At 50.4% G+C, this 60,948-nt stretch overlaps 1 protein-coding gene and 1 pseudogene across 5 annotated transcripts; one reads left to right on the top strand and one right to left on the bottom strand.

Moving 5' to 3' along the window:
- Nucleotides 1-643: 643 nt before the first annotated feature.
- On the top strand, nt 644-28,103 carry HM13 (histocompatibility minor 13). Of its 4 annotated transcripts, none has more exons than XM_079979703.1 (13): nt 644-865; nt 5,326-5,424; nt 8,188-8,270; nt 10,136-10,224; nt 10,952-11,079; nt 11,952-12,077; nt 13,596-13,653; nt 15,865-15,948; nt 17,083-17,119; nt 17,440-17,542; nt 19,469-19,554; nt 24,257-24,434; nt 27,541-28,103. In XM_079979703.1, exons 1-12 carry the CDS (start codon nt 683-685, stop codon nt 24,405-24,407), a joined length of 1,227 nt encoding a protein of 408 aa, XP_079835829.1. In that variant the 5' UTR covers nt 644-682; the 3' UTR covers nt 24,408-24,434; nt 27,541-28,103. The 4 variants fall into 4 exon arrangements, with proteins under 4 accessions (XP_079835829.1, XP_079835830.1, XP_079835831.1 ...); XM_079979704.1 differs by having other exon boundaries at nt 645-865; nt 10,994-11,079; XM_079979705.1 differs by lacking the exon at nt 24,257-24,434 and having other exon boundaries at nt 648-865.
- Nucleotides 28,104-33,123: 5,020 nt separating this feature from the next.
- Nucleotides 33,124-33,576, bottom strand: LOC307217974 (small ribosomal subunit protein uS8 pseudogene; annotated as a pseudogene). Its single transcript has one exon. The product of its transcript is annotated as a small ribosomal subunit protein uS8 pseudogene (transcript).
- Between the last annotated feature and the right edge of the window lie 27,372 nt (nt 33,577-60,948).

The following is a 60,948-nucleotide window of genomic DNA, read 5'->3' as shown; positions in this document are numbered from 1 at the left end:
CAAGAAGCAGGCGTCTTTTAATTTCGTGGCTGCTGTCACCATCTGCAGTGATCATGGAGCCCAAGAAAGTAAAATCTCTCACTGCCTCCATTTCTTCCCCTTCTATTTGCCAGGAGGCGATGGGACCAGTGGCCATGATCTTCGTTTTTTTGATGTTGAGCTTCAGACCATATTTTGCTCTCCTCTTTCACCCTCAATAAAAGGTTCTTTAATTCCTCCTCACTTTCTGCCATCAAGGTTGTGTCATCTGCATATCTGAGGTTGTTGATATTTCTTCCGGCAATCTTAATTCCAGCTAGGGATTCATCCAGCCCAGCCTTTCGCATGATGAATTCTGCATATAAGTTAAATAAGCAGGGACAACAACAATAACTGAAAATAAACCCGAGGATAAACGGAGGACAGGAGGCGAGAGAGGGGCCTCCCTCCGCCTTCACCATCCTTCCCTTCCCTTCCCTTCCCTTCCTCTCCCCCCAAAGCGGGATGCAGGCCCGGGCGCCTGTTTCCCTTAGCAACGGGGAGGCCCTGCGCCGTATCCAGGGGGCGGGGCCTCCGCCCGCCGCCTGCCGTCCGCGCAGGCGCCGCGACGCACTTCCGGCTCCTTAAGGGAACGTGTCCCTGGGCGCCGCCGAGGCCGCCTCCGCCGGGCCGGAAGTGCGGACTGCGTTGGGGACTGGAGACGATGGAGGAGGCCAAGGCGCACAACGGGTGCGGGGCCGGCGACGCCTCGGCGGCCGGGGCTGCCGGGGCTCGGCCTCCCGCCACCCCGGAGGGCGTGGCGCTGGCCTACGGCAGCCTGGTGCTCATGGCCCTGCTGCCCATCTTCTTCGGGGCGCTGCGCTCCGTCTCCTGCGCGAAGGGGAAGGTGAGGCGGGGGGAGGGGCAGCGCGGCGGCCAGGGCAGGTGGGAGGCCGGCGGAACTCCACGAGACATGAGGGGGGCTCGTGGAGCAGGGGGAGGGGGAGGCGCAGCTCTCGGGGGCTAGAGGGTATCTGCCTGGCATGCAAAACGGGCCCCCGGCTCAGGGAACACCCAAAACGGTATTTCCAGGTAGGGCTGCGAAGGATCCCCCGCCTGCAGCTCCATCCAGCGGCTGCCAGTCGGTGCAGGCACTACTGGGCCAGGTGGACCTAATGGTTTGACTTTTTCTTCTCTGGCAATCACTCGTAATTATTATTAGTATTATATATATCCCTCTCATAGGGGACGCAGGTGGCGCTGTGGGTTAAAGCCTCAGCGCCTAGGGCTTGCCGATCGAAAGGTCGGCGGTTCGAATCCCTGCGGCGGGGTGCGCTCCCGCTGCTCGGTCCCAGCGCCTGCCAACCTAGCAGTTCGAAAGCACCTCCGGGTGCAAGTAGATAAATAGGGACCGCTTACCAGCGGGAAGGTAAACGGCGTTTCCGTGTGCGGCTCTGGCTCGCCAGAGCAGCGATGTCACGCTGGCCACGTGACCCGGAAGTGTCTCCGGACAGCGCTGGCCCCTGGCCTCTTGAGTGAGATGGGCGCACAACCCCAGAGTCTGTCAAGACTGGCCCGTACGGGCAGGGGTACCTTTACCTTTACCTTTTATATCCCTCTCATCTGACTGGGCTTCCCCAGCCACTCTGAGCAGCTTCCAACAAAAATAAAATGCAGTCTTCCATCTAACATTAAAAGCTTTGCTAAACAGGGCTGCCTTCAGATGTCTTCTAAAAGTCTGGTAGTTGTTGTTCTCTTTGACATCTGGTGGGAGTAAGATCGTAGCCGAGTAAGATTGTCTTCCATAGACACGGTTTTAACAGTGAGTCTGTAAGTGACTGTGGAGGCCAGTTCTGGATCCACACGTCCTTCCACACTGAGGACATTGGTTCCCCGGTGGAAGTTGATCACAGTGTGAATTTGCCAAGCGTGCCTTCCTCTTCGCACGTTTCTCCCTTGTGTCCTGAGTTCGAGGGTCTTCAAAGCCCACGACACCTTTGGTAAAGGCTTGACTTGGGTAAATGGTTTACTAGCTTCCCATAGAATCATAGGGCTGGAAGGGATCCCAGAAGACCATCCAGCCCAACCCTCTGCAGTGCAGGAATGGCCGCTGAAGAACCCCTGCCAGGTGGACGTCCAACCTCTGTTTAAAAGCCTCGGGTGCAAGAGAGTAAACTCCGTTTAGAGGGAGCCTGCTTTGCTATCAAAGCAGGTTCCATGTTTCTTGTGAAGGAGGTTGGTTCCAGTGGCCGTAGTTAGCCATGGTGGCTAAGTGGAGCCTTTGCACACAGAGGCAGTCTACCCCTGAATAGCACCACATGGTGAAAGGGAACAGAGGGACATTATGTTCATGGGGTTCTTGTGTTCTTTGACTCCCTGAAGGAGCGTCTCCACCACCATCGTTCTGCCCGGACACTGAGGTCCAGCTCCAAGGGCCTTCTGGCAGTTCCCTCACTGCGAGAAGCCAAGTTACAAAGAACCATGCAGAGGGCCTTCTTGGTAGTGGCGCCCGCCCTGTAGACACCCTCCCACCAGATGTCAAAGAAATAAACAACTATCTAACATTTAGAAGACATCTGAAGGCAGCCCTGTTTAGGGAAGTTTTTAATGACTGATGTTTTAATGTATTTTTTATTTTTTGTTGGAAGCCGCCCAGAGTGGCTGGGGAAACCCAGCCAGATTGGCAAGGTATAAATAATAATAATAATATTAATAATAATAATAATAATTATCCCTGACACCCCCTCCAGTCTTTGGGCTTGCAGCAGGTGTCTTCGCTTCCTCCCAGTACCTGAATAGCCTCTTACACACACCCTTCTGGGCGGTGTGTTTGTGTGTGTGTGAAAAGCATGCACTCCAGCAAATGTTTCTTCCCTTCCAAGCTGAAAAAGGATTCACTTTGCTACATGCAGTAGTGCTGGCCTATTTTGCACAGGACTTTTTGTTCCTTTGCTCTTGCGTGTGCACCTTGGGGAGAACTTGGGACGGAAGGAAGGAGGCCAACTGACGTGTTAGCAGGCAACAGGGCCAAAGTGGAGAGCATGCCCCTCCTCCTTAGATGCTTGAGTGCTTCCTTGGGCAGGCAGCTGTGGCTAGCTGTGTGCTGACGAGCTCCTTCTGTAGAGAATTCATGTTTTGCATATGCTACATTAGCCCCTTTCTGTACGTTTCCCTTTATGAAATTGTGAGTGTTGTGTAGGCTGCAGATAAGAAAGAAAAATCCATGTGGGCAATCTTGGATTCGTGCACTGAGGCTGGCAGGAATCATTTTTTTTAAAAAAGGAAATACTTCACCTGATACATAATTAACATCTGTTGTTTTAGTGCTGGAAGCTGTGGGGCATAAAGTAAGTCATGGAATCGGTTGGTGGCTCCAGGCCAAGATGGTCAGACCTGCTAATTTCTTTAGAGGTGGTATAATTCACCCTTGCAAACATACTCACAGAAGTTATGAGCCTGGAAACAAAAGGGGAACCTGTTCTCTTCCAGCTTCCTTCAGTTTCCCTTTCTGAATTTTGGAAGGGATGCCGACTGTCCACAGACTATTTCAGGTCTGATATAACAACAGGTTTCCCCAGCCACTCTCAGGAGCAGGTGGATTGAGCCAGCATGTCGTATTAAAAAGTGACAAAATAATTGCAGGCTGATACCTCAACTGGCCATGTAGTGATGCATCGAAAGGTACCGTATTTGTCACAAAAAAGTCTTCAGAACAAGAAGCTGAAAAACAATCAAAAGGTGTTTGTGTGAGTGTATCAGAGCAAATTTCCATATGACGCATTCCAATAGGGAAACTAATTTGCCTCTGAGTGTGCCTGACAACCCCATTGCTCAAGTTTCCTGAGGGCTGTAAAAGCAGATGTGGTTAAGTGGATGCAATATCTGCCCTACATGGCAGTTATTCTGCTTCCAGTGGGAAATAGGGAAGAGCACATTGGTCACTGTCCAGGCTGATGGGCTATCTTGTAACACTAGAACGCGTGGACATCCAGTGAAGCTAAATCATGGAAGATTCAAGACAGGTACAGTGTTGCCCCGCAAGACGAACGCCTCGCAAGACGGAAAACCCGCTAGACGAAAGGGTTTTCTGTTTTGGAGGTGCTTCGCAAAACGAATTTCCTGTGGTCTTGCTTTGCAAGACACAAATGTCTTGCGAGTTCCTGCGGGGTTTTTTTCTTCCCCCCCTTTTTCTAAGCCTCTAAGCCGCTTATCAGCTGATCCGCTAAGCCGCTTATCAGCTGATCCGCTAAGCTGCTAATAGCGCTAAGCCGCTAATGGGCTTGCTTCGCAAGACGAAAAAACCGCAAGACGAAGAGACTCGCGGAACGGATTCTTTTCGTCTTGCGAGGCACCACTGTACTCCTTCATGCAATGCATAGGTAAACGATGGAACTGGCTCCCACAAGAGACAATGATGGCTACCAATTTAGATGGCTTTAAATAAAGGATTGCACAAATTTTTGGCAGAGGAGAGGGCTATCAGAGGCTTCTGAATATCAGTGCTTCTGAATATCAGTTGCTAGAAACCACAGGAGGGGGTGGGGGCTCTTGTGCTTGAATCCTGCGTGCTAGTTTCCCAAAGGCATCTAAGGAATAATAGGATGCTGGACTAGATGGGCCATTGGCCTGTTCCAGCAGGCTCTTGTACAGTCATACCTCGGGTTAAAGTACGTTTCTGAGCACAATTCAAAGTGTTGGTGCTGACCTTTAAAGCCCTAAACGGCCTTGGTCCATTATATCTGAAGGAGCGTCTCCATCTCCATTGTTCTGCCCAGACACTGAGGTCCAGCGCCGAGGGCCTTCTGGCGGTTCCCTCACTGCGAGAAGCCAAGTTACAGGGAACCAGGCAGAGGGCCTTCTCGGTGGTGGCACCCGCCCTGCAGAACGCCCTCCCACCAGATGTCAAAGAGAACAACAACTACCAGACTTTTAGAAGACATCTGAAGGCAGCCCTGTTTAGGGAAGCTTTTAATGTTTTGTTGGAAGCTGCCCAGAGTTGCTGGGGAAACCCAGCCAGATGGGCGGGGTATAAATAATAAATTATTATTATTATTATTATTAAAGTAGCTTCAGGTTGAGCATTTTCGGGTTGCGTTCCGCAGCAACCCGGAAGTAACGGAACGGGTTACTTCCGGGTTTTGCCGCTCGCTCATGTGCAGACGCTCAAAATGACGTCACGCGCAGAAGCGGTGAATCGCGATGCCCAGACGCAGGTTGAGTTCTGCTCAGGATGCGAACGGGGCTCCAGAACAGATCCTGTTCGCATCCAGAGGTACCACTGTATTCTTAATATCTTTGCTTCTAGAGTTCTGAATAAGGTATCCTTCCCGCCCTAAGGGGCTAACATTTGACCAACTTTTCCTCTAGAATGCTTCGGATATGCCGGAGACCATTACCAGCCGAGATGCTGCCCGCTTTCCTATCGTTGCCAGCTGCACCCTCTTAGGCCTCTATCTCTTCTTCAAAGTAAGTAAAACCACTGGGGATCTTATTGCAGCCTTCTGCTGGCTGACAGCTAATCCAATAACTCTCCCTTTTGTGGGTGTAGAGGAAGCAGAATCGCTACTGGGAAGGGGGAAGTGGCAGAAACCTTCCCGTCCAAAGTGTTCGCAATAGTGTGGTGTCTCCATCGGGCCTCTGGGAGCTGTGGGGTGCTGAGCATTTCGCAGGTGGATGCTGTCCGATGCTAGTAGAAGAAGGTCTTTCATTTCTTGGATCTGCCAGCTCGAGGTTTCCAGCTTTCGAAAAGTCTCCATAAGAAGAGGGTCTCCTTGTACAAACAGTGTAATATACTGGGGGGGGGGGACAATTCCAGCTTTTAGCTATTTTATCCAGCCTTTCTATTCAGGATTTCCCAAAACTATGTTCATGGTAAAGTGAATGAAACACAAAATCACAGAATTAAAAGCAGTGTAATGGAACGATAAAGGCAGCACCACTGAAATATCAACTGAGACAACAGGATAATGTTTTAAAAGAACCAAAATATCTAAAAGTGGCAGACCAGACAAAAGAGAAGCAGCAGCTTTATTTAGCCGAAATAAATTTAAAAATCCACCCATTGTCTAAAGTCAAAATGGTGCCTGCTCCATCCCTGCTTGGCGGGTGTGTGTGTGTGTGTGTGTGTGTCTTCCATAATTCAGGCTCTACAACCACCAAGATGGCTCCGTTCCTCATGCTCAGGCATAGGCAAACTCGGCCCTCCAGATGTTTCGGGACTACACTTCCCATCATCCCTGACCACTGGTCCTGTTAGCTAGGGATAATGGGAGTTGTAGTCCCAAAACATTTGGAGGCCGAGTTTGCCTATGCCTTCTCATGCTCATCAGCTTCACCACCCGCAGGATGGGACAGAGCAGGGCCTCCAATACTAGTTGGAAAAGCTAGAGGGTGGAGCTACTGCATTGCCTGTTTCCCTTCCCCCTCGCACAGTGGTAGATCGTCTGCTTTGCACACAGCAGGTACCAAGCTGCACTCTGAAAAGTGGGAAGTGGGAAGATAGATCCATTTAGCTCCAGTAAAAGTCCAGAGGGGATTGCAGTATCAAATGAGTTTTGCAGTGTGCTCCAGGCCTGAAGAGACTTCCCCAGTGCTGTTCTCCTGACTGGCATCCAGGATACCTTGGAGCAAGGCAAGGCCTAGCGTGGTTCCCCATGCCAGTCCAGATTGCCTCCTCTGATCTGGTTGCATGCAAAGTGGGTGCTGATCTACCTGTTTGGGACACTGGAAACCCCTGGGTGTGGAAGGTGTGCAGAAATGGACATGCTTCCATTCCCACCAGAAGTCTGGATTCTGGTTGGTGCTGAATTCTTCCCCATCCCCGATCTCTGGTAGTAGGACGGCTGAGCACCTCTGCTAGAGATCCTGGAGATGCCAGGGGTGAGATGGAGCTGTAGAAGGCACCTTCATGTGACCACTTGCCTAAGCCATTTCAAGTGCAAATGGGTGGTGGGATATAGAATCATAGAGTTGGAAGAGACCCCAAGGGCCATCGAATCCAACCCCCTGCCAAGCAGGAAACACCATCAGAGCACTCCTGACATATGGTTGTCAAGCCTCTGCATAAAGACCTCCAAAGAAGGAGACTCCACCACACTCCTTGGCAGGCAGCAAATTCCACTGTCAAACAGCTCTTACTGTCAGGAAGTTCTTCCTAATGTTTAGGTGGAATCTTCTTTCTTGTAGTTTGGAACCATTGCTCCGTGTCTGCTTCTCTGGAGCAGCAGAAAACAACCTTTCTCCCTCCTCTATGTGGCATCCTTTTATATATTTGAACATATATAGTTTCATTTCGTTCCAACTGTATGCATACCGTTTAATCACCAGAATTTCTATCGGGTATACAATTGGATTACAGGAAACATACAGTGGATAAAAGAAATTGAAATGGATCATGAAGTCATAAAATGCCTGCTGAAATAGAAAGGTCATTGTCATAGACGTGATGGATTGGCCTCGGAGATTGTTAACTTCCTGGATTCCTGCTGCATTTCTGCCAGATGAAGCCAGCCTTGGGCAACTGGCAATCACAGCCTGTACCGGCAGGAAAGGAAATGGAATAATTCTAACTGGCAATTGGTGTTTCCAGGGTGACTGTTTGTTCATCGCACAGGATTTGTATCTTAGAGATACGCAGATAAGCTGTGTTGGAGGTCAGGAGAATGGAGGCCTTTGTGAGGAACAACTGCAAAAGTGGATCAAGGTGACCTAAGAATAGTTGGTTACTGGTTCTAACATCAGAAAGCTTTCATTGTAACTATCACAGAGTTTTTCCAGTCAAGAACTTCTTCCCAACCAGCACGGAATTAACCTTTAGAGGCAGCGCTATTAGAAAATTCATGAAAAAGAACACACATATTTCTCCTGGGGAGAAGAAAATCATCTGATCTGGGCAATGAGACTGGGCAGAGATGATGCACCCCCATATTTATGTCAGACCCCTGGTCTGGCATAAGACAGCCTTCTCTAACCTGGTGCCCTCCAGATGTTTCTGACTACAACTCCCATCAGCCCCAGTCAGCGCATATTGATGGGAGTTGTAGTCAGAAACATCTGGAGAGCTGCTCACATCTGTCAGAAATTAAAAGAAAGCAAAATTACAGCCTTCTGGCTTAGATGTGAAAGTTTAAAAGCAGTAATTATGCTTCTGGGTTGTTCTTCCTCTGTTTTGACACGTTGCATAGTTAGAAAGCAGGTTGTTTAACCTGACTGTTTTTTCTTGTCTTCTAGATATTCTCTCAAGAATACATCAACCTGTTGCTCTCCATGTATTTCTTTGTCCTGGGGATCCTTGCCCTTTCCCACACCATCAGGTAAAAGAAGGAGAACAGATGGCTTGAATACTATGTGTTGCAATTCCATTTAAAAGAAAAACAAATCTGAACCCTGCCGGCTGCAGCAAAACAGCCTAAACTTAGCTGGCATTTTTCTTTAAAGCAAAATTAGAGGGCCTCTGCTGGGGATGCTGAGCAATATGGCTTCATCTAATAGAGTTATCCCTCACTCCTCTCAGCTCTTTCCTGCCCTTACAGGATTCTTCCTTCTCTCCCCACATCTCAATAAATTTCCCTTCATTTCTCGCTCTAGAACAAACGAAGCCAGAGATCTCTTCAGAAATTGCTTTTCGGACATTGGGGCGTTCCCAGTGGACACTGTTAGCTAATATTATTCCAGAGTTGGCTGCTTCCAAAACTGTTCTTCCATTCCTCAGACATATAATAAATTTTCCTCTGTTTGAACCAACTAACGTTTTGGGATGAGGAGGAGAAGGGATGAGATCAGAGGTTTGTTAGCAGAGCTGGAGGTTGGTAGCATGTCTCTGACTCTGCAGCTCAGGGGTTTTCTGACTGAGGGCTGCATTTCCACATGCCAGCGGCGGGTGGGACCGAAAGCAAATGTGGGTGGAACAATTAATGTAGAAGCCTAGTTTCTACTGCCTCTCTGTCCTCCATCCCGGCTGGCAAGGGGCATTATCAGAGTTGAAGGGTGCATTCCAGGCAGGGAAAAGCCATGCAAGCAAAACTAGGAAGTGCTTTTCAAGTGTCTCCTGGGAGTCCCCTTTTCAGGGTGTTCTACGTCCCTCTGACATGGGAGACAGGAACATAACACAGCCGGCCAATGAACTTCAGCAGTCTGCAGTGCCATTCACTGGGTGAAGAGGCAAATCAAAATCTTTCCTTGGCAAAGCGATCCGCTTAAATCCTTGGCTTTGTATCTTTGTTGAAGCGGCCACTGTTCTGCAAAAGCACCACACCCAATAAGCAGGATGGTATTGGCATCTATCATGGCATGGCTGGGTCTTCCTAAAATCCTTGCCAAATTGTGCCTTGAAAAAGGAGTTCATACCCGCTCTTTGAACGCTACTTTTAATGAGCTGGTGGTGGTCAATTCCAGGGTCTTTGCATCTCAGTACAAAAAAACAATAAAACATTAGCTGCCTTTGGGGGCAATAAGGCCCCAATCCCTTCCCACCAGGCCCCATCAGGATTCAAATGAAAGATGCACAGTGCAGCTGATAAATTGGCTGTTTCTTAACAAATTCAAAATTAAGCTCTCTGGGTCAGCTTAATATTGAGCCTCTCTTTTTAGCTGGTTCTTAGTGTGGGGCTGGTGATGATGCTGGAAACTCAGCTCTTAAACATGACCTCCTCCCGTATTTTGTTGTCATGAACAAGGACATCCCTGAGGGCGTCATTTGACCTGTCCTTAAAGGCGATGGCAGAGGGTGGTTTAGGCCTTGCAAATAACCTCACACAGGTTACTAGCCCACTTTGTTCAAGTATAAAACGTGTCCCAAAAGGGAAACCATGGTTTGCAAGACTTCCTTGCCTGGAGCCAATTTTTGTGTGTGCCTCTATACAAGCTTGGCTCAATTTCCGCTGCATGTGTGTGCATTAGGCACCTGACTGGGGCGAGCACTCACTGAAGGCTTTTGAGCTAAACTTGAGGCCGGCAGGAATGCTTAGTGGGTGACACCCCGCTGCCCTCCTCTCTTGATAATAATAATAATAATAATAATAATAATAATAATAATAATAATAATAAATATATTATTTATACCCTGCCCATCTGGCTGGGCTTCCCCAGCCACTCTGGGCGGCTTCCAACAAAATATTAAAATACAGTAATCCATGGTTCTTCAGGAGTCACCTTGTCCCTTCTCTGCTCTTGATTTCAGCCCCGTGATGAACAAATTCTTCCCCGTCAATTTTCCCAACAAGCAGTACCAGCTTCTCTTCACTCAGGGCTCTGGGGAAAGTAAAGAAGGTAAGTCCCTCTCTGCCAGCCAGCTCAAACTCCCACCCGAAGCATTTCCTGTTCAAATCCTACATTTCCCCTGGCTTGCCTGTTGCTTCCTGATTTTCCCCAACCTGAAGGCCATCAGTAGCCTTGCCTGCAGTTTTCTGCTTTGGCCAGCGGGCTCTCCCTGGAGTTTCTAATTCTTTCAATATGGCCAATATACCGGGCAAGTGTCGTAGGCGCCCTTGTCTTCCAGTCGTCACCCACTGTTGCTGTTTCTATGCCCACACAGGCGGCATACACCTGTGGAATGATGTGCTTTAAATAATAATAATAAAAAATCAGAACAAAGATAAAACAACTACATACAGTCAGAGAATTAGCTGAATATCTAAAAGCTCTCTTAAGTGGGTGCTTCTGCTTGCAGAGTATATGGCCCGCCCCCCAACCCATAGTTCAGTGACAGCGTGCATTATTTGCAAGATCCACCATTTCCATTCACTGGATTTTGGAGAGTGGGGCTGGGTAAGATCTCTCTCTCTCTCTCTCTCTCTCTTTCCCCCCTCCCTCTCCCTCTCCCTCTCCCTCTCCCTCTCCCTCTCTCTGCCTGCAAACCTTCAACAGTCTAGGTGGGTCAGCGGTCTGTCTTAAGCCAGCTTTGTGAGCTTATAATCTAGGTGCGAAAACAAGCGTCGCTTCTCTTAGCTCTTTGCCTGGGTGCTGCCCATCCCTTACTCTTGCTTTGTATTAAAAGAGGCTGATAGAGGTGAAAACGGCGTGGTGGCTTTTGTTGCAGAGATTGTCAACTACGAGTTCGACACCAAGGACCTCGTGTGCCTGGCCATGAGCAGCATCGTTGGAGTCTGGTACCTGTTGAGAAAGGTACGCCCAGCACCTGGCAAAGCCTGGGCACCACTTTCCTGTTTGCCTAAAATTCTGGGGGTGCCTGGGGGGGGTGGGGAAGCAAGGGGGTGAGCTGCGCTGGTGCTGTTTTTATTGTAATTATCTCTATGTTTTTAATAGATTTGGGAGAGGGAGGGAAGAGATTTAACCCTAGCAGTGTTTAATTGCTTTTAATGATGGTTTTCCCCTGCTGTTTTTACCTTTTTTATTTTTATCTGTAAGCCGCCTTGAGTGCCTGTCAGGGGATAAGGCGGGGCATAAATAAATTAATAATACAGTAGTACCTCGGGTTAAGTACTGAAATCGTTCCGGAGGTCCGTACTAAACCTGAAACTGTTCTTAAGCTGAATCACCACTTTAGCTAATGGGGCCTCCCGCTGCCACTGTGCCGCCGGAGCACGATTTCTGTTCTCATCCTGAAGCAAAGTTCTTAAGCTGAGGCAATATTTCTGGGTTAGCGGAGTCTGTAACCTGAAGCGTATGTAACCTGAAGCGTATGTAACCTGAGGTACCACCGTAATAGTAATTTTAGTAATTATAATAATTTATAAAATATAGGATATAGAAATGTATATGATATTTATATTTAAAATATACAGTCATACCTCAGGTTAAAGTTGCTTCAGGTTGAACGTTTTCCGGTTGCACTCCATGGTGACTCGGAAGTAATGGAACGCGTCCCGGAAGTAAATGGAATTGCAACACAAGACGCGGGTTGCGTTCTCTTTAGGATCCGAACGGGGCTCTGGAACGGATCCCGCTCGCATCCAGAGGTACCACTGTATATGTAAATTTAATCGTAATAATAGTAATAATATGCTGGGTTCTGACCTTCCCTGCCCTTCCTCCAGCACTGGATTGCCAACAACCTCTTTGGCCTGGCCTTCTCTCTCAACGGGGTGGAGCTGCTGCATTTGAACAATGTGAGCACCGGCTGCATCCTCCTCGGGGGGCTCTTCGTCTACGATGTCTTCTGGGTAAGCAAGTGCTGAGAGTTTCTCAGAGTTTCTCTAAATACAGTGGTGCCCCGCAAGACGAACGCCTCGCAAGACGGAAAACCCGCTAGACGAAAGGGTTTTCCGTTTTGGAGGCGCTTTGCAAAACGAATTTCCCTATGGGCTTGCTTCGCAAGACGAAAATGTCTTGCGAGTTTTTCCGACTTTTTTCCCCTCCCCCCCCCTTTTTCTAAGCTGCTAAGCCGCTTATCAGCTGATCCGCTAAGCTGATAAGCCGCTAAAAGCCGCTAAGCTGTCAATGGGCTTGCTTCGCAAGACGAAAAAACCGCTAGACGAAGAGAATCGCGGAACGGATTCTTTTCGTCTTGCGAGGCACCACTGTACTTTATTTCTGCTTACTGCATTTATAGCCCACTTTCCCTGCAAGAAGCTTGAGGTGTGGTGTTCTTAATAATAATAATAATAATAATAATAATAATAATAATAATAATTTATTATTTATACCCCGCCCATCTGGCTGGGCCTCCCCATCCACTCTGGGCGGCTTGCATAGAAACCCGAAATACAGTAAAATATCACACGTTAAAAACTTCCCTGAACAGGGCTGCCTTAAGATGTCTTCTGAATGTCAGGTAGTTGTTTTTCTCTTTGACATCTGCTGGGAAGGCGTTCCACAGGGCGGGTGCCACTACCGAGAAGGCCCTCTGCCTGGTTCCCTGTAGCTTTGCTTCTCGCAATGAGGGAACCGCCAGAAAACCCTCGGCTCATAGTTTTCCTCCCCCTGTTTTATCTTCAAAACAACCCTGTAAGGTAGGGTAGACTGGGAGGCAGTGACTAGACCCCGGGGTCACCCGCTGGGCTTCATAGCCGAGTGGGGATTGGAACCCTGGTCCCTGTCAAACCATTACACCGCACTGGCTCCTCCTCGGCGATCTATGGCAGAGTTCATGCCACCGTGTGGCTTCTTACATTCTTGTGTTACCAGTTCTGTTTTATTTATTTATCACATTCATATGCAGCCTTTTCCTCCAAGGAGCTCAAGGTGGCACACGTGCTTCTCCCCCTCCTTTAATCCTTCCAACAATCTTGTGAGTTAGGCTAGGTCGAGAGGCGGTGACTGCTCCGGGGTCGCACCCAGTGAGCTTCATGGCCAATTGGGGATTCGAACCCTGGTCTCTGCCAAGCCCTGTAATGTTGCTGTGCACCATAAAATACCGTGTGCAGCAATATCGAAATACTGTTTTGAAAAATGTTAAAATCAGTAAAGCACAATCATTAAAGTAACCATCTGCTCAAGAAAACACTGAACAATTGCCTAGGCCTTTCAGCATGTAAAAGTCTTCAAGAGATGCCTGAAAGTTAATGGGGAGGATTCCTTATGAATCTTCTGGGAGAGCATTTCACAACCCTGGATGCCCCACTCCTGGATGCAGACAGTTATTCTCCTAAGGAAGGCCTGGTCTCCATTGGGTGGCTGCCGTGGTGTGAATGCTTAAGCTGCACTCATCCTCCTCCTCACCGTTCTTCTTTCCTCTCTAGGTCTTTGGCACCAACGTTATGGTGACGGTCGCAAAGTCCTTTGAGGCGCCCATAAAATGTGAGTACCTGGTTTTTGAAACCTTTGGCGGCAGGAGCGGTGGCTAGCTGAGCCACGCCGCAGCTTGAGCAACAGAGAAAGCTTTCTCGTAGTGCAGGGTATGCGAAGCCTCCATCTCGTGGGGCTAATTTAAGGTTACCAGATTTTTTTCAATGAATCCGGGGACACTTTAAATAAATAAATAAATAAATACGACTTGTTCGGGATGCTGATGCTGCTGCGATGGCGGTGGCAGAGGGGCGGCCGCCATGTTTCCCCTTACTCCAAAGCTTCTATCTCCTTTCTCCATGAGCCTGGGCAGCCCCTGAGGTGTTGGTTCTTCAGTGGTGGGGGAGCGGTGTGCGGTGCGTCAGGCATGGAAGGTGGAGAAGGAGGACCGGGTGGCAGCGGCAAGGCTCTGGCAGCGCAATGCCTCCCTTCCTATCAGAGCAGCCCCAATCCCATTCCCACTTGCATGCAAGCAGGAGGAGGCGGGGATCCCTCAGCTGGAAAAGGAGGCTTCCCGTTGCCTAACTGAGAGATCCTTGCCCCTTCCTGCTTGCACTAAGCTCTCATAGGCAGTGTGAAGCCTCCCTTCACAGCTGAGAGATCCCCGCCCCGCTCCTGCTTGCACGCAAATAGGAGTTGGGCGGCTGCTCCGATAGGCAGCATGAAGCCTCCCTTCACAGCTTAGTTGCTGGGGTCAGGGAAGGTGGAGGCAGCCCGGAAGCTGCATCTTTGAGCCCCTGCACCACCGTCATATGGAGACTTCCGAGCAGCTCCTGAAGCCAGCCAGAGCCAACTGCTCTGGGCTGCTGAGACTGCCGCTGCTGCGTTAGATGAAATCCGGGGACATTCTGGGGATGGAATTTGTCCGGGGACTTATTCACAAATCCGGGGGTTGTCCCCGGGAAATGGGGACATCTGGTAAATCTAGGCTAATTCAACCCAACAGAGGTCCTGAACTGGCCTGCGATGCCAGTTCCCTCAAAACCACTCCTTCCTGCCCCAACCTCAGGTATGAGGCAGGTAAAGGCTCACTGCCGTGGCTTTGGAGTCCATTCACTTTGGTGTCAGGTGGCTGCTGGGCAGCCCCGCCCACCTGTCAAAAGTTTGGCGGTGGGATCTGGTCCACCCCTCCCACTGTGCAATATTAGCCCAGCGAGGAAAGATAGGGCTCATTCCTTAGCCTGTCGCTCTAGGGCCACTGTCTGTTTTGGGTGCTCACAATCCCATCGTACCCAACCTTACGAATAATAATAATAATAAATTGTATTTATACACCGCCCTCCCCGGCCAGGATCGGGCTCGGGGTGGCTAACATCAAAGTATGATACATTAAAAACATAAATCAAACAATTGATTAAAATACATCTTAAAATCAAATTTGGAGCAGAATAAAATCAGACAGCAACCCACGGATTATAACTATAGGGGATGGGAGCATTGAATGCTCACCAGGCCCAACTATTTGTGCTGATCTTATATGAGCTGTTGGAAAGGGTTAGGGAGGCCACTTACGTACTGGGTGTCATAACAAAAAAAGACTGGGCCCCGACTAAAGGCCTGTCAGAACAGCTGTCTTGCAGGCCCTGCAGAAAGATGTCAAATCCCGCAGGGCCCTGGTCTCTTGCGACAGGGCATTCCACCAGGCTGGGGTCAGTGCCGAAAAGGCCCTGGCTCTGGTCGAGGCCAGTCTAATCTCCTTGAAGCTCGGGACCTCCTGTACCGGGAGAGGCACCAGTGTGTGTTTAATTTTTTAAAATTTAAATTATTATTATTTTTTTTACCAACAACCAAAACACAGTCAACCCGCCCCCCAGGCGGCTAATACATTGGGTATGCATAATCAATAATAACATATTCAAATCAACCATATGTACAATTCTATATACATTAACACTCCTCCCTCCACAAGGTTTATTTAACTTTTAACATTTTAATTGCCCCAAATTGTTCAAACCTGCCCAAATAATTCAATATCTTCTCAAACCAACCCCCCTCCTTCTCACTGACCTTAAACCCTTTCATTTTGTGTATCTTCACAGTTAGATATTCTAAAATTATAATATTTTCCAGTTTTTCTACAGATCATATAAATCTTTTGCCCTTTTACCAGTGTGTGTTTAAAGCAAACCTGCCATAGTCTTTGAATGACAAACCTGGACTCTCTCTCTCTCTGTCTCCTGCCATGGGCCTAACTCCTCTTCTCCCCTCTTTCCTCTCTCCCAGTGGTTTTCCCCCAAGATCTTCTAGAGAAGGGCTTGGAGGCCGACAACTTTGCCATGCTGGGCCTGGGGGACATTGTCATCCCAGGTAAGGTGGTCGGGGAGTGTGTGACTGTGCGACGGTTCAGTGCGATGGAACGGCCCCTCTGGCTCTCGCTTGCTGCTCTTGGTTGTCAGCTGGAAAGAAGGAGGCAGCTTCTGCACCCCTGGAGAAAGGGAAGGAGGCTTAGCAGAGAAATGGAGTGGAGCTAGAAAGTCACCTGATCATCCCACATTCCATAGCGCATGGGTGGGGAACTCTTTTTGGCCCAGGGCAGGGCGGGGGGGCAGACCATAGGCCAGTTCCCTGGAGGTGGGAGGGAATAATCCGCCTGCCAATCACCTGGCCCTATTTTGACACCAGAAGATTGGCAGGTGAGTTATCCTGTCAAAAGTTTTCATTCCAGCCTCTGCTAAAACATAGCCTTTTCCCCAGTTGCCGGAAACTACAAGAGGGGAGACGGGACGTGGGTGGTGCTGTGGGTTAAACCACAGAGCCTAGGACTTGCCGATCAGAAGGTCGGCGGTTCGAATCCCCGCGACGGGGTGAGCTCCCGTTGCTCGGTCCCTGCTCCTGCCAACCTAGCAGTTTGAAAGCACCTCAAAGTGCAAGTAGATAAATAGGTACCGCTCCGGCGGGAAGGTAAACGGCGCTTCCGTGCGCTGCTCTGGTTCGCCAGAAGCGGCTTAGTCCTGCTGGCCACATGACCCGGAAGCTGTATGCCGGCTCCCTCGGCCAATAAAGCGAGATGAGCACCGCAACCCCAGTGTTGGCCACGACCAGACCTAATGGTCAGGGGTCCCTTTACCTTTACAAGAGGGGAGGGTGGTCTTGCGCTTGTATTCTACTTGAGGGTTTCCCTGCAGGCATCTGGTTGGCTGCAGTGTGGGATAGGATGTTGGAGTAGATGAGCCATGGGCCTGATCCAGCAGAGCTCTTCTGTTCCTTTTCCCTTTCCTAAGAGCTGTATGCCCTGTTGTCTATCCCTGCCAGAGGTCCCAGCGAGTTGCCTTGATATTGCTTTCAGCCACAAGGGGGTGCTGCGGCCTCACAGATCACATTAGGAGCAGGGCGTCTTGAGGAGGGCAGTGTGGCTGAGTGGGTGGGTGCCTGGCACAGCCTCCTCCCTGTAGCCCTAACCGCGACTCTTCCACTCTCTTCTCTTCTCCCAACCCGAACCAGGAATCTTCATTGCTTTGCTGCTGCGCTTTGACATCAGGTAAGCCCCCTGCCCCCCCCTCCCCCCCGGTGAATGTGGAAAAGACCACCACTGGCAATCCTGTATTGCTGAGTGATGCCCTTTTTGTGAAAGTCTGCTCTTGGAAAACATTCCATTTGGGACCAAGAGCGGCTCTTGTTGGAGGGTAAGGTGGGTTGGGGAACAAGGACCCTGCAGGTCTTCTCTGGTCATGCCTTTGTGACCTGATGGTATCTCTTTGCTTCTTTGAGACACTTTTCTTGGCTGTTCATGGCGTTGGGTGGGCTGTTTTCGTGCCCCTGGATCACCGTAACTCCCATTTCTGCTTCCTTCCCTGACAGCCTCAAGAGGAACACGCACACGTACTTCTACACCAGTTTCATGGCTTATATTTTAGGGCTGGGCCTCACCATCTTCATCATGCACATCTTCAAACACGCCCAGGTGAGCTGCTTTTACCTGCATCCAAAGGGGCCACCTACCTGCCTGCGACAGTCGGTTGCCTCTTCTGGGAGAGCAGGAAGTCCTTTGAATTGGAGATGGAAAAGGGGAGGGGCAGATGAGAAATGAGGAGTTTGGCTCTGTTCCAGCAGCCCACTAGCATCATGATAGCTACGTGTCCTGCTGGGATGCACGGCTGCTCCCTTGTAAAAGGTGCAGACCTCACGGTTTCTAAGCAAACAGCCCTGCACAGCAGCGAAGGCTTGCCTCTGGGCATCTCACCAGTGACCCAGCTGGCCAGAAAGAGAGACGGCTGCCCCAATCCTAGCTGGCTTGTTGGGTATTCTTTTTAAGAGGGCTCCCGGCTTTAAGGGTTCATGGAAGGTGACCCTCTTCTGGGTTTTATTGCCTGAGGGGGGAAAGCAAATGGCGATCTCCCTTCAGCCAAAAACCCTCTGCCAGCCAGGCCAGTAATAACGGAGGTTGATTCAAATCTTGGTTCCCTCAAAGAGGGAAAGTTGGAAAGTTCCCTGGTGCTAGCTGAGATCTGCTTCACAGAAACATAGAATTGCAGATTTGGAAGGGACCCCGAGGATCATCTAGTCCAACCCCCTACAATGCAGGAATCTCAGCCAAAGCATCCAGGACAGGTGGCCATCCAGCCTCTGCTTAAAGACCTCCAGCGAAGGAGAGCCCACCACCTTTTGAGGTAGTCCGTTCCCTTGTCAAACGGCTCCCACCATCCGAAAAATTTTATTGATGTTTAGTCGGAAGCTTCACCCAGATCCGTTTTACAAGTAAGGCAAGTGTTTTGAGAAGAGTGGCTTGCCTGACCCCAGAGGCCAGTGCTGTCCCATGGCCTGAGCTCTAGCTTCCTGGGTCAGACCAACCTGCTGCCTCCAGGTGAGGCTGGACTCCCACCAACCCAGCCAGGACTGGTGGGAATTGCTGTCCCAAGTACAGTGGTACCTCGGGTTAAGAACTTAATTCATTTCAGAGGTCCATTCTTAAGCTGAAACTGTTCTTAACCTGGAGCACCACTTTAGCTAATGGGGCCTCCGGCTGCTGCTGTGCCGCCGCAGCATGATTTCTGTTCTCATTCTGAAGCAAAGTTCTTAACCCGAGGTACTATTTCTGGGTTAGCGGAGTCTGTAACCTGAAGCGTCTGTAACCCGAGGTACCACTGTTGTTTTAATAATAATAATAATAATAAATTTTATTTATATCACGCCCTCCCCAGCCGAAGCTGGGCTTAGGGCGGCTAACAACAATCAAAATAATCCAACGATTCTAAAAACATTTCATTATAAAAATTAATTAAAATCAAATTTATGGCAACCCAATAAGCAAAATTCTGTGCAGATTGCCAAAGGAGGGGGGTCAGGCTGCGCCCTGACCAAAGGCCTGGTGGAACAGCTCTGTTTTGCAGGCCCTGCGGAAAGATGTCAAGTCCCGCAGGGCCCTGGTCTCTTGTGACAGAGCGTTCCACCAGATTGGAGCCGCGGCCGAAAAGGCCCTGGCTCTAGTTGAGGCCAGCTTAACCTCTCTGTGGCCTGGGATCTTCAAGATGTTTTTATTTGCAGACCGTAAGTTCCTTTTAGGCCCAGGTCAGGGGTCTGCCTTTGACACTTAAACCACTTGGTGCCTTTGGCTTGGCAACTCTGACCCCACCGCCCCTGCAGGCCCACTGCAATCCCTGTGTTCAGTTTGTAATTCTACGCTTGACCTTCCGACTTCCTTAGACTTGTGAGTGTGAAACGGTGAATTGCCTTTGGGTGCGGCAAGCCTGGCCCTCCACACTAACGCTGTGCCCCTGTAGTTCCACTCTGTGCCCTATTTTGGCCCAGCCCGTGTCTGTCTCCCGAACCCCGTTTCCAGCCCCCTCTCTCCCTTCTAACGCTTCCCACCCCCCTTGATTTCCCCTCTCAGCCTGCCCTGCTCTACCTGGTCCCGGCCTGCATCGGCTTCCCTCTCCTCGTGGCTCTGGTGAAGGGAGAAGTGGCAGAAATGTTCAGGTAAGAGATGGTTTCCAGCCACACGGCAGTTGCAATTCTGCCCGGGTAGATCCAGCCGGGTTGGGGGTCTCTGCGGGGAATGGGGCACAGCTGAGTCAGCTCCTGTTTCCTTCCGGCGGTTTTCAGAGTGTGAAGTAGGCCTCTGAAAGGAGGTAATAGTAATTATTATTATTATTATTATTATTATTATTATTATTATTTATACCCTGCCCTCCCCAGCCGAGACCGGGTTCAGGGTGGCTAACAACCAATAATAAAAACAAGTTGATTGAAATACAACTTAAAAAACAAGATTAAAATACAACATTAAAAGGTACAGGTGGGGATGGGTCCAGCCAGCGTTTGGGTCGAGCCAGAAAGCTGAACGCCACCAGTGCCACACTGGAGGCACTCTGTCCTCATCCCATCTGCTGGTGGTTATCAGCGTTTTCATCTGTCATGAGTCAGTGAATTGGCCTTTGCCAGCCTTGTGCCCTCCGGATGTTTTGGACTACAGTTCCCATCAGCCCCAGCCAGCATGACCCTTAGGAACATGAGAAGCACCTGCTGGGTTATGGCCAGTGAGTGGCTCATCTAGTCCAGAATCCTCTTCTCTCAGTGGCCAAGCAGATGCCCCAAAGGTGAAATACAAGGGCGGTGGACCCAAACATCTGCTGCAGCATAAGCAAACCCATTCTCCTGTGCTCAGCAAAAGCATTTTGAGAGTGGCACGGAGGCCAGGAGTGGCCAAGGCACCTGTGGTTTGTGATTCTTCCCTGCAGGGAGTGGGGGGCTTGTGGCGCTGCCTGCCTCTCCTGCATGGCGCTGCTCCTTGTTCCCCAGCTCAACAGAATGGGAGGAGGATAAAACCCCAAGGGGCAGGAAGCTGCAGCCTTGAGCTAATAGTGGGGTAGGAGAGCTGACGACAACAACAACAAGAATAATCATAAAATTTCATTTATATCCCGCCCTCCCCAGCCGAAGCTGGGCTCAGAGTGGCTAACAACAGTAAAGTAATACAGCATTCTAAAATCAATTCATTATAAAATCAGTTCAAATCAAATTGATCGCAACCATTGGGCTAGAGTTCTGTGAGGATTACCAAAGGAGGGGTTCAGGCTGTGCCCTGGCTAAAGGCCTGGTGGAACAGCTCCGTCTTGCAGGCTCTGCGGAAAGATGTCAAGTCCCGCAGGGCCCTAGTCTCTTGCGACAGAGCGTTCCACCAGATCGGGGCCACGGCTGAAAAAGCCCTGGCTCTGGTTGAGGCCAGCCTAACCTCCCTGTGGCACGGGACCTCCAAGTTGTTTTCGTTTGAAGACCGTAATGTCCTCCGTGGGACATACCAGGAGAGGCGGTCCTGTAGGTACGAGGGTCCTAGGCCATGTAGGTCTTTAAAAGTTAAAACCAATAATACCAATCTATTTCACATCTGGCAACCAATGCGCACCTTTGGTTTCAGATAGTTCATGACTAGTCTAAAAAGCCCTGGACACAAATTTTCATGGTCTTTTAGCAGCTATGGTGGCTCGTTTACCAGAAGTAATGTATTTAGCGTTAAATCTGGAAGTGTTTACTCGATTCTGACCAAACTAAAGCCTCCTGGTGTGTATTTTGCTCCTCCGCAGTGAAGCCGTTGTGCAGACACTGCCCGTGGGGTAGCAAAACTTGTCACTGATGGCCTGAGTGTTGGAGAGGTTACGACAGAGGGCCTTGTTAGATCCAGCCATGTTGAACTACAGAGGCGTGCCTCTGAACATGTGCAGAAAATCCTCCCTCTTAAACTTCAGCTCAATTTCAAACATGCTGGGTTCGGGGTAAGAAGACAAGCCAAGAAACTTTCTCTGAGTCAGTTGTTCTCGCTTCTTCTTGGGTCGGAACCACCTAGAATCAGGGTCCCTCTGTGATGGGCAGCCAGCCTCCCACAAATAAATACGCAAATCCCTGGGTCTGCCGCAATTTAGGGGTGTTCCCCCCCAAACAACAACTGGGGGGTGAGCAAGTGGGTCAGGCTCCCCATTTCCGCCACAGGTTCGCAAAGGGGTCCGAGTGCCTCTGGGGTCCCTGCGTGGCTGGCAGCGAAATCTGCGGATGTGGAAAAGCAGCTGTGTGGTTCTGCGCCAGTCCTTGCGTGCTTCTCCCCACCCCACCTCCTTGGAAGTGCTGTGGGATTTGGAGGGGGTGGGAAGGAAGAGGAGCTGGTGATGAGAGTGATGAGCGGAAGGGCCCCCCACCCCAGGAATCCCGGCAGGTGTTGTGTGGCCTCCCTCGGCCCTCTTCCAGGTGGCTTTGATGAGCAGCCGGTTCCTGGGGGTGCTGACAGGTCTGATGCGGCACAGCAGCTGGCCTCCCACCTCTCGGGGCACCCTGACCTTCACCCCGGGTAAGCTGTGAGGAGGGTACCTGCCCCCTCCAGTCCCCAGGGGGGCCTTTCTTCTGATCAAGCCATTCCTGGAGGATTTCTTGTGTACCATTGTTGGGTTTTTTGCCTGTGTCACTTTGAATGAAAGGCTGGGGCAAGCGGGGAGGGTGTCAATGGCAGGAATTTGGGGTCCTGCCTGATATCTTGCCCTGCAGGGCCTCGATGAACTGATGGTGTTTATACCTGGGAGATCACCCACTAAGCTATTTATTTATTTTGTTTCATAGAATCTATATACCGCTTGATTGTTAAAACACACACGCCATCAAAGCGGTTTACCAAAAGGAAAATCACCCAGAAGAAAGATTAGCAACAATAAGTTGCTCAAAGCGTTAAAACAGCAATAGGCTGAAAACAGATTAAAACTTGCATCAACTGTCTGAACAATTTACCGTATTTTTTGCTGTATAAGATGCACTTTTCCCCTCCTAAAAAGTAAGGGGAAATGTGTATGCGTCTTATGGAGCGAATGCAGGCCGCGCAGCTATCGCTGAAGCCACGCAAAGCCTCTTGAGCGCAGCCGGAGTGCTCCTGCCTCTTCACTCAAGAGACTTTGCGTTGCTTTCTTCTTTCTTGTTTTCCTCCTCTAAAAACTGGGTGCGTCTTATAGAGCGAAAAATATGGTAGCTCTGGCTGCTGGTCCCTGCCAGCTCCACGTGTCCGAGGCACAAGGGACACTTCAGGGCTGGCCTTTGCCTTTCGCCATCGGACAGAAAAACCCAAGCCAAAGTGTTTCTCAGAAGCGCAGAGCACATTTGTACATAGCGGCGCAGGTGGGCACAGAATTGCTTTCAACCTGTTTTCCAGTGAATTTTGAGCTTCCTTGAAGAGAGAAGTTTGGACGGGAATGAAAGTGTATCTGAGAAACAGGTTCCTGTGGTCAAAAGACCCGGACACCATCTCGTTGAGGGCTCAGAATACCTTTGCTTCGTGGCCCTGCTTTCAGAGCAAGGCTGCCACGTCCCGCCTTTGGTCCTGGGCTCCTTGCCCTCGCCACTCTGACCTTTTCTCACCTGGGCAGCCGTGGAGCAGTGCCAGCTGCAAGGTTTGGAGGGCCCTTAGGCAAGACACCCTCCCCCCAACCTGGCCTCCTTCCCTGCATCTTCACCAGCTGAGCGTGGCGCTCCTCATCTTCCTCTTCCTCTTCCTCCTCCTTGTCTTTCCCACCGCCTGGTTTGCTTCCCTGACAGGGAGCTCCTGAGCCAAGCAGGTTGCTGGCATCTCCTCCCTCCCTTCCTTCCGTTCCTCCTTGTATTTGGGACAGGAGGGTTACAACAGTAGGGGCAGAAAGGGCTCGTCCACCTGGCAAGGTAGCCCATCTAGGAGAAGGAAAACTCTGGTCCTCAACTTCTGCTGCATTGTGGGACATCTAGAGGGGGAATAAAAAGTTAAGAAGCAAAGCCTACACAAGTGGAATCCCTAAGGTGGCTGGGTGGCGCCTTGTCTGCTGTTGGGGTGCTTCCAAGGGAACGGGGGCAATTTGCAAGCCCCCAGCTGGCTCCAGCCCACTGGCTGGCAGCCGGGCGATATCCAGTCCTTGGCTCAGCATGAAACAGCAATCCACAGCTTCAGAAGCTGGAGCACAGCTCTAATCAGCATAGTAAATAACACTGCTCAAACAGAAGTGGCAGGAGACGGCTGTGAGAACATATTTATAGGCAGTTTATTCACAAACATGTCTTCTCTTTTCATGTCCAAGAGCAAGCAGCAAAAGCAATAGCTATACACACAAACGGGAAGGTCCCAGCAAGCTGTGCGGGAGTGTAAACAGGCATGTGACATAGCAACAATCCACACCTCTGTTTTAAGGTGGAACGGAATATCAGTATCCTAACATCCTCCCCCTTTCCGTGTAACCTGTATCACCTGCAATCCCTGCAGCCAAGCTGGGGCCAAGTGTCTCATTCTGCTTTCCTTTGGGCCGTATTAGCGAGGCTGAGAGGGGGGTCTTTTCATCTGGGCAGCCCAGGTCTTCCATCCACCCTGCCCAGGCTTGCACCCTGGGGATTTGCCAACACAGTGGTTTGACTTCACCCCTGGAGGTGCACTCCATTGTCTATCAGGACAGATGGACAGCAGCAACGATGGTGGAAGAGTGGGGGGCTGGGGCTGTTCTGTTGGGTGGTTCTCCATCTGTCGCCCGGCCATGCTGGCCCTGGCAGTAGAGCCAGGTGAGGCGGGGGAAAGCTGCGTCTCTGTGCCATCTCCCTTTATGCAGCCGCTCTCCCTGCCGCCCTTCCTAAGCCTTTCCCTTTCTCTCTCTCTCCTCCTCTCTCTGCCCTGTCTGTGTCTCTCTCCCTGCAGCTACGAATCCTCCGCCGAAATCTTGCCCCATACCCCAAGGCTCACCCATTTCCCTAGCGTCTCCGGGTCTCCGTCCAGCCTCGCTGACTCCATGCAGCAGACACTGTCCTGCTCCCACAGACGCCGGCAGCAAAACCCCAGCGCCATGTAGCTCTCTCAGGCCTGCCTGTGTAGCCAGGTAGGGGGAGATCCAAGATTTAGACCCCAGGGGTGGGGGGGGGAGGGTCTTGGTATCTTGAGTTGGCAGCTTCTGCAAATGCATGCCCACAAGGGACCCACAGGTCCTTTCTCCCCTCTTTCTACACACGAAGATGTGCACCCACAACCACCCCATAATGTCCTGGTTGCACCTAGGTCCTTTGTCTCCAGTCTGGTGCTCTCCAGCAAGGCTGGACTACAACTCCCAGTCAGCACAGGCATGCGGTGCTAGGGCTAATGGGGGGCTTGGCTGAGCTGGCAGGGGCTGATGGGAATTGTAGTCCAAAACAGCTGGCTGGTCTGCGGCTGGGGAAGAAGGGTCACGGGTTTAATGCCTGGTGGACAGGGCTGCAGAAAACGCTTCTGGGAATGCGGCAGAGCTGTTGCTAGTCAACATTATTTGGGTTTTAAAAAAAGTTATATACCGTAGATTCCAGCGTATTAGGCGACTGGGCGTATAAGATGAACCCCCCCCAAATTGGCAGCTGCCAATTTGGGGGGTTGACTTATACGCCCAGTCTTATATGCGGCAGCTTCGCTGTGCGGCTTCTGGTTCGGAGCGGAGCCCGCCGCCCACTGCTGCTGCCCAGCGAACCCATACCCGGCATATAAGACGACACCCGACTTTTTAGAGGATTTTCCGGGGTTAAAAAGCCATCTTATATGCCGGAATCTACGGTATATGGAGAGCAGATACATTGAAATGGACCGGAGTTATTATGTCAGTGGATCTGCACTGAGTAGGACTAGCATTGGCTACAGCCCTGAGCCCCAGATTTTTGCCCATAAAAATGGCACGACGACCCAGCAGCGAAATGCGGAGTTGCCAAGGCACCTCTGCAGTAGAACTGTTTCCGCCAGGAGGTGGCGTGGAAATGCAGCTAGCCGAGGATCAGATCGGGAGTGGGGAGCTGGGGCAGGAGACGCCTCGGAGGGAAGGGCTGTGGCTGAGCACCTGCTTTTCATGCAGAAGGTTGTCGGTTCGATCCCCAGGGGGCATCTGCCTGGAACCCTGGAGAGCTGCTTCCGGTCAGAGTTGGCATTCAGGAGCGTGAAGGACCAGTGGTTCCTATTGCCTGGCCAGTGGTCCGCATCCTTCTCTCCCTTAGTTCCCGCTAGCCAAATTTAGTAGATGGGGAGGCTGGACACCATAAATTTGTCTCCCTCCAGCGGCCTGGGAAAAGGTTGCGCTTAGGCTCCCAGTCCTAGAATCACAGAATCGTGGGGTTGGGCTCCCCAAAGGCCATCTAGTCCAACCCCCTGCAATCCTCGAGACAGAAGGTGGTGGAAGCGAGGCCACTTCCACCCATCTCGTCTCGGGTCCTCTTGCAACTGACTCTCTTTGCTCCGGCCGCTCTTCCCAGAGGTTGCTGCTACTGCTATGGTGGCTTGCATGCCTCCCACAGCGAACTGCCCCGGGCACAAACCAGCAGGGAGTTTCTGCTGCTCCGGAGCTGCCTTGCGCTCTTGCCCAGCCTCGTTGGCTCCAGTGTGGCTCGCACAGGAAAAATGGCGCCCTTGGTCGTTGGCGCAGCCTGCCGTGGAGCTGGCACAGGGCTGCCTCCACCATGACTTGCCCTTGTCCCACTTGGCGTAGCAGAATGAACACACCCACGCAGGCGCCGTTGATGCGTTGAGGGGGTTCCTTGGGTTTGCTTCTTTCCCTGCTGCTAAGAGCCCTCCCCACTCTTGTCCCCCGTTTCCTGTCCCCCCCCCCCCCATAACACAGAGCCAGGGAAGGCCGGGAGAATTCGTTCTCTGCTTCAGGTGTTGTTGTTTGAGTATCTGCTTTGTTCATGGGCCTGATCTGCGAAACCTTGCCAGGGCCGTGCCTTGGCTTAGAGGCAGGGAAGGGTGCAGAGCTGCGACCTCTCAAACAGCCCAATGGCCAAAGGCATTTTTTGTGGGGGCTGGGGGCTGGGAATAAGGCAGGGCTTTCCCTTCTCTGCTTGAAAATGATGTCACTGGTGAACTCTAATCCAGCACACACACACACCCCGGGAAAAAGGTCTGAATTCTGGGACAGTTCAAGCTCCTTAAGTTCCTTTTGCCTTTTCTTGCAAGGCATGGGGTGGGGGGACAAAGGTATTGATTAATGGAGCCGTAGAATCGGAAGGTACCACCAAAGGTCATCTAGCCCAGCCCCCTTGCAATGCAGACATCACAGTTAGGTAGGTAGACCCAGTGGAGGTCGTCTCCTAGCACCCAGCTGCACTTCTCTGCAGAATCTGCCCTCGTAGCTTCTATACCTCTCTTCCGAGCCTTAAGGGCTAGAAACTCGGCTAATCATTTTGGTTTCAGAAAAGGAAGAGGCCTCTTTGGCCTTTGTGCTTGGGAACTTCCGTCCCTTAATAATAATAATAAAAATAAATTTTATTTATACCCCACCCTCCCCAGCCAAGACCCGGCTCAGGGCGGCTAACACCTGATATAAAAACAATTGATTGAAATACAACTTAAAAACAAGATTAAAATACAACATTAAAACATTAAAATACAGCCTCATTTCAGTGGAAACTCAAATCAAAAACTTTTTTTGGAGTGGAAACGTCAAGTCTTCACCAAGGCCAACTATCCAGACTGGTCCTACGTGGGCAAGAAAAAAGCCAGGGAAATCCCCAAATAGGAGTTCCATCACAGAAGGAGAAAGGAAAAAAGAGGGGAAGGGAATCAAGTTGATTCCAAGCCAAAGGCCAGGCGGAACAACTCTGTCTTAGAGGCCCTGCGGAAAGAAATCAGATCCTGCAGGGCCCTGGTCTCATGAGACAGAGCATTCCAACAGGCCGGGGCCAGTGTTGAAAAGGCCCTGGCTGTGGTTGAGGCTAATCTGACTTCCTTAGGGCCTGGGACCTCTAGGGTGTTGCTGTCTATGGACCTTAAGGTCCTCCGCGGGGCATACCAGGAGAGGCGGTCCCGTAGGTACGAGGGTCTTAGTCCTTGCCCCAACTCTGCGTGCAGTTTTTGTCTCCCAGGGCAGAGCTGAGCTCCCAGCTGGATCTTGTGCCTACCTTGCCAAGACGCCAACTGCCCGACCTGCTGTGAGCCTGACTTCACCCTCTCCCTCCCTCTTTCTCGTCTCTCCCCAGCTACGAGGAGAACTCTGCCCCCAAGGAGCTGCCCCCGGGAGATGCCAAAGAAGGGAAGAAGGAGAAATGACCTTGGGACGCTCAGCCGGGCTGGGCTCCGTCTGCTGGCCGCCCGCCCTCCCCGCCTCGCCATCGCAAGTGAATTTCGTTTTTTAAAAGGCAACTGGATCGTGTAACAGCCATGTGTGTTTGTACGTGTGCATCTGTCTGAAGACTGGCGGGGCAGGGGGTGGGTGGAAAGCAGGAGGAGGGGCCCCGTATATTGACCTCCTGCCTGCCTGCCTGCCTCCTTGCCTGCCTGCAGCTCCTCTTGTTCCCCCGGGGAGGAAGAGGACGGGGCAGGTGGGGGCAAGAAGGCAGCTTCACCCCTTCCACCAACTGCCTTTTGACGCCCACTCCCCTGACCGCTGTTCATTGTCTTGGTGGGAAGAAGGAAATACGGGAGGGTGGGGTGGGAGGGGAGAGAAAGGGAGACTATGAGCTGATTTTTAAATTTTGTATTGTGGATTTGCTTCTTCTCGTATTAAAACGAAACAAAACAAAAAAAAATTATTGAAGGACCAGGACGGACTCCGCAGTGTCTTTTTCACGAGGTCACCGAATCCGCTGAGACGGTGTGTTGAGCAAGTGGACGTTGACTCACGAATGATCTGAGCGGGATCTGCAGAATCTGCTGCAGCTGGCTGGCCCCAGAAGTGGAGGCACATGGCTTTCCTTTTGGAAGTCATTGTCGGGGAACTCCACAATGGGGCACTATTAAACTATGGAACTCTCTCCCACAGGACCAGTTACAGATAGGTAGCCGTGTTGGTCTGCCTTAGTAAAAAAAAATAAAAAAAAATTCCTTCCAGTAGCACCTTAAAGACCAACTAAGTTAGTTCTTGGTATGAGCTTTCGTGTGCATGCACACGAAAGCTCATACCAAGAACTAACTTAGTTGGTCTTTAAGGTGCTACTGGAAGGAATTTTTTTATTTTTTTTTTCTCCCACAGGAGACACTAAACTGTTGTTGTTTAATTGTTTAGTCGTGTCCGACTCTTCTTGACCCCTTGGACCAGAGCACGCCAGGCACTCCTGTCTTCCACTGCCTCCCCCAGTTTGGTCAAACTCACCTAAACATTAGGAAGAACTTCCTGACAGTAAGAGCTGTTTGACAGTGGAATTTGCTGCCAAGGAGTGTGGTGGAGTCTCCTTCTTTGGAGGTCTTTAAGCAGAGGCTTGACAACCATATGTCAGGAGTGCTCTGATGGTGTTTCCTGCTTGGCAGGGGGTTGGACTCGATGGCCCTTGTGGTCTCTTCCAACTCTTATGATTCTATGATTCTATGCTGGTAGCTTCAAGAACACTGTCCAACCATCTCGTCCTCTGTCGTCCCCTTCTCCTTGTGCCCTCCATCTTTCCCAACATCAGGGTCCTTTCCAGGGAGTCTTCTCTTCTCATGAGGTGGTCAAAGTCTTGGAAGCTCAGCTTCAGGATCTGTCCTTCCAATGAGCACTAAGGCCTGATTTCGTTCAGAATGGAGAGGTTTGATCTTCTTGCAGCCCATGGGACTCTCAAGAGTCTCCTCCAGCACCAGAATTCAGAAGCATCCATTCTTCGGCGATCAGCCTTCTTTGTATTACAGATTTGTACTACAGATGCACTAATAAATGTGGGGCACTCATCTCTGTAGGCTGTGGGGCCATGCCAGTTTGAAACCTCCCTTTGCCGCTTCCCAGAGCCTTAAATGTGCCTTTTTGGCACACAGCTGTTCTTCCCTGTGTTACCAGCAGGGGGAGTTGCTTAACTTCATGGCCTTGAGAATTGTTCAGCCAGCTGCTGCATTGACTGACTGGTCAGTAAGTGATCCTGAGCAAAGATCAATCAGCAGTCAGTTTGATGGAACTTAAGTTGCAGTTAAATTAAAATCAGAGCCGGGCATGTTGGATGCAACAGCCACTGGCTGCATGGTGCCCAGTTCCAAAACGGGGGTTTGAGTCTCTTGTATCTATGCAAGGTTATTTGATTGATTGATTGATTGATTGATTGATAGATTGATTGAATTTATATACCGCCCTATACCTGGAGGTATAGGTGCCACTGTGGTCTAAACCACAGAGCCCAGGGCTTGCCAATCAGAAGGTCAGCGGTTCAAATCCCCACGACGGGGTGAGCTCCCGTTGCTCGGTCCCTGCTCCTGCCAACCTAGCAGTTCAAAAGCACGTCAAAGTGCAAGTAGATAAATAGTTACCACTCCGGCGGGAAGGTAAATGGCGTTTCTGTGCACTGCTCTGGTTCGCCAGAAGCGGCTTATTCCTGCTGGCCACATGACCCGGAAGCTGTACGCCGGCTCCCTCGGCCAATAAAGCGAGATGAGCACCGCAACCCCAGAGTCGGCCACGACTGGACTTAACATCAGGGGTCCCTTTACCTTTATACCCAGAGGTCTCAGGGTGGTTCACAGAAAAGATCACAATATATAAAATAAAAATAAAAACAACAAGGTTACTCCCATGGGACTTTCAGTCCCTGGACATTCCTTCCATAGACAAAGAATAAAAAATATAAACCACAAAGCATTACAGCCAGAAAGGACGAATGCACAGAGATATAACATAGCTTCAAAGGGATAATAAAGTATTAACTCAACCCAATATTTCCTTTACAAAATAATAAAGATGTATAAAAATAGATATATTCACCACCTGTGAGCTTCTTCATTATTGAGAGTAAAGGTTCTATATAGTGTTAAATGAGATAGACATTTGCAAAGGTGGGTGGCACCAAGTAACCATGAGCCTCAATATTTGTGTAAGAAATAAAAATTCATGCCTTATTGGGGGGAGGAGCGAAAAGTCCTTTGAGCTCGGCCCTTCAGAGACTTTTTGTTCAGGAGGTATCTTTTCAAGAAGGGCAACTTGCCAAACCCTTGAATACCAGATATCCAAATGGTTAAGATGAAAGGTCTTCCAGGATTTGGCCCCAGGCTGCTCTTAAGGGATGAGAAACAAGTTTTTTACCTTTCATATCCTTCTCTGTTCTCATATACAGGTTCATCAAAAGTGCCAGGTGGGGGAAATGGGTACAGCTTGTGCCCTCATGTGCCTCTTGCTCATGCTGTGGTTTTGGCCCCAAGATATTGACAGGAGACAGGAGGTGCCGCAGGGCTTTTCCCAGAGCAAACAGTGGTGGCAAATGCCAAGCTGAAGAACAAACTGCCCTGGACTAGCCGGTAGGGTTGCATGGGAACACAGGTGGAAGTTTGGTTCCAAGCTGGTATTGCCAGAAGCATTCGTCATAGAATCATAGAATCATAGAGCTGGAAGAGACCACAAGAGCCATCGAGTCCAACCCCCTGCCAAGCAGGAAACACCATCAGAGCACTCCTGACATATGGTTGTCAAGCCTCTGCTTAAAGACCTCCAAAGAAGGAGACTCCACCACACTCCTTGGCAGCAAATTCCACTGTCGAACAGCTCTTACTGTCAGGAAGTTCTTCCTAATGTTTAGGTGGAATCTTGTTTCTTGTAGTTTGGAGCCATTGCTCCGTGTCCGCTTCTCTGGAGCAGCAGAAAACAACCTCTCTCCCTCCTCCTCTATGTGACATCCTTTTATATATTTGAACATGGCTATCATATCACCCCTTAACCTCCTCTTCTCCAGGCTAAACATGCCCAGCTCCCTTAGCCGTTCCTCATAAGAAGGCATCGTTTCCAGGCCTTTGACCATTTTGGTTGCCCTCCTCTGGACACGTTCCAGTGTGTCAGTGTCCTTCTTGAACTGTGGTGCCCAGAACTGGACACAGTACTCCAAGTGAGGTCTGACCAGAGTATTGTGTCCTCGGAGGATGTGAGCCTGCAAAATTGCAGGTTGAGCAAAACGGTGGCCCATCCATCTGGCAAATTGCTGCCCATGATGATGATGATAAATAATAGCCAGTGGTGATTAGAGCATTGTAAAACACCTGGGAGAGACTTGGTCATGAAACTTTCCCTGGATGACCTTGGGCCAGTCACGGTCTCTCAGCCAAACCTACCTCACAGGGTTGTTGTGGAGTCTGAACGAGGAGCGGAGGACCAATGTGCACCACCTTGGAGAAGCAGTTTGGATATAAATGCAATACATAAATAATTTGTATTATAATTTGAGAACTTCATAGGCCTTCTTTTCCTGCAACCATTACAGCAGCCTGCAAGGCAGATCAGTATGATTATTACAGTGGTGCTTCAGGTTACATACACTTCAAGTTACAGACTCCGCTAACCCAGAAATAGTACCTTGGGTTAAGAACTTTGCTTCAGGATAAGAACAGAAATCGTGCTCTGGCGGCACGGCAGCAGCAGGAGGCCCCATTAGCTAAAGTGCTACTTCAGGTTAAGAACGGACCTCCGGAACAAATTAAGTACTTAACCCGAGGTACCACTGTATTCCCATGTAGGATGCAAAAGTTGAGAGTGAGTGGTCAACTTAAGGCTATCTAGTAAATTCACAGCAGACCTGAGAATTAAACATAGTATCTGTAAGTTGCACAGCTCTGGCTAGCTGGCTGGATCGATAGTCTGGCTTAGTGCACTGCCGCCTCCTGCCTTCAGTGGAGAATACCTTTAAAGGCCTTTTTAAAAAATAGAAATAAATCACCTAGAGGTGAGACCTTTTGCACCAGGCAAATACCCAGCCTCTTGCAGTTTGCAAAGAACCTCTGCTATAGTTTGACGCTGCGCCCAGGACTGCTCCCACATACCAAAATGCTTGTTCCTCCCCCACTTTCTGTTTCTTTTAAATTTGAACATCTAACCTCCCAAAACAGTGATTCCCATGTGGGTGGTACTGTCCCCTGGGGGGGATTCACTAGTGGGACACTAAGAAGCAAAGGGGGGGGGCATTGGAGGTGTAAATGACTTGCCAGTCTTTGAAACACTGTTCTCACTGGATCAAGTTCACCAATTTTGCCCAATTAATTCATATAAATAGCAGATGAATCACTGCAGATGGTGACAGCAGCCATGAAATTAAAAGACACCTGCTTTTTGGGAGGAAAGAAATGACAAACCTAGACAGCATCTTAGAAAACAGAGACATCACCTTGCCGACAAAGGTCTGTATAGTCAAAGCTATGGTTTTCCCAGTAGTGATGTATGGAAGTGAGAGCTGGACCATAAAGAAGGCTGATGGCCGAAGAATTGATGTTTTTGAACTCTGGTGCTGGAGGAGACTCTTGAGAATCCCATGGACTGCAAGAAGATCAAACCTCTCCATTCTGAAGGAAATCAGCCCTGAGTGCTCACTGGAAGGACAGATCCTGAAGCTGAGGCTCCAAGACTTTGGCCACCTCATGAGAAGAGAAGACTCCCTGGAAAAGACCCTGATGTTGGGAAAGATGGAGGGCACAAGGAGAAGGGGACGACAGAGGACGAGATGGTGGGACAGTGTTCTCGAAGCTACCAGCATGAGTTTGACCAAACTGCGGGAGGCAGTGGAAGACAGGAGTGCCTGGCGTGCTCTGGTCCATGGGGTCACGAAGAGTCGGACACGACTAAACAACAAAATGATGATGATGATGATATTTGCTGCCCCCATTTTCTTTTGGATGTTTGTAATTGGTGCTTTTTTCCCTATTTGAACAATTTATTAGTTTGCCTGTTTTTACAAGTTTAGAAAAAGAATCCCAGGATTTTTCCTCCTGCGTGTTTTTGCCTAGCTTCCTCGTGGTCCATGATGCCAGCTGAAGTTGTCGGCACAATGTACCCAAACTGATGTGAAGGTAGCAGGTTGTTCTGCCACTTTTCCAAATCCTTCAGTTGGACATCAAATCTGGGGCTGATCACACCACACTTGTTGAGTCTGTCTGTGACATTAACAATCTTCCTAGCTCTGTGATCATCAATGATCTCAAATTCACCTATGTAACCATGCTTCATCATCACAGTTAAGAACCGGACGATAACTTTGGAGCACGGTCTGATGAGAACTTGATGTTTTCCACGCTTCTCAGCATTTGTTGATACTTTTAAGAGCATCTGCCAGAACATTCATGTGCACCATGATGTCAGTGCAGCAATATGGCGGAAAAAGCTTGTGATTGGTTTTTAATTGGGATTTAGCTTTGCAAAGCCTTTGCAAGGGAGTGGGCTCTGATCCTGCGCACATTGCAAAGCCGCATGTGGCTGTTGAACGTGGAGAGTTGGAGGGGATGCTTCGGAAATGGGGTTGTGTGAGAAGGATAATTATGAACCCCCAAATTTGTGATCCCCTTCAAAGTTTTGCTGCTGTTTAGCAGCAGAAAAAAAACCCTTGTTTTTCAGCGCCCTGCCAACTGACCAATTGGTGCATCAAACAAAATTTGGGGGTTCGTAGTTAATGGTTCCTCCACCCCCTGCCCGTCACAGTGCAGCCCAGGCAGCTTCAGATCTGCAGCTGGAAGGGGGGGGGGACCTGCTTTCCAAAGCCAAAACATCTGCAGCCTCTCTCCAGCCCCCACCCACCCATTGTGGCTCAGCAGGATTTCTGCAGCTCCTTCCCCTCATTCTCTCCACACTGACCCTTCTGTTTATCCTGATGCAGGTGGGCCGCTTCTGGCCCCCTATTGAACCGCTCTGCCCTCTGGACAAGACTGCGGCCTGTTCAGATCAATGGCGCCTTCTGTTGCTGGGCTGTTTCCAAGGGACCGTCCCCTGCCGTTTTCGCAAGGGGGGGGCAGCCGTCCTCCAAGCCTGGCGATCTTTTGACGGTCTCCGGCCGAGCAGGGCCAAGATTTAACGCGTCCGCCCCGCTGACCCCAGCTGTGCCCTGTGGCCAAGCGGACCTGCCTGCCCTCTGCCACCAAACGCCGAAAACAACTGTGCAAAAAAAGTTAGGGAGTTAACCGAGCACAGAGCCCTTTCGGGAGTTGACAGCCCTGGAAGTGCCTCTAAAAATAGGTTCGCGGGATGCTGCTTCCGGCTGATGCTTGCAATGACGGTCAAATGGTCAGGAAGTGGGAAAGGGCTCTTGTTGCAAAAGTTACGCTGCATTAGGGGAATTGGACCCACCCTCGAACTTCCTGCAATTCTGGGCCATCACCCCAAACGGCAAAAATCTGTTTATTTCTGGTGTGACCGGGAGGTCATCTCAAACTTTTCCAGGAGGGGAGGTTACAGCATTTGGGGCTTCTAGGTCAAAAATCGAGTTAGGGGGGGTACGTCAGAGACATATAAAATTATAAATGGTTCTGTGGAAGTGGGTGGAGGGGTGTTGTTCTTCCTCTCAAAATCCCAGAACCTAGGGACATCTGGAGAAGTTGAACATTCAGAGCAGACAAAATGAAGTATTTCTGTGGAACTGTTAAACTGTGGAACTCACTCCCACAAGATCTAGTGGAAGACACCGCTTTGGATGACTCTCAAAGTGACTCAACAGCATTTAGCTTTCATCTTCTCTCTTCTTATACAGCAAATGCTTTTATTGGGTTTCTATAACAAACATTCCTTTTAAAGAAAAAATGCACATCACTTATCCTCCACAAGTTGGGCTATCCATGGCTGCTATTAATTTATTTATTCTATTTATAAAAGTATTTGTTTACTTCCTATTACAATCTGTCTCGAAGGGGAGTACACGCGAATATGGTAAAACAATAACAGCAAAATTGCAGTAGTATACAGACCAGTGCAACCGATGATGCAAAGGGCACTATTAATTAATTCCTAATATTAAAAAGCAGGAAAGTGCAGAGCGACCCTAATATCCCTACATCCCAATTTCCCCCATGAATTTGAGGGCTTCCTTCTGAATCTGGGGAGACCTCCTGTCTTTGGAGACACTCTCTGCATGTTTCAGAATCCTGTTTTTCCTCTAGCCCCCTCAACTCGCTGCTAGGTAGGAGAGCAATAGCCAGAGTTTTGGGGTGTCCGCTGAGCTGGAAGCTGGAACCACAGAGGCCTGCTTGTGCTGCGCTGGATCCAACTAACAGCGAAGCAAAATTTGTCAGGGTGTCAGTGCTGTGAGCCCCTCCATCCTGTGCCCAGCTTGTATATTTGTGCAAATAACACTGTAAGTCTTAAAGACACCGCAGTCTCTGCTGACCTTCATTCCAAGGAAACGGAACTTAGCTAAATTCCTGGAGTCCCTCCCCGCTCAGAGATTGGGATGGCGGGTATCAGTACACGCGTGGCAAGCATGCTGTTTTCCGACGCAGCAGTAAAAGGTAAAAGGTAAAGGTACCCCTGCCCGTACGGGCCAGTCTTGACAGACTCTGGGGTTGTGCGCCCATCTCACTTAAGAGGCCAGGGGCCAGCGCTGTCCGGAGACACTTCCAGGTCACGTGGCCAGCGTGACAAAGCTGCATCTGGCGAGCCAGAGCTGCACACGGAAACGCCGTTTACCTTCCCGCTGGTAAGCGGTCCCTATTTATCTACTTGCACCCGGGGGTGCTTTCGAACTGCTAGGTTGGCAGGCACTGGGACCGAGCAGCGGGAGCGCACCCCGCCGCAGGGATTCGAACCGCCGACCTTTCGATCGGCAAGCCCTAGGCGCTGAGGCTTTAACCCACAGCGCCACCTGCGTCCCCCGACGCAGCAGACCCGGACCCAAAGATGAATTTCACGGCATAAACCCAGCCACAATCACAAACATAACTGGATTCTGGATAGCTCAATTGGCTGGAGTGTGCTTCCGATAACGCCAAGGTTGTGGATTCAATCTCCATATGGGACAGCTGAATATTCCCACATTGCAGGGGGTTGGACTAGATCAGGGAAAGGCTAAGGGAGCTGGGCATGTTTAGCCTGGAGAAGAGGAGGTTAAGGGGTGATATGATAGCCATGTTCAAATATATAAAAGGATGTCACATAGAGGAGGGAGAAAGGTTGTTTTCTGCTGCTCCAGAGAAGCGGACACGGAGCAATGGATCCAAACTGCAAGAAAGAAGATTCCACCTAAACATTAGGAAGAACTTCCTGACAGTAAGAGCTGTTTGACAGTGGAATTTGCTGCCAAGGAGTGTGGTGGAGTCTCCTTCTTTGGAGGTCTTTAAGCAGAGGCTTGACAACCATATGTCAGGAGTGCTCTGATGGTGTTTCCTGCTTGACAGGGGGTTGGACTCGATGGCCCTTGTGGTCTCTTCCAACTCTAGGATTCTATGATTCTAGGGGTCAGCAACCTTTTTCAGCCATGGGCCAGTCCACTGTCCCTCAGACCATGTGGTGGGTCCGACTATATTTTTTTTTTGGGGGGGGGTGAGGTGAATGAATTCCTATGCCCCACAGATAACCCAGAGATGCATTTTAAATTTAAGCACACATTAATAATAATAATAATAATAATAATAATAATAATAATAATAATAACAACAACAACAATAATAATAATTTATTATTTATTATTTATACCCCGCCCATCTGGCTGAGTTTCCCCAGCCACTCTGGGCGGCTCCCAATCGAGTGTTAAAAACAATACAGCATTAAATATTAAAAACTTCCCTAAACAGGGCTGCCTTCAGATGTCTTTTAAAGATAAGATAGCTGCTTATTTCCTTCACATCTGAAGGGCAGGCGCCACCACCGAGAAGGCCCTCTGCCTGGTTCCCTGTAACCTCACTTCTCGCAATGAGGGAACCGCCAGAAGGTCCTCGGCGCTGGATCTCATGTAAAAACACCAGGCAGGCCCCACAAATAACCCAGAGATGCATTTTAAATAAAAGGACACATTCTGCTCATGTAAAAACACACTGATTCCCGGACCGTCCGCGGGCTGGATTGAGAAGGCGATTGGGCCGCATCTGGCCCACGGGCCTTAGGTTGCCTACCCATGGACTGGATGATTCTTGGGGTCCCTTCCAGCTCTACAAATTTATTATGATTCTAAGACACTTGGTGAAGTGCCGGGTGCGGGGAGAAGAATCTACCCAGAGACCTTTTCATCATGGGCATAGCCAGGGAGGCAGCTGCCCTTCCCCTAAATCCAGTAAATAAATAAACCAATTGCGCCACAGATAACTCTGTTCTGCCCCACCCCCAACATAAAACCTGCCACCCCCAAAATAAATCCTGGCTATGCCCATGCTTAACTTCAGCAATTTTCAGCAGCAAGGTTTGCCAAGGAGGCAGATCTTTGCCAACCAGGTGTGTTCCAGCTGTTTTGCACCGGGGGCTCTGATATAGTCCAGAGTATCAGGAGGGCGAATAGAAGGGGAAGAAATGGAGGCAGTGAGATATTTTTCTTTCTTGGGCTCCATGATCACTGCAGATGGTGACAGCAGTCATGAAATTAAAAGACGCCTGCTTCTTGGGAGGAAAGAAATGACAAACCTAGACAGCATCTTAAAAAGCAGAAACATCACCCTGCCGACAAAGGTCCGTATAGTTAAAGCTATGGTTTTCCCAGTAGTGATGTATGGAAGTGAGAGCTGGACCATAAAGAAGGCTGATCGCCGAAGAATTGATGCTTCTGAATTATGGTGTTGGAGGAGACTCTGGAGAGTCCCATGGACTGCAAGAAGATCAAACCTCTCCATTCTTAGGGAAATCGGCTCTGAGTGCTCACTGGAAGAACAGATCCTGATGCTGAGGCTCCAAGACTTTGGCCACCTCATGAGAAGAGAAGACTCTCTGGAAAAGACCCTGATGTTGGGAAAGATGGAGGGCACAAGGAGAAGGGGACGACGGAAGACGAGATGGTGGGACAGTGTTATTGAAGCTACCAGCATGAGTTTGACCAAACTGCGGGAGGCAGTGGAAGACAGGAGGGCCTGGCGTGCTCTGGTCCATGGGGTCACGAAGAGGCGGACATGACTAAACGACTAAACAACAACATCAGGAGGGCGCCAGGTTGTCAAAGCCCCCAGCCTTGGGAGACAGGGCTCGAATTTTGCAGGGGGGCAGAGAGGTCCCCCTCCCCGCTGTGGGCCCCTTTCTTGGCTACTGTTTTCCAAAGGGCTTGGCGTGATTTCGCTGCCGTTGGGATCTGCCGGTGCTGTCAGGTCTCCCCCTGCCTATCCCCCCAAGAATCCAAGCATTGCAAGGGTCTGCCCCCCACATTTGTGTGGGGAGAGGGGAACCAGGCCCCCAGCTGCATCTCTGCATCACTGTTGCTGCTTCCCTCCCCCTGGCAGGGCAGTGCTGGGCTCTCGCTTGGGACTATCCCGGCAGCGATGCCCGATGCCAGAATCAACAGGCCGTGTTTTCTGGCTCCGCTACCCGTCCACAAAAGCCGTATTGAGCCATTATCCCCCCACGGCGGCTGCAAGCAGCAAGGCTGGCGCCTCGCGCCCTGCCATCTAATGACCCTCCGCTGTCTCCTGCAGATGTTTTCGATGACTCGCAGCTACTTTTTCCAGCGCTCGTGTCCGCAAAAACAAGAGAGGCCACTTTAATTCCAATTAAAGACCTCCAGCTAAGCAAACAGTGTGCAGCGGGGAATGGGCAGGCCCAGCAGCCAAACCCGGCCCACCGAGCCACCAAGTCTAGACTCCAGATGTGCCTTTGCCAGTCCCCGCTCGACCCAGGCAAGAGCGACACTCGCCGGGCAGAGAGGGCCAAGAGCCCAGGGAGACGGGAGCGCCTGGGGGCCCCCAGACCAGCTCTGCCTCGGGCCTTGAGGGCCCTGTGGAGGCAAACTCCACGATTGGGATGCCTGGGAAAGGAGCCGAAAACAAGGCTGCCAATGTCGCAATGGCGTTGCACAAATCTGTGGAATCCCGGGTGGGGTTCTGGGCGCCTCTCCTCAAAGGGGAGATTGGAAAGGGCTCAGGAAAGGGTTCACAGAAAGATCAAGCAGACAGAGCGACTCCTAGGATAGCTGTCGGTAGAGCAGAAGGATCCTAATCTCGGGGGTTGTGGGTTTGAGCCCCACGTTGGGCAGAAAGGTTCCTGCTTAGCAGGGGTTGGACTAGATGACCCTCGGGGTCCCATCCCACTCAACAGTCCTGTGATTCTAGGTGACTTAGAGGAAAGGTTGCAGAGTTTGGGGCTTCTTACTTTAGAGGAAAGGCAAGGAAGAAGGGACCTGGTAGAAGTTCGTAAAGTTATGTTTTATATACAATGGTATCTTGGTACTCGAATGGCTTGGCTCCTGAACAAATTGGCTCCCGAACACCGCAAACCCAGAAGTAAACCCAGGGTTTGTGAACGTTTTTCGGAAGCCAAATGTCCAAGGCGACTTCTGCTTGAGTGCAGGAATCTGCTGCTGCCCATCGGAAGCAGCACCTTGGTTTTCGAACCGTTTCAGGAGTCAAACGGACTTTCGGAACAGATTAAGTTTGAGAACCAAGGTACCACTGTATTCCGTAAGCCGCCCAGAGTGGCTGGGGAAACGTAGACAAATAATAAATATTATTATTGTTATTACTATTAGTTATGTATGGCATTGAGACAGTGGACAGAGAAAAGTATTTCTCCCTCTCTCTTAACACTAGAACATGTGGACATCCGATGCATAGTTAAACTATAGAACTCACCCCCACCAACCTCAATAACAATAACAATAACAATTTATTATTGATATGCCACCCATCTGATTGGCTTGCCCCAGCCTCACCGGACCGCCAAAACCCGGAAGTACCAGAACGGGTTACTTCCGGGTTTCGGAGGTTGTGCATGCGCAGAAGCGCTAGATCGCATTTTGCGCATGCGCAGAAGAACCAAATTGCAACCCGCGCATGTGCATGCGCAGCTGCGGGTTGCGAACGTGCATCCCACACAGATCACGTTCGCAACCCACAGCGTCCACTCTATACAATATTTTGGAAGACATCTGAAGGCAGCCCTATATAGGGGTTTTTTAAAAAAATGTTTAATGTTTTATTATGTTTTTATATATGTTGGAAGCCGCTCAGAGTGGCTCGGGCAACACAGTCAGGTGACCAGTGTATTATCATCATCATCATCATCATCATTACTATTACAGTGGACGCTTGGGTTGCAAATGTGATCCGTGCGGGATGCACGTTTGCACCCCGCAGCGGTGCGTCTGCGCACGTGCGGGTTGCGATTCGGTTCTTCTGAAGACGCCTGAAGCGTCTGTAACCCGAGGTGTGACTGTATTATTATGGACAACCCTATTTTTGGAGGGTATGGGAACTTGGTAGGACAGGAGGACTTCTCCGCATCCTCTGCGGCTGTGCAGAGTGGGAATATGTCAGGGGTGATCTTTTTATTTCGAGGGATTCCCGCGAGATCGGCTGCTTCCGAGGAGCTCCAGAGTGTGAAATTTGAAAACTACTGGGCGGCAGGGAGGGGAACGGAAGCGGCTCCCCTAATTAAAAGTGGATCTCTTACAAAAGGGCCACCTGAACAGGAGTCATAAACCTCCAAAAGAGGACAGCAACTTTCTCCCTCCCCCCTCCCGGCTCCCCCCCCCCACACAAATACCCCCCTTCTCCTTTGCCTCTGGCTGGGCTCCAGAGCAGGCCAGCACCTGGGTTGCTACAATAACAGGCCTTCCCAGGCTGGGTCGCTGCCCCCTCCCAACTTCTGCAACTCCCCTGCAAGCCTGGCTCCACTCTGTCTGGCCAGCTGTTCGGACCACCTTCCTTCTCTCGGTGGGGTCCCTCCAGATGGGGAAAACTTGGGCTGGTCCTCCCTGCAAGAGGAAACGCCGCCTGTTCTGGCAGGAAATCTACGTTTGTCTTGCAAGGAGCCCCAGGAATGTTTCCAGAGCAGGGGCAGCTGGACGGCAAAGATGCAGCCTGCCCCCGTTTTTATCACTTCCCGTAAAAATCCGGGACGGGCCTCTAGCTCCCTGTCACCCCAGAGCTGTGCCAAACAGATCCCTTTTTGTAAAATTGAAGATTTTCTTGATTTACAAAAGTGTGTGCAATGTCTCTCTCTCTTGTATTTTTTTCCCTCCCCATGTAACATTTTTACACATCAGTTTCATTTGTTGAGACGTTAGGAAGAAAAGGGACGCGGGCGGCACTGTGGGTTAAACCACAGAGCCTAGGGCTTGCCAATCAGAAGGTCGGCGGTTTGAATCCCCGCAATGACGGGGTGAGCTCCCGTTGCTCGATCCCTGCTCCTGCCCACCTAGCAGTTTGAAAGCACACCAGTGCAAGTAGATAAATAGGTACCGCTCCGGCGGGAAGGTAAACGGCGTTTCCGTGCACTGCTCTGGTTCTCCAGAAGCGGCTTAGTCATGCTGGCCACATGACCCGGAAGCTGTACGCCCGCTCCCTTGGCCAATAAAGCGAGATGAGCGCTGCAACCCCAGAGTCGGCCACGACTGGACCTAATGGTCAGGGGTCCCTTGACCTTTAGGAAGAAAATGGGGAAAGAGGTGGGGGGGAGATGGGGGGGTTGGGGTTGGGTGGATGTTTCTATTTTACTTACTATGCGTAGGGTTTGGTGTCAGCGTCGCTTGTGCAGGTTCTTTGCTGTTCACTTGTGTTCCTTTGGTGGTGAGAGAGGTTGGGGTTGGCCTATGGTGTGGTCGTTCATTTGTGGTTGGCTGTGGTGGTCTTTGTTTTCATGTGTGAGTGGGGTGTGTGTGTGTTTTGGGTCAGGTTAGCCATATTGATTTGTATGCGGTCGGCGGGTTCTCGTTGCTGTCTTGTTGGGCTGTGTATGTGATAAAGGGGAGCCATACCGGGGTGAAGGTATCTTCTTCTATTTTTCCCCGTGTCAGTTTCAGTTTATTGGTTAATTTTTCTAGTAGGGCTGTTTCCCATGCTATTTGCTACCATTGGTCCATGCTTACTCCTGACAGGTCTCTCCAGTGTCTGGCTATGATGTTTCTGGCTCCTGAAAGTAGGTGGGTTATGAGTTCTTTGTGGTGTAAGTGGGCATTATTGTCTTGGAAGATGTTTAGTAAGGCCAATTCTGGGGTGATTTCTAATACTTGCTTGCCCAGGAACCTCACCAAAATGTTGGAGAGGGTGCACCTCCACAGGCACATACCTCCACATGTGGTGGGAGTGCCCCAAAATCCAACGAAGCAGCTCATTTTATATATATATATATATATATATATATATATATATATATATATATATATCCCCCAGATTTTTCACAAGAGCATCACAACCGAAGACACACATGGAACTGTGGCATTGGAATGGGACCCCATGGGTCATCTATCCCAACCCACTTCAATGCAGGAATCTCAGCTAAAGCATTCGAGACAGATGGCTGCCCAACATCTGGAAGTCCAGGCTGTGCTCACCTCCTACTTTGAACCCCCAACTTCAAGGTGTGGGGAATGAGCCTGGCCAAAGTGAAAGGGCATTGAATGCTTCAGAGAGCCCACTGCAACCAGGTTGACCCTTGGGGTCCCATCCAGTTTTGGAAGTCTATGATTCTGTGATTGTTCTGTTGCGGATTTCCCACAGGCAGACAGACAGACAGACATAATTTTATTTGTATGCCGCCTTTCCACGGTTCAAGCCATGCTCAAGGCAGCTTACAATATGAAAAAAAATACATAACTGCAACAAAACAAAAGTTGCCATAAACAGTACATAAAATATTAAACAAATACAGTCATACCTCGGGTTACAGACACTTCAAGTTGTGCGTTTTCGGGTTGCACACTGCACTGACCCCGGAAGTACCGGAATGGGTTACTTCTGGGTTTTGGTGCTCGCACATGCGCAGAAGCACTAAATTGCGCTTTGCGCATGCGTCGAATCACCAAATGGCAACCCGCGTGTGCGCAGAAGCGGCACTGTGGGTTGCGAATGTGCATCCCGCACAGATCACGTTCGCAACCTGAGCGTCCACTGTACTCAACCAAACTGAACAATTTCCACATCATTCACAATAAGATCTGTACCAAAGATACAAAAAACCCAACAATAAATACTTCTAAGACACAGAGAGGCAAGATCCTGCAGCTTCTGCTCTGCAGCCACACATTGGGAAGTTTTCGTTCCCAGGGATAAGAGAGTCTCCCGTTTTCTCTGTTGGATGAAAAGCCTCTTCCACTTTTCGTGTTGAGACGCCGGTGAGATCAGAACTCTGGACTAGATGAGTTCATGGCCCCGATCCATCTTTTGTCGGTGAATTGGCCCTGCAGCAAATTCCCTATGGAACTCCTTGCCCCTGCACCCCCCTTGGCTGAAAGGAGCGGCTTGGCCTTGGGGCAAAAGGGGGGCGGATGGACGGATCCTGCACTGGTCACCAGCCATGCTCCTCTCTCTGGTTTGGCCTGGAGGGGATGGATGACGCCCAGGTCCTGGTGCAGGAGTCGGAAACAGGCATGAAGGCTTGTGCGAGGAGGGGCAGGAAATTGGACTAAATCCCAGGAAACGCCGCTCGGCTCCAGCTGGTCTAGGCCAATGCGGATGGGGGGGGATGTGAAAAAGCGGGGGAGAGGGGGTTCTGTGAAGCTGTTTCCAGGACTGTCATTCCTGGAGTTTCTGTGAGCAATTGCGGAGGGTTGGCGCATAGGATCACCGAATCGTCACATTGGAAGGGAGGCAGAGGGTCATTTAGTCGGGAACCCCCCCCCCCCGGGATGTGGAAGAGGGCAAACCCATCAGCGATGGAGGTCTGCCAATAGTGCGTCCTTGGCATCCGTCTGTCTAGGGAGACAATGAAGGTTTGCCTCTTTTTTTGGGGGGGGGGGTGAAGTCTGCAACAATACAACCATTTCAAAAGACGATGCACTCCAGGGTGCTGTTTTGGGCTGAAGGTCTGATCCAGATTCCTGCATCTCCCCACAGGGACCTGAACCGTGCAGTGGGGTGTAGGGGTGGGGTGTGGACAGGGCCAGATTTAGATTCGATGAGGCCCTAAGCTACTGAAGGGGACGCGGGTGGTGCTGTGGGTTAAACCACAGAGCCTAGGACTTGCCGATCAGAAGGTCGGCGGTTCGAATCCCCGCGACAAGGTGAGCTCCCGTTGTTCGGTCCCTGCTCCTGCCAACCTAGCAGTTCGAAAGCACATCAAAGTGCAAGTAGATAAATAGGTACCACTCTGGCAGGAAGGTAAATGGCGCTTCTCGCAGTGAGAGAACCACCAGAAGGCCCTCGGCGCTGGACCTCACTGTCCGGACAGAATGACAGGGGTGGAGATGCTCCTTCAGATATACTGCATTCCTGCATTCCAGGGGTTGGACTAGATGACCCTCGGGACCCTTCCGACTCGACAATTCTGTGATTGTATTCAACATAATCTAACCTCTCTGCAAACAAATCAGGTTGAACACTAATTAAGCAGCCTGTGGGGAGATGCTCCCCATCCTTTTAAAAGCCCATCCATTACATGACATGACTTGGCTTGTTCTTCAGACTCTTGGTGTGGAACCTGCCCGTTTCATGGCACCATTATCTCCCTGCAAACAAACCGTTTTGCCCTGACGATGAGGTCCAGCCCTGAGGGCCTTCTGGAGGTTCCCTTGCTGCGAGAAGTCAAGTTACAGGGAACCAGGCAGAGGGCCTTCTCGGTAGTGGCACCCGCCCTGTGGAACGCCCTCCCTTTATGGATCACTGCCTTGCCGTGGTGAAGGGGCTTGAATAACTCAGAGAAGCTATGAGCTATGCCGTGCAGGGCCACCCAAGATGGACAGGTCATAGTGGAGAGTTTTGACCAAACGTGATCCACCTGGAGGAGGAACCGGCAAGCCACTCCAGTATCCCTGCCAAGAAAACTCCATGGACAAAAACAACAGGCATATAAAAGTTATGACGCTGGAAGATGAGCCCCTCAGGCCGGAAGGCATCCAACATGCTACTGAGGAAGAACAGAGGACAAGTACAAGTAGATTCAGAGCTGATGAAGCGGCTGGGCCAAAGCCGAAAGGTCGCTCAGTTGCGGATATGCCTGGAAGCGAAAGGAAAGTCCAATGCTGTAAAGAAAAATATTGCATAGGAACCTAGAATGTAAGAACCATGAACCTGGGTAAGTTGGATGTGGTCAAAAATGAGATGGCAAGAATAAATATTGACATCCTGGGCATCAGTGAACTAAAATGGATGGGAATGGGCAAATTCAGTTCGAATGACCATCACATCTACTACTGTGGGCAAGAAACCCGTAAAAGAAATGGAGTGGCCCTCATAGTCAACAAAAGAGTGGCGAAAGCTGTAGTGGGATGCAATCTCAAAATTATTATTATTATTAGGATGAGTTCCCTAGAAGCGCCCTGACTCCCAGGTGAATTTGCAAAGGGCTGCAGGAAGACAGCCTTGCTGCCAAAAGGAAAGGGAGGAGAAAACTTTTTCGCAAAGCTCATCTTGGGTGTCTGGTTCAAATTCGACAGAACTGGTTTTTCACACACGCACCACCTCCCTTCCTTATCCCCCACAACTTCCCCGCCTTCCTCAGCCACCACCTAATCCTCCTTCCTCCTTGGAACAGAGGCTCCTCTGGCCACTTCTGGTCCCAGAAGGCAGCGGCTTTGTCATGCTAAAGAGAGCGACCTGGCGCCATCTGCATTTGAAGGACCTGCAAGATCCTCGCAGAATGGGAGACCATCTGGAGCAAAGCTGGCCAGCAACCCATCCTCCTCTCCACGCCCCCCTCCCTCAAAGCCTTCTCAGAGAGTTCCTTGAAAAGAACAAGGGGTGGGCAAGGAAGGGGGGGTGATGGGAATGGGGAGGAACACTAGGAAACTCTGGCCGGACAATTCAGCTCTTGGGCTGCAGCAGCTGTAGCCCCCTTGGCTCCAGACAATGACAGATGCAAAACAGAACCGGAGACCGCTTCCCACCCCCACCCCCCTTTTTAAGCCAAAGTGCATCAGATGATGTGATAGCATGCAAGTTTTGGAATGCCACAGAACTCTTTTCTCACCCAACATCACTTGGTGCCAAGAGCATGCCAGCTTCAGAATGTCACAGAGCTATTTCTCATCCAGTCCATTGGGAAGGGAGGTTCCCAGTAATACTGTAGTCGTTTAGTCATGTCCGACTCTTTGTGACCCCCTGGACCAGAGCACGCCAGGCCCTCCTGTCTTCCACTGCCTCCCAGTTTGGTCAAACTCATGCTGGTAGCTTCGAGAACACTGTCCCACCATCTCGTCCTCTGTCGTCCCCTTCTCCTTGTGCCCTCCATCTTTCCCAACATCAGGGTCTTTTCCAGGGAGTCTTCTCATGAGGTGGCCAAAGTCTTGGAGCCTCAGCTTCAGGATCTGTCCTTCCAGTGAGCACTCAGGGCTGATTTCCTTCAGAATGGAGAGGTTTGATCTTCTTGCAGTCCATGGGACTCTCAAGAGTCTCCTTCAGCACCATAATTCAAAAGCATCCATTCTTTGGCGATCAGCCTTCTTTATGGTCCAGCTCTCACTTCCATACATCACAACTAGGAAAACCCAGTAATACATCACCCGCTAAATATACTCTTTCTGGGGTAATTTGTCCACCTGGGGTCCCCATCCTGCCCTCAGCTCTCACCTGTGACTCCTGGAAGCTGCCAGCATGTGACACACCCCAGGAACAACTTCAGGGGAGGGTAGCCGATGGGTTTCAAGCCCTTGGTAGTGATGTATGGAAGTGAGAGCTGGACCTTAGGGTATGCAAAGACAGGCTCTGCCAGATGTAGGGGATGAGACAAATTGTGGGTCCAATGGCCAAGAAGGCAGTTTCTGCACAAGCTGTGAAGCAGGGCTTTTCAAACTGTGTGTCCTTGCACGATGCTGCGGTGTGTCACGAGAACGCTCCCCACACTCCTCCCCTGGCTGGAAAGGGGTTCGCTTAACATCCAGCTTGCTAGTAAAACTGAATTACTGTGTCGCAAAATGATGCGTATCTAAAAAGTGTCTCGCCAACTTCAAAAGTTTGGAAAGCGCTGCTGTCAAGGAAATTGAGGGGCAGATGGGGCTCGTTCACCTGGGAAGGGAGCAGGAAAACTCTGATCCTAAACTTCTACTGCCTTGCGGCTATGCTTATTGTAAGAAAGGCTTTGGGAGTAAACCCTGAGAAAAAAATATGGACCCGCTGCTGCCTTGTGGGACAATTTCGGGAGAAGTGTTGCAGACAGTAAACCCTACAGGTTAGTGGAAGGGCACGCTGTGTAAGTTTGTGGTTTGCAGTCCCCTCTCTCTGGACCTCATCTGCCTGCATATCCTCAGCCAGGCGGGCTGAGAGGGTTACCTGCCAAGGCCTGTGCCAAGTTTCCCACTTCTGAAGCTCAATAAAGTTGTGGCCAGTTTGAACCCATGCTCTGGTCTCTTGTCTCATTCTTTGGGGAAAAGGGGTAGGCGCCACAGACAGGGTTTAGCGCATGTGCCCGCAAATCTGGAGCAGAGTTGGATGGCACCTTGTATGGCTCCTCCTGGCAATTCCTGCACCCAAGCTGGTGGCAAAAGTATTGCTTTGCTTTCCTTTGTACCCCTTCAGCGAGGCCTTGTTCTCTGGGCAGCCCGGACCTCCATATGCACTGCCCATGGAGAAGCAATTGGACTTCACCCTCAGAGGCTCACTCCTTTATCTCTTAAGACAGACAGATGCAAACAATGTATGTGGAGGTCAGATTTTATCTCTACCCCACCTGCCCTTCAACAAACACAAGGTGTTGTACGCGGCTCTCCATCTGTTTTTACCCCACCTGGGTGGTAGGTTTGGGGGCTGAGGTCCGGTGACTGGCCATTGTCACCCACTGAGCTCTGGGGCTGGGTGAAGATTACAACCTGGTCCACCTCCGTTCTGCCCCAGTATTCTTCTAATCACTACACCACACTGCCTGGTACTGTATTTAACAGTATTCGATGTGGGCAGGACTGAGCCAGGTCTGAATGGAGAAGCAGCTGAGCCCACTGGGAACTGTGCCAAGCCAAGCTAGGTTGCTCACTGGGTTCTCTGCCAGCCAAGCTGGGCAACTCTTCCTTTTTCCTGTCTTTTAAAATCTTGTTATTTCTTGTTAGCTTGCCATTCCACCCCTAGACTAACAGAGGTGTGTCACCTTTGACAAAGGTGTTTCAAGGCAATGTAGGTGTTGCCCTGACTTTTTATCCTGTGTTTATTTATGACCTGCAGTTCACCATAAAGTTCCAGAGTTAAAACTGGGTTGCCTTCCTCTGCACACATTCCAGGCTGTCATATTTCCAGAAATCAGCTGCTGTTCTTTCTGGATGCAAAACTGCAGGGGACACACACACACACACACACACACACACACACACACACACACACACACCAGCCTATATTAGCTGTTAAAATAGTTAGTTAACCCCAAAGATATTTCTCCTTGCCTGATAGGCTTGGACTCATACAGCTCATCTGCTGTGCTTGGGGTTTATTCAGAGTTCATTCTCACCTGTTCAGGTATCCTTGGTAACAAAAAGAGGCCATTTGCACATCCTGTAACTGCTTTTCTCTCTGGGCTGCAAGGTCACCTTTCCTTTGCAAAGAAACCTAAGATTTCCTGTGCGTCACCTCTGACTCACCCTGGCACCTTGCAATAAATATTAGCAGGCTACAATCTGGATTTCGCTCCAGCGGGTAAGAATTTGGCCCACCCGTTGCCTGCTCTGTATGGGCTCCAAGCTGGGAGGACTGTTTCCTCTGTGCTCTGCCAGGGTGCAATGTTTGCAAAGGAATGCACTGGCAAAGCAGGGCCCTGCAGCCTGCAGGATGGGACCCTCTGCTCACCACCTGTTGGGCAGAGATTCAACCCTGTTGGTTGCATGAGTTTGCTACACCAGTGCATTCCTTGAACCCATCCTGGCATGGAAGGAGAACAATCCTGCACAAACCAGCCATTGGGAGCAGCTGGATGGGACAGAGTTGAAATCCTACAATGGCCTCCGACTTTTGAGTGGCTTGTGCCTGGAAGTCGGAGAGCGCCAGAGGAACTGTGGGACTGGCACACAGGGTGCCCTTGCTTCTGTGCAGCCATGAGTCTGGAGAGGTTTCGTCAAATCGCCGAACCCGTGAGATTTGACAGTAAAGCTGTTGGAGGGCAGTGGGTGAGCTGTCTGCCTTTCATGCTGCGTGGAAGCTGTTTGTGGTGCATCTGCAAAGCTGCTCTGCTCCTGGGTTAATAATAATACTAATAATACAGTCATACCTCGGGTTGAATATGCTTCATGTTGAGCGTGTTCAAGTTGCGCTCCACAGGAACCCAGAGTAATGGAGTGTGTTACTTCCGGGTTTTGCCGCTCACGCATGCGCAGACGCTCAAAATGACATCACGCGCATGCGTAGAAGCGGTAAAAAGTGACGTGTGCGTGCGCAGATGTGCCGTCGCTAGTTACGTTTGCGTCTGGATGCGAACGGGGCTCTGGAACAGATCCCGTTCGTATCTAGAGGTACCACTGTAATTACCTCGCCCATCTGGCCGGGCTTCCCCAGCCACTCTGGGTGGCTTCCAACACAATATTAAAATACAGTAATGCATCAAACATTAAAAGCTTCCCTAAACAGGGCTGCCTTCAGATGTCGTCTAAAAGTCTGGTAGTTGTTGTTCTCTTTGACATCTGGTGGGAGGGCGTTCCACAGGGCGGGTGACACCACTGAGAAGGCCCTCTGCCTGGTTCCCTGTAACCTCACTTCTCACAGTAAGGGAACTGCCAGAAAGCCCTCAGAGCTGGAGCTCAGTGTCCAGGCAGAATGATGGGGGTGAAGACGCTCCTGCAGGTATACTGGACCGAGGCCGTTTAGGGCTTTAAAGGTCAGCACCAACACTTTGAATTGTGCTCGGAAACATACTGGGTTGAAGCTGCCCATGGGCAGCTGGTCCTTTTCAGGAGCTGATGCCCCTTTCAGGCAGTACATGCCCAAGAGACCTGCCAAGTGGTGCTGTGGTGCTACAACGTTGTATCCCCAGAACCAAGATCTCTACCTGCTGGAGAGCCTGCAGGATCAGGCCTCAAGCAAGACCTGAGCACAAGGCCTCCTGGCAGTCAGGAAATCTGCTTTTGGGAGTCAGTTTATGCTATAGGAAGTTACTTTAAGCAGACCCTGTTCCTGCCAACCTAGCAGTTCGAAAGCAGGTCAAAGTGCAAGTAGATAAATAGGTACCGCTCTGGCGGGAAGGTAAACGGCGTTTCCATGCGCTGCTCTGGTTCGCCAGAAGCGGCTTAGTCATGCTGGCCACATGACCCGGAAGCTGTACGCCGGCTCCCTCGGCCAATAAAGAGAGATGAGCACCGCAACCCCAGAGTCGGCCACAACTGGACCTAATGGTCAGGGGTCCCTTTACCTTTACCTTTGCCAGGGTTAAAAGCTGAGCCAATCCAAGCAATGGACTCTCTTTAGGTGCATGATTTCTTCTGCTCTGGAGGGTAGGACTCGAACCCATGGCTTCAAGTTGCAAGAAAGGAGATTTCTGACAGCAAGAGCTGTTTGACAGTGGAACGGTCTCCATCGGGATGTGGTAGACTCTCCTTCCTTGGAGGTTTCTAAACAGAGGTTAGATAGCCATCTGACATGGATGATTTAGCTGAGATTCCTACATTGCAGTGGCTTGGACTAGATGACCCTTAGTGTCCCTTCCAACTCTACAATTCCATGATTCTATTATCTTTGCACAAAACGCACACTCTCTCCCCCGTAGCCTCCATTCCCCTTCTAGAAAGGCCAGATGGGAGACTCCGCTGAAGTGGATCTCAAGTACCACAAAGGATCTCGGGTACCATGTGGGTTCCGTTATGTTTCTGCAGTGCTTGAACATGCTAATCCCATTTCTCTTGCTAGGAGACAAGTCAAATTTTGCTCTGGAGGTCTGTGCCCAAGCATGGCAGCTCATGCTCAGCACAGTCGGCCTCCGCTTGTCTTTCAAAGGAGCAACTCACATTCTGCACCGTCCCTTTCCGTCTGCTTGGTTGCAAGTCGCTTTGGGTTTCCTTACAAAGCCACCGGCAAATTTAATAAACGAAAACAACAACAACGACTTGCAAAGGAGCTGAGCTGTCAGGCAAAGTGCTTTGCTTCCATCTGGCAACTTTTTTTCCCTTGCCAGGGAAGTTTTATTGCTGCTCCTGAATGCAAGCGCATCTTACATTTATATGGTAGTCGGAACGAAAGCAAGACTTTAGAGCTCTGCTTCCAAAGCAAGCTGGGAGGAGGTGGCGCTTAAAATGGGGTGTCCTGAAAAACAATTCCATCTGTGACCATACGGAGCCAGAGCCGTGGGGACTGGGAGCTGGCGAGGGCTCAGTCTCCCCAAAAGACCCTGCCTGCCTGCCTGCCTGCCTTGTGTGGTCTCTTCAGAAACCTTGTTGTGAAGTGCCTATACAACTCGGGGCCTTTGATATCCACCGCTGCTGAGCAACCTCTGCCTGGCCCAGAGGGGGCGGGAGCCCCCCGCCATTCCCAGCTTAGCTCAGGGCGAGCGCCATATGGCCAGAGAGGCGGGTAGAGGAGCCCTCTGTGCTTTCCCAGAATTCACATGGTAATGAAGCCGCTCTCATGCGCAGGGATGCAGGCTGGCGCTGCCCACTATGCGGCGAGCGGCAAAGGCGGCCGCTCTGGGAGCTTTCACACGGCAGCCACAACACAGCGCAATCAATGGCCTTTAAACCACCTGTTTGGTTTTCCCACCGTGGGGCATAATGGGGGGGGGGAGAGGGGTCTCTGGGAAGCCGCTCCCCTTCCTCCTGGTTCTCCTGTCTCCCCACTCCATGACATCCCAAATCTGCCCAGCTCCGGCCTGCCATTCTGCCATTCTCTCTTCCGCCAAGCCAGCTCGCAATCACACTTCGCACTGTTCAGTGCACCACTCCCAAATGCCCCTTTCTCTCTCAGGACTCCTTGCAACAGCCTTGCGAGGTAGGCCGGTGGTGTAATTCCCATGCTGCTGAGAGAAAACAGCAAAGAGCTGATGAAGAGAGCACAGCAGAGGTTATATTTTCTGAGAATCCTCCGGAAAAACAATCTCTCAAAGGATCTGTTGATGGCATTTTACCATTGTACTGTGGAGAGTGTATTAACTTATGTTCTGTGTGTGTGATTTGGGAGCTACACGGTCAGGGAAAAAACAATGCTGTCCAGGGTTGTAAAGACTGCGGAGAGAATAACTGGGTGCACTCTTCCCACCTTGGATCAAATCTATGCTTCCAGGTGCCATAAGAAAGATTCAGAGATAGCGCAGGATAGTGCGCACCCCGGAAATTATCTCTTTCAGCTTCTGCCTTCTGGAAGAAGGTACAGGGTTATAAAGACTAGGACTAGCCGCCTGAGAAACAGTTTCTACCCAAATGCGATTTTGGTTTTAAACACATTGTAAGGAGTCTGTATGGGAGTATACTGTATTTAAAAATGGGGTATCAGAGTTTTTAGGGGGCTAACCAGGTTGGGATAGCTGGGATAGCAGGCTTGTTGGGTTTTGAATGTCTTCTGTAGATTTTTTCAATTTCGTTGTTCTGTATGGGACGATGACAATAAAGAGTATTGTATCGTAAAAAGGAATTTAAAAAAATTCAAGGACATTGCCTCCTGTGGCAGGAAGTTCCATAGTTTAGCCATACACTTCACTTCCTTTCAGCTGTCCGAAATCTTTATTTCCTTTATTTATTGCATTTATATACCACCTTTATCTTCCAAGGATCTCAAGGCGTTGCACACGCTTCTCCTCCTCCCAACAACCCTGTGAGGTAGGTTTGGCTGAGAGATCATGACTGGCCCAAGGTGAGCTTCATGGCTGCGTGGGTATTCGAACCCTGCTCTCCCAAGTTCAACACTCTGACCATTGGGCCGCTTTGGCTCCCTTCCAACATTCAGCCTCCTTAAATGTCCACAAGTTCTAGAGCCATGAAAGAGGGAGGAAAACTTAGGGTTTAATGCATGGGTAGGCAAACTAAGGCCTGGGGGCTGGATCCGGCCCAATCGCCTTCCACATCCGGCCTTCGGATGGTCAAGGAATCAGCATGTTTTTACATGAGCAGAATGTGTCCTTTTATTCAAAATGCACCTCTGGGTTATTTGTGGGGCCTGCCTGGTGTTTTTACATGAGTAGAATGGGTGCTTTTATTCAAAATGCGTCTCTGGGTTACTTGCGGGGCATAGGACGCGGGTGGCGCTGTGGGTTAAACCACAGAACCTAGGACTTGCCGATCAGAAGGTCGGCGGTTCAAATCCCCACGACGGGGTGAGCTCCCGTTGCTCGGTCCCTGCTCCTGCCAACCTAGCAGTTCCAAAGCACATCAAAGTGCAAGTAGATCAATAGGTAGCGCTCCGGCGGGAAGGCAAACAGCGTTTCCGTGCACTGCTCTGCTACACCAGAAGCGGCTTAGTCCTGCTGGCCACTTGACCCGGAAGCTGTATGCCGGCCTCTCGGCCAGTAAAGCAAGATGAGCGCCGCAACCCCAGAGTTGTTTGTGATTGGACCTAACGGTCAGGGGGTCCCTTTACCTTTACCTAGGAATTCGTTCTCCCCCCCCCCCCAAAAAAAATATATATATAGTCCAGCCTCCCACAAGGTCTGAGGGACAGTGGACTGGCCCCCTGCTAAAAAAGCTTGCTGACCTCTGGTTTAATGGCTGAGCTGAGCTTTGGGTTGGGATATCCTAACAGCCCCCAGTCTGTCCTCTCAAATTAGGAATGGCAGAATTTGCACCAGGATTGACTGATGCTTCCAGATACTGGAAATCCCCAGTGGGGAGAATAGGCTGCTTGCTGGTTTCCCATTGAGGTGTCTGACTGGCCACAGGATACTGGACTAGATGGGCCAAAGGCCTGATCCAGAAGCCTCATGTTCTTAATGCTTCCGGATCCCAGTTTCTGGAAAAGGCAAGAGAGAGAGATGCTCTTGTTCTGGGGTTCTGCCAAAGGGCTTGCCCAGTGGTGTAGCGTGGGGGGTGCAGGGGGTGCCGGCTGCACCGGGCGCAACATCTGGGGGTTAGGGTTAGGTATAGGGTTAGGGGGCGCAAATCCAGGGTTATGGGGCGCAAATTACTTGCCTTGCCCTGGGTGCTGACAACCCACGCTACGCCACTGGGCTTGCCAGGCTCTTCTGAGGACCCGACGCCTGGGAAGCACCTTGAATCCGTCTCCCAGGTGATGCTTCCCCTCCTCTTGGCCGGCCTCTGGCTCGGTGACAAGCGCAGGAGTTTTCCCACAGTGGAACACCTGAGCTCGCCAGCTCCCGGTCGCGCACCTGCGATGCTTGAGCGATGCCTATCAGCCGGCCGGCCAGCCAGGCGGGTGGAGATGAGAGGGCCCCCTGGCACGGAGAGAAATGCCCTTGGCGTGATTAGCCCGGCTGCGATGGGAACCGTGGTCTCCGGGACGGGAGGAGGGCGCAGGCTCCGGGGGAGCAGCCGGTACACCTTGTGCCCTGGCCAAATCTAGCCTCTCCAACAGACGGCCGCCTCGCAGGGGGGAGAAGGGAGCCGGATTGGCGCCTTTGCAGCTGCAGCTGCTTTGAATGAGCTAATTGCACGCTTTGAAGGAGCCGCCCGCGTCTAGGTGGGAGCCCAGGAAACAGCCCTGCCAATTGCAAGGAAGAAATAAGGAGGATTTGGCTGAAGCCAGGCTCGGACCATTAAATCCATCTAGCTCAAAGTTGTATGCACTGACTGGCAGCATTGTCCATGCTTGCTCCCCAGGGCTTCATTCCTCACCTGTATTGGAGGACGGCAGGAACTGAACCCCGGACGTTTTGCATAAAAGGCAAACGCTTTGCCACTGAGCCCAAAGGCATGGCTGAAAGTCGTCTTTGCAGAGATCATTCCATCTCTGAGCTCTGAGCATCCTAATTCCCCTACCCCCCAAAAAAGTGCTGGATAAGAACGGAACGTCGCTCTGCACAAGTTCAGGAGCACCTGTATTCTCATCCTTCGTTTATTCTTTTTTTAAAAAAATCATTAGTTTTTATTCAATATTTTCCGCTACAAAATAAACATACATGGGAAAGTACGTCTTTCATCTCCAATTTCAATTCACAGAGTCTTTTCACAGTTTGTTTGCAGGTAGTTACAGGTAGGTAGCCGTGTTGGTCTGCCATAGTCGAAACAAAATAAAAAAATTCCTTCCAGTAGCACCTTGTCATGTGCATGCACACTTCTTCAGATACTTCAGTTACTTCAGATATCTGAAGAAGTGTGCATGCACACGAAAGCTCATACCAATAACAAACTTAGTTGGTCTCTAAGGTGCTGCTGGAAGGAATTTTTTTATTTTGTTTTCAGGTAGTGAGAGAGACTTTTGTCCTTGTTGTCTTGTGATTGGGGAGAGAGAGGGAGAAATGGGGGGTTGTTCTTTCATTCTGTCAGGGCTGGCCTTGCATCTTCTCTCTAAATCAGTTTTCTAAATGCTGTTTGAGTCTCCCTGGATTAGAAATAAGGAGGCAGGCTCCATTCCCACATCTGGGGGCTTGTTGAAAAATTTACTTTCAGAGTGTGCAATGATTAAAAAGCGGGGAATCAGCAACAAAAAATTTCAGTGTATGCACCCCTCAAAAAAAATGTGTGCAAGGTCCAGTTGACCAGCCATACTTTTCTCCTGAATGCTATAAGGGGTTCAGGCACCCCCTTCCAGTCTCCCCCCTTTGATTCTGCTCACCCCCCCAATTGACACTTTGCATTCCAGGCCCACTGAGCATGCTCAGTCATCATTTGGCTTGTCTTGGATGGGACTGACCCATTAGGTCATTTATTTATTTAAGTTTCGGACATCTTCGGGTTCCCCTGGCCATGGAAAATGTACTTCTTCTTTCCTAGCCGCCCAGTTTGGACTCCATTTCTGCTGCCCCTCACTGTTTGCATGCACTCTTAGAAGGTGTAATGCCCATTCTCAGAGGAGTTCATTCCCCTGGCCCACACAATTTGTCCAGATTTCTTCACTAGAATGAGGCAATTCCAGAACAGCAACTCATGGCAGGGATGCAACAGACCGCCTCCTCCAAAGACAGGTCATCTGCTGCATCGTTGCCCCAAGAATGAGCGAATTATCTGATCACACTTGATGCCAAGTCGTGAGAGAATCCCAGAAGAGGCAGGCTGGAGCGAGCCGTGAACATGCAGAGACACGACAGGCAGCCTCGGAGAACTAGCTGAGCCTTGTGGTCCCTCAATGGCCCTTAGAGGCCCCTGCCAACTCTACAATCCTATGATTTTATGTACCCCAGCAGAGGCTGACTAGAATGAGCTGCGATCATGCAGAGAAGCGACGGTCAGCCTCCTCCACAGGTGGACATTTGCAGCCATTCCCTGCTCCATAAAATACATGCCTTGCCGCACCCAATAGTAATAGTAATAATAATAATAATAATAATAATAATAATAATAATAATTTATACCCTGCCCATCTGGCTGGGCTTCCCCAGCCACTCTGGGCGGCTTCCAACAGAACACTAAAATACAATAACCTATTAAACATTAAAAGCTTCCCTAAACAGGGCTGCCTTCAGGTGTCTTCTAAATGTTTGGTACAGTGGTACCTCGGGTTACATACGCTTCAGGTTACAGACTCCGCTAACCCAGAAATAGTACCTCGGGTTAAGAACTTTGCTTCAGGATGAAAACAGAAATCGTGCGGCGACGGCAGGAGGCCCCATTAGCTAAAGTGGTGCTTCAGGTTAAGAACAGTTTCAGGTTAAGAACGGACCTCCGGAACGAATTAAGTACTTAACCCGAGGTACCACTGTACTTATTTTTCTCTTTGACATCTGGTGGGAGGGCGTTCCACAGGACGGGTGCCACCACCGAGAAGGCCCTCTGCCTGGTTCCCTGTAACTTGGCTTCTCGCAGCGAGGGAAACACCAGAAGGCCCTCGGCGCTGGACCTCAGCATCCGGGCAGAACGATGGAGGTGGAGACCCTGCTTCTGGTATACTGGACCGAAGCCTAGTGTCCCTCCCTGCTCCGCCAGCCCAGAGTTTGGGAACTGCTGCTGTATTCTGAGCCAAGGTTGGGTGCCTGGGCACCCAGAGGCGACTGACAACTCGTCTCTCCCCGATGCCTACGCTCGTCCCTTGATTGCTGCTTGCCCGCTTTCTGGCAGACAAAACCTTTCCCAGGGTGGGCGCAGGTTGGATCCTCCATTCAGCGTCCCCCTGCCCGCCCCCAGAGGAGCGCCATGCGGATGCCCTGTTCCCACACAGGCTATCAAAGCCTCTAATTAGCCCCCATCTGCTGCTAGCGGACCCCCTCCGCGCTGCCCCCCCTCCCTGCCACCAGTGGTATGTGAGCCTCTATTGAGAGTCCGGGGCTTGGGGCTTTGTGTGCTGGAATGCCATTCTCTCAGCTGCCGGAGCAGCCCGGGAAAACAATTCGAGGGGCCCCCCTCGCCGCCCCCACCCCCGGCCAGCCCAGGCTGCCTCCGCTTATATCTGTGGCTGGGTTCTCTGTGCCGATTAGCCCAATGTCAAAGCTCAGGTCCCCCGGGGTCAGAGGTCACGGCACTGAAGGTGCTGCAGAGGTGACGGCCACAGGAAGAGGCCCAGAGCTGACCCTGGAACGCAGAAGGGACCCTGAGGTCATCCAGTCCAACCCGCTACAAGGAGCCCAAACAGCAGTCCCCTCGCCCGGCATCCTGAGAAAGCTAACGCTCACGGTGTCCAGGCTGCAGTTTTTCCGATAGGGAACGCCACCATAAAGCATCTGAGCATGTTCAGAGTTTTTTCTCTGTGCCTCTGAGCATGTTCAGAGTATTTTTTCTCTCTCTCTTCAAAGCAGCAAGGAACTCCAGACCCTTGACATCTGCGATGGGGAAAGAGCAGGGAATGAGCGGCCATATCGACCGGCGTGGCTTTCGAAAAGGCCTGTTTCTTGGATTTCTGCCAAAGATGGGAAGCTTAGCAGTTTCATGCAGTTGTGGCATAAAGCAAACCTCCCTCAGTCTATTGTTAATGCCCAACAGACAGATTACGGCAAAAGTAATAAAAGGTTTTTCCAGCAACATGTCCTCCTTGCAACGTTCCAACGCAGATTAGGTTCTGGCCAAAGGGCAGAGTCCACGGCAAATTTGCTTCTAACACAAGGGTATTTCTGCTTTATTTTATTTTTCCCATATTTTATTTATAGTTTTCAATTTTACAACAAACACATATTCATAGCTGTCAACTTACCCCCTTTTTTTAAAGGGAAATTCCCTTATTCCGAATAGGATTCCTCGCAAGAAAAGGGAAAAGTTGACAGCTATGTACATATTTATTAAAACCATCTCATGATCCGTGACTTCTCTTCCCCACCTTCTGTGGTTCATTCGACTGAATATCCAAAATGCTCCTTCACCTTTTCATTTTTAGTCTTATATCTTTTGATTCAACCTTCTCTGCTCTGTCTAGTCCCGCTTGCACTTTAAGGCGTTTACAACACTTCTTCATATATTCCACAAATCCCCCCTCCCCTCGTTCTTTCTTAAAAACCAAGGGTGTTTCTACTTTCTTTGGTGCTGAGTCACTCTCTGAGGTTTGCTGAGTCACCCTTAACCAGCTGCAGGTGCAGGGCAAGCCCACCTGAATTAACCCTTCCTTGTCCCTTTCCCCCACATACGCCAACATTCCGACCCACCAGATCTAAAGGGCACCAGGCTGGGACGTAGCATGGGTTGCTGGTGCCCGGGAATCCCTCCTTGCAAACTAGCCCTAACCTGGGAGATGGAGGCTAGAGGAGAGGCAAAGCAGTGCTTTCCTGCCTTCCTCTTCCTCCCTCCTTCCATGGGGGGCGTGGGGGTGGCGGCAGCAGTGCCCTGATCCTCTCTCACTCTTGGCCAACCCAGGGGTGGCATCTGCATGGATGTCCCTGTGCCAGCCACGAAGAAGAGGCATCACCCTGGCCAGGGCAGAATTTGCCTCCCTGCGGCTCTGGCCTCAACGAGGGAGCCTGTATAACGGGAACGTTATACAAATTATTTCAATACACAACAAAATGAACTGGACTCCTTGGCAGGTTTTGAATAAACACACACAAATTTATTGTTGATAACATGATGGACAGGTATGCAAGGATATATACCATTTTATAATATGCAGAGAAAATATGTGCAGCGAAATCTGGGAGAGGAGCTGAGGGAAGTCCATAGTGGGGGGGGGGATAAAGGGGGGGAATTATGCAGGTGATTATATGGTCTGATAATTTGTTATGTGGAAATTGAGCAATAAAAAATATATATTTTTTAAAAAATTGCACCCGGGGCCACAGCCACCCACGCTACACCACTGACACCATCTTCCACTGCCGCTCTTCAGGCATGACGGAGAATGGTGTCCTGTTACTCATGCAAAAGGGAGATGAAGTCTCCAGACTGGCTTGATTCTGTGCATGGAATTGGTGGCGCTGGGTCCACAGGCCTGTCCTTCGCTTCAGCAGAGAAATGTCTTTTCCCTGCTCCCTCTTTCTCCACCCAGACCAGCTAGAACAGCCTTTGCAGTGGCTCCTCAGACCATGTCCCCTCTGCGCTCGGAATCTGGAAGGCGGATTCCTGTGGGATGACAAATGGATGCCTGTGGTGGGATGTGGAAGTGACCTGCGCTCTGCTCCTCGCATTGCACATGCACACGCCTCATCGGTTGAGACCCCTCTGCTGTGCAAGGACAGCCGGACAGAGCAAGGCAGCCTGAGACCATGCTAGACTGGAGTCACCTCAGGGCTGCAGCAGGGCATGTCCCACAGAAAGCCCTAATCAAGAGAGTATCTCTGGGCATGTGCAGAGTCCTTGCTCCACTGAATAACCAGAGACGGTTGACCTACATCATGTCAGGCAGTTGATGATTTCTGACACCTGGGAAGGAACATACTCTCTGAGCCGGCAACACATTTTTCCCTACCCCTCTGTGTGTGTGAGGAATGGCTGTTAGCTATGTAATCGGGGGAGAGGATAGAAGCATTCTGCTCATGCTCAGACGCACCTTCACCATTATGGTTCCACTTGCTCAGGAGTGAGTCCTGGCTGTTTGTAGCAATGCAAAAAATAGAGTTTCAGAAGAAGCAATTGATGAATAACTTTAATAAATGCTGGGGCATTGTATGTGATGGCCTTTAGATGCAGCGGATGGTGGAAAGGATTGAAAGGTTTGAAAGCATAGCTTAGGGTCAGCAAACTTTTTCAGCAGGGGGCCAGTCCACTGTCCATCAGACCTTGTGGGGGGCTGGACTATATTTTGGAGAGAAAAAATGAACAAATTACTATGCCCCACAAATAACCCAGAGGTGCATTTTGAATAAAAGCACACATTCTACTCGTGTAAAAACATGCTGATTCCCGGACCGTCCACGGGCCTGATCATAGCTGTCAATGTTTCCCTTTTTTAAAGGGAACTTCCTGATTCTGAACAGGATTCCTCACAAGAAAAGGGAAAAGTTGACAGCTATGGGCCTGACTGAGAAGGCGATTGGGCCGGATCCAGCCTGCGGAACTTAGTTTGCCTACCCATGGCATAGCTCTTTACAACAAATGGAAGGGAATTTAGAAAGAAAGAAAGAAAGAAAGAAAGAAAGAAAGAAAGAAAGAAAGAAAGAATTGTTTTATAAAAGTGTATTTGGATCAGGCATGGGGAACCTGTGTTCCTCCAGATGTTGTTGGGCTCAGCCCTCAAGGCCAGAAGGACCAACTGGGCAAAGGGTGGGAGTTGCAGCACACCAACATCTGAAGAGCCACATTTTCCGCATCCCTAATAATTCCCATTGGGATGCGTTGACA

This window comes from Podarcis cretensis (genome assembly GCF_951804945.1).
Source record: "Podarcis cretensis genome assembly, chromosome: 6".
NCBI lineage: Eukaryota > Metazoa > Chordata > Lepidosauria > Squamata > Lacertidae > Podarcis > Podarcis cretensis.
Note: the sequence above shows the minus strand (reverse complement) of the source record. Positions and strands in the feature narration are given on the sequence as shown.

Bases quoted from the DNA above. Each gene is read 5' to 3' on its own strand.
- HM13 (XM_079979703.1), top strand. From the start codon at position 683: ATGGAGGAGGCCAAGGCGCACAACGGGTGCGGGGCCGGCGACGCCTCG. The intron at 13,654-15,864 runs GTGAGTACCTGG...CCTCTCTCCCAG, and splicing joins CTTTGAGGCGCCCATAAAAT to TGGTTTTCCCCCAAGATCTT. The intron at 15,949-17,082 runs GTAAGGTGGTCG...AACCCGAACCAG, and splicing joins GGGGGACATTGTCATCCCAG to GAATCTTCATTGCTTTGCTG.